This window comes from Euphorbia lathyris, chromosome 8 (assembly GCF_963576675.1).
Source record: "Euphorbia lathyris chromosome 8, ddEupLath1.1, whole genome shotgun sequence".
In the NCBI taxonomy this organism is placed as follows: domain Eukaryota; kingdom Viridiplantae; phylum Streptophyta; class Magnoliopsida; order Malpighiales; family Euphorbiaceae; genus Euphorbia; species Euphorbia lathyris.
Window position 1 is genome coordinate 68,415,142 of NC_088917.1, and position 60,948 is coordinate 68,476,089.

A 60,948-nucleotide genomic window follows, 5' to 3' on the forward strand; every position below is an offset into this window, starting at 1 on the left:
ATCTCACTTTCAATGATCAACAAGGAAATAATTGTTATGCCTGCGGATATCCCTTGATCGATATTCTCTCATATAATAATCGCCGAATATAATATTATTTCAATTTTGCAAAACTTATTCCAAGATAACTACCAAACAATCATTTCCCCCCAGTTTATATTTATTAGATTTAGTTATATATATAATCAATCGGTATTAATCCTTCGGGTACGATCTTTACTTACCATTTCTACAAACCAGTAGTTCGGTCTGTAACAATTATTTATCTGGTGGATTCGACACCCATCAAATTTTGGCGCCGTTGCCGGGGATTAATCTAACTTGATTTTATTTCGTATATGACCAGGTCTGAACTTTCTAAACAACTCCTTTTCGACTCCGAGATAGAGTTATTGGCGAGAAAACTTCGTAAGGAAGTGAGGTTACAAAAATCACAAGCCATTGGAATTCCTAGTTCTAGCGAAGAAGAGGAATTTTCCGACGAAGAAAGTGAGATACCTGAAACTGAAACGATGGCGGAAAGAACCCTCAGACAACTTCACGCGCCCCAAGCTGATCAGCAGCTTCTATGCGTGACATATCTGAATCTGGACGCAGCATTCAAACTTAAATCGGGACTGATCCACTATTAACCTAAGTTCCACGGGATGGAAAGTGGAAAATACACAATCATTTAAAGGAATTCCATGCTGTTTGTTCAGGTATGAGCCCACAAGGAATCACTGAGGAAGAAGTTAAACTGAGAGCTTTTCCTTTTTCTTTGCAGGAAGCAGCAAAAGATTGGTTCCTCAACCTACCTTCAGGGTCCATCACAACATGGGTCGGAATGACCCAAGCATTTCTGGAAAAATATTTCCCAGCTTCGCGGGCAGCAATGATCCGAAGAGAAATCAGCGGCATCAAACAAAAAGATATAGAAACACTCCATGATTATTGGGAGAGATTTAAGAGGCTTTGTGCAAGCTGCCCCCAACACGGAATCACTGAACATTCTCTTGTTCAATATTTTTATGAGGGAATGTTGAGCATGGAAAGAAGAATGGTAGACGCTGCCAGTGGGGGAAACCTCATAGATAAAACACTAGCAGCAGCTAAAGAACTGATCTGAAGCATGGCGGCAACATCACAACAGTTCGGGAAACAACAAGAGAGCCCAGGGAAAACATATGAGGTAAGTACCTCAGCCGTTGAGGAAAAACTTAATTCTCTGACCTCTCTTGTTCAAAATTTGGTTTTAGGAACAACGGTATAGGTAAGGTATGCAGAATCTGTGCGGAGGCCGGACATGCTACTGACGAATGCCTTACGTTGCAAGAGGGAACCCTAGAATAGATCAATGCTGCTCTCGGGTATCAAGGACAGCCTCAGCGGAGGTATGATCCGTACTCTAACACGTACAATCTCGGATTGTGTGATCAGCCGAACCTTAGTTATAAACAACATAACAATGTTCTCCAACCAAATGCCCCACAACAGTACCATCAGCCTCCATAATATGGGCCCCCTCAGGCAGATCCTAACTCAGGTATGGCATCTAGTTCTAATGATCAGTCTGTTATCGCTAACTTAGCTAAATTTCAGAAAGAACAAGGCAAGGTTAACGTCAGTCTTCAAGCAAATTTACAAAATTTAGAGAAATAGATGAGTCAAATTGCAACCTCGTTGAGTGCAATACAGTCTCAAGGGAAGCTGCCTTCACAAACCGAAACAAACCCTAGACAGAATGCAAGTGCGATCACACTACGCAGTGGGAAAGACTTGGTCTTGCCCAAGACTAAACCACCCTGCACCCTGTTGAAACACCTTTCCACATGATTTTGATTTGACAAAATTATTTATGTGATTGATAAAAATATTCTAACAATAAAAATATTCTAACACATTAAATTTAAATGCTTTGATTTATTCACACTAATGTGTTTGTTCAATGTTGAGTTAATTTGATTTATAAGACATTAAGATAAAAAGCCTAAAGGCCCATAAGGGAAAGTCAAGCCCAAGTCATCAGATCAAGACCTCACGGCCCAGGAAGACAAAACGCAGTCGTTCTAAGCAAAGCACTAGCTCAGCGTGAAGAAGGATCGAGAAGCCTTCTATCAATTGCTTCAAGATGAAGCTGCTGAGTTGAACGACAAGAAGTACAAGTCAGCGGTAGAATAGAATCAACTTAGAGACAAAGTATTTCCACTTTGGGTAAAGCTCAGAAGACGCAGTAAGCTGTTTGGAAGACTTTACTATAAATGTCAAAACATTTTGTTCATCTGACGAAAAGCTGCTGAGCACTGCCGTAAACAGAAGATACAAGAATTTCATTGGCCAACGACACTGAGTACGTCCAGAATGAAAGTGACAGGAAGCCGTTAGCCTCCAACGGTTATTTCGAAATTCGAAATCACCGGTGCTTGAAGTGTCACTATAAATGGGCCTTTCAAATGCTTCATTCGATGCAGATATTTATTCAAGTCGAAACGCTGACCAAATTCATACTTGAAGTTCTGTGAGAAAAGCAAAGCAAATCTTACACCAATTCCAATCATTGTGTAAAAGTCTAGAGTGATTTCATATCTAAAGTGTCTTAGCAATTGTTGTTTAGGACAAACACTTATCATTTCTAGAAGAATAGAAAGGAGAAGCTGAGTACTCGGTTATAGTACTCAGCGATAGTTATAGGAGTGAGTAGAGGAATAAAGGAAGGTACTCTTGTATACTCAGCTTCTGTTGTAAAGGGTTTCGTGCTCTACCTTTAAAGAGCTCAGTAGAGGATTCAAAAAGCTCGGAACGAGTTCCGGGGACTGGACGTAGGCGGAGAGGCCGAACCAGGATATGTCTGTTGAGTAACATATTTCTAACCTTTAAACTCCTTTATATATTGCTTGCTATAAAACTGACTAAGTAACGAACATACACTGAGTTGAGTGCACTAAGAAGCTGAGTTCAGGAATAGACTTAAGTGCTATCTCCTGACTCAAGGAAAGAAGCAGACTTAGTCACCAATTGACTAAGCTTGTGTCTTAAAACTACTTAGTGCCGCTGTGTAAACCTTTTCTAAAAGAAAAGAAGTCAGCCTTAACGGATAAAATTTTAAATAGTTCCTATCCCCCCCTTGGAACTAACCTTGTCACGTTATACGGGATCAACACGCCCCTCAGCAAGCCGTTACGAATGAAAGCAAAGTGTCTGGAAAAGAGACTGAAAGTTCCACGAATGACAAATCTCCAGAAGAAGGAATTACGGACCAGGACCCACCTCTAGTGATCATACCACCATTTCCTAGCCGTCTAGCCAAGTCGAAGAGAGAAAAGGAAGAAAGGGACATCTTCGAAACCTTTCGAAAGGTGGAGGTAAACATTCCCTTACTTGATGCAATTAAGCAAATACCTCGGTATGCAAAAAATTTGAAAGAATTATGTGTAAATAAGACTAAGCTAGCCGGCCATGAGAAAGTAGTTGTGGGAGAAAATGTCTCCGTTGTTTTACAAAGAAAAATACCCCAAAAGTGCAAAGATAAGGGTATGTTTGCTATTTCTTGTCTAATCGGTAATACCAGTATTAAAAGGGCAATGTGCGATTTAGGTGCGTCAATTAAAGTCATGCCTATGTTTATTTACTCTACTTTAAATGCTGGTCCACTAGAGGAAACAGGAGTAGTAATTCAACTTGCCAGTAGGGCTTTAGTCTATCCGAAGGGTGTTTTAGAAGACGTTTTAGTTCAGGTCAACGATCTAGTTTTTCCGGTAGATTTTTATGTGTTGGATATGTAAAATGATGACAATAACTTGGAATCTTCTAAAATATTGCTTGGGAGACCTTTTCTAACCACAGCAAGAACGAAAATTAACGTCCATAAAGGGATGATGGCCATGGAATTCGATGGTAAGGTTGTGCAATTTAACGTTTATGATGCTATGAAATATCCAATTGACGTATCTTCTGTGTGTGGAATTGATGTAATCGAACCTGTAACCCAAAATATGTTAAATTTGAGTGGAAAAGATGAGTTGCAGGTTGCGCTAAGCGAAAGCTTGACAATGGACAACGAGTACATAGAGGAGAGCGTAAGAGAAATCGTCGACGCTTTGGAAAAATCTGATCAGCAGGTAGGAAATACTCTTCATGTTAAAACAATTAAAGCTAATCAGCGCCCTTTACCATCTGTTGTGCAGGCACCTAAATTGGAGCTGAAAGAGCTACCTAAACACCTGAAATATGCCTATTTAGGAGCTGAAGAAACATTGCCGGTAATAATTTCGAACAAATTGAGTCCGGACGAAGAGAGACAGCTAATTGAGGTGTTACGACAACATAAAAAGGCAATAGGATGGACAATCGCTGATATCGAAGGTCTGAGCCCATCAACATGTATGCATAAAATTCACCTCGAAGAAGGAGCAGCCCCGAAACGTGATGCTCAACGACGACTGAACCTGCCAATGATGGAAGTGGTAAAGAAAGAAGTTCAGAAAATGTTGGATGCAAACGTGATATTCCCAATTTCGGACAGCAAATGGGTAAGCCCAGTCCATGTGGTACCAAAGAAAACAGGGATTACGGTGGTTCAAAACGAGAAGGGAGAGATGGTCCCCACTCAAGTGCAAAAGGGATGGCGTGTCTGTATCGATTATAGAAAGTTGAACGCTTCTACAAGAAAAGATCACTTCCCGCTCCCTTTTATCGATCAGATGTTAGAAAGGTTGGCTGAAAAAAAAATTCTATTGTAATATGGATGGTTATTCGGGTTTTTACCAAGTTCCGGTGTCACCCGAAGATCAGGAAAAGACGACCTTCACATGTCCCTTCGGTACATTTGCCTACCGACGGATGCCATTTGGACTATGCAACGCTCCGGAAACATTCCAACGATGTATGGTAAGCATTTTTTCTAATTATGTCGAACAAGTTATCGAAGTATTCATGGATGATTTCACTGTTTACGGTGACTCCTTCGATGAATGCTTAGCTAATCTTGGTAAAGTGCTGAAACAGTGTTTAAAGTTTAATCTGGTCCTGAATTATGAGAAGTGTCATTTTATGGTTAATCAAAGTATAATTCTAGGACATGTGGTTTCAGCTAGAGGCATTGAGGTAGATAAAGCAAAAATTGATGTAATTCAGTCTTTACCTTACCCCGGAAGTGTCCGGGAAGTCCGTTCTTTTCTTGGCCATGCAGGTTTTTACCGGCGCTTCATTAAAGATTTCTCCAAAGTAACACAACCCATGTGTAAATTGCTGCAAAAAGAGGTCGCGTTCGAGTTCGATCAGACTTGTAAGAACGCATTTGATGAACTCAAAGATAAGCTAGTGTCGGCACCCATCATCCAACCACAAAATTGGAATTACCCCTTCGAGATTATGTGCGATGCTAGCAATTACGCGATTGGTGTCGTTCTAGGACAAAGGGTGGATAAGCTACCTCACGTTATCTACTATACATCGAGAACACTTGACAACGCTCAAAGCAATTATTCCACCACAGAAAGAGAGCTTTTAGCTATTGTGTTTGCTTTAGAAAAATTCCATTCCTATTTGCTTGGCACTAAGGTTATTGTGTTTTCTGACCATGCAGCGTTGCGGTATCTAATGAAGAAGAAAGACGCGAAACCTCGCATAATCCGGTGGATACTTCTGCTATAGGAGTTCGACCTTGAAATACGTGACAAAAAAGGATCTGAAAACTTAGTAGCGGATCACCTTAGCCGACTTCTTTCACATGATGATGACACTGAACAACTCAAAGATGAATTGCCCGATGAACACTTGTTTAGCATTAACACAATTGTACCTTGGTATGCTGACTTGGTAAATTACATGGTTGCAAGGGTAATGCCGGAAGAGTTCACCCAGAACGAAAGAGATAAATTGAGAAAGGAAGCCAAATACTATATCTGGGATGAGCCTTATATGTAGAAACATTGTTCTAATCAGATGATTCGGTGATCCATTCCAAAAACCAAAATCGAGTCCATACTTCAGTTCAACCACTCAGGCTCGTGTGGTGGTCACTTCGGACCAAAGCGAACAGCACGTAAAGTACTCGAATGTGGTTTGTTTTGGCCCAACATCTTTTGTGATTCATATTTATTTTGTAAGTCTTGTGCCAATTGTCAGAGAACGGGAAATTTAAGCCAACGGAGTCAAATGCCACTTACGTCGATTTTGACTTGCGAAATCTTCGACGTATGGGGTATTGATTTCATGGGCCCATTCCCAAATTCTTTTAGTTATCTTTATATTTTATTGGCAGTGGATTATGTTTCGAAATGGGTGGAGGCGATTGCTACCAAGTCTGATGATGCTCAAACAGTTGTTAAGTTTTTGCAGGGAAACATATTTTGCAGGTTTGGCATGCCCCGAGTATTAATCAGTGACAAAGGGACTCATTTTTGCAATCGACTGATGGTATCCCTGCTAAAAAAGTATGGAGTCAATCATCGTATGTCCACAGCTTATCACCCACAGACCAATGGTCTGCCTGAAGTTTCGAACCGGGAGATAAAATCTATCCTAGAAAAAACGGTGAATTTCGCAAGGAAAGATTGGAGCGTCAGACTCGAAGACGCCCTATGGGCATACAGAACACCGTACAAAACCCCAATTGGGATGTCTCCCTACCGAATGGTTTACGGAAAACCATGCCATCTCCCCGTGGAATTGGAGCATAGAGCATTTTGGGCAGTAAAAAAATGCAATATGGCCTATGATGAAGCAGGGGAAGAGAGAAAATTACAGCTACAGGAGTTAGAGGAGATGAGAGGTGAAGCCTATGAAAGTTCAAGAATCTATAAACAGAAGTCCAAAAATTACCACGACAGCCTACTCACACGGAAGCAATTCCAAGTTCGGCAAAAAGTCCTTTTGTACCATTCTCGACTCAAGATATTTGCAGGAAAATTAAGGACCAAATGGATTGGTCCTTTCGTGGTAAAACAGGTATTCTTACATGGTGCAGTGGAAATTAAAAGCTTGAAGGACGACAAATGTTTCAAGGTAAATGGGCATCGCCTAAAGCCGTTCTACGAAGGATTCCAAGCTCAGGGGACCGATGAAGTTTGCTTTGAAGTTCCCAAAGACTGAGCACTGAAGTTCAGTTACGTCTAGCGTCAGACGAAAAATAGCAGCGCTACAGGGAGGCAGCCCTAGGACTAATCTTGCCCAAGACTAGCCACTCTTTTCATATCAGTTTTTCTTACTGTTTTCTTCTCTAACTAATTTAACTAACTTCATCCATTCCCTTGTATGATTTCTGGGTTTCATTTTGTTGATTGCAAGTATAGGCAATGGCTTTTATGGCATTGGGCTAAGAAGCTAAATGAGATAAGGTTAATGAGCCTAAAATAGGTTAAAAATTTAAATGAAAGGTAAAAATATACCCTCTTTTTACCCCACTTAAGTTTAAACACCATTTAAACCCTTTACCCTTAAACCCCTCCCTCTCCATCGCACATTTATCCAAAACCCCAAAACCCTACATCGCCCTCAAGCTTCAATGGACGGCTACTTCAGCGATTTTCCCAGACGAAGCCGCTACAACTCACCGCCTTCTCCTCCCCGCTAGTACCTCACGGACGCAGAGTCCCCTTCACCTCCGGCGAACCTTTACCGATATTCAAGAAAGGAGAAAGGGAAGGCACCGTAAATGGCAGACCAAACTCCTCCACCACCGGTGGTTCCCGACTCTCCATACCGCTTCCATTCTCCCTCCACCTCTAAGATCACCGCAATGTTGGAAAGGACTTAGGAGACCGACTCCACCGACGACATACCAATGGCCGACAACCAATCGCCGCCCCGTGCAAGTTCGAACTTGTCACTACCAACGACGAGCCACCACTCGCCACTTCCTGCAGGCTCGGCACCTTCACCGCCAGTGGCTCCCGACTCTCCATACCGCTTCCATTCTCCCTCCACCTCCGAGATAGCCGCAATGTTGGAGAGAACATAGGAAACTGACTCCGTCGGTGACATACCTATGGCGAGCCTACACTCACCACCTCGAAAGAGTCCGAACTCTTCACCACCGACGGTGAGCCACCACTCGCCACTTCCAGCAGACCCGACGTCTCCACCACCTACGGCGAGTCACAACTCACCACTTCCAGCAGACCCGGCACCTTCACCTCAGGTATCCGACCACCATCCTCCACCACCAAGACCCCAGAGAAAGAGGAAGCCTCCGCCACCCAAGAGACCGGCTCCGTCTCGGAAGTCCCAGCGACTTGCACCTCCTCCCAAAAGGACCATCTCCATTGAACTCTCCGAGTCAAGATCCACTGACTCCATAGAGACCGATTCTAGCTCGCACAACAACTCATTCGAACAAGCAGAATCGGAGTCCTCGAAAACTCACAGTGAACAACCTGAATAGCCCGAAGCTCCAACCTGCTCCACACGACCAAAGAAAAAGACCAGGGCTCGCCTAGAGAAAGGACCGCAACGATCCAAGCCTATAGTCATCGACACCGAGATGACTTTCGACTTGCTGGCACACCAACAGAGGTACAATTCCTTGAAACTTAAAACCTTTGTTAAGGGTCGTTGGTTGCATGAGCCTACTCTAGTTGCTTTAAATATTAAGTCTGATGTGCATGATTTGATGGATAATATTGGTTGGAAGCCGTTTTTGCAGTTAAATTATCCTGTTTATAACTGTCTAATGCATGAGTTCTTTAGCACGTTTACTTTGGATAAGAAGAAAATGAAGAAATCACAAGCCTCGTGCATTCAATTTCAATTGAATGATAAGATGCATAACCTGTCTGTAGCTGAATTTAATGTGGCTTTGGTTCTATTTGATAAAGAATTCTGCTCAACTAATGCATATTCTAACATGCTTTGTGATTATCCTGCTGAGTTTAATGCTGTGAATGTTTATTCTGAGTTAACTGGTTTAGCCAACACCATTTTTAGCCCCTCAAAATCTAAGGCAAATCTAATTTTAAGCGAGCCTTTACGTTTCATGCATAGATTTTTGGCTATTAACTACTCAGCCAGGAATGAGGACCCAACTGTTGTGTCAAAACAGGAACTGTTTTTCCTGTGGTGTATGGTGACTGAAAGACAGGTTAACTTAGGCTATTGGCTAGCCTTGAAATTTTCTGAGATGGTCAAGAGGGTAGCTAAATTTCACTTAGGACATATCATCACATGCTTAGCAGTTAACCTATGTGAACTTGACGTGGATGAATGCCATTTGCATATTCCTTGTCGAATGCTTCCTTTTGATTTAAACTTATTAAAAGCCATGAAGCTAATTCGGAACGAGGAAGGAGGTTCTGTTTCTTTTATCCCTGCAGGCGACTTACCCTCCCACGCAGGTCAAATTCCTAAAAAGTTTGCATCCTCAGCCGCACCTCCTCAAGAACAAGGCGAAACTTCAGCTCCGAACCGGCACTCTGATGACCCAACCAAGCAACTAGCTTCCTTGGCTGCCGTTGTTGGCACAATGGCTGAGACAATTCAGAAAATATACCAGAACCAGGCAGCCTATTTCAAGGAGGTTGGATTCACACCTCCGCATCCCTTCGCCCCTTGATTCAGTTGGATTCACTCCTCCACAGGGCAGTTATTCTTCTCATTTCTCCTTTCAATTTCAACTGCTGCTCTTAGTTCTTCATAATTACGTTCTCTACATCGAGACGATGCATAATAATAGTGGGGGAAGGACAATTGAGTCTTAAAGGAAGGGTTTGCTAGTGTTAGGATTTTGTGTTTTTGTTTTTGTTGGAGTTTTGTGAATCTTATGTGCTGAACTTGTGCAAATTTTTGCTTTTTGCTTTTGACTAAGTGTGAGGTGCCCACCAATTTTGTTTATAAATACAGTTTAAGACTAAGTGTGAGGTGCCCACCAATTTTGTTTATAAATACAGTTTAAGACTAAGTGTGAGGTGGGCGCTTAAATGCATGTTCCTAAGTGTCATTGTTGTCCTTATTCTACACTTGGAGTTGTTGACAAGCGAAGCTAGTCTAGTACGTAGACCCGCTCGTTTTATGAAAATTCGTAACCTTTGATTTGAAAAGATCCGGGATGAGTAGATAACCCATTATGCTTTGTTAAATTGTTTAATTGGTTATGAAGTCTTTCAACCCAGACTCGAAAAACGTTTTGAAACTTATACCACCATTTCACCCTGAATTTTTGGAAAGTTTTTTGAGCCTAAATGCGAGAACAAAAACATTACACTTTGTTCTATTCTTTCCGAGTGTTATCCAATTCTAGGTTGGAATTCTAGAACTTGCCATGTTATGCATTTCGAGACCACATTGATGAATCCAAGTACTAACCATGATAAGAGCAGTAGGTTTTCTTTCTTTCAGCCACTTCAAATAAACTTTGAACCCTTAGTCTTGCCCAAGACTAACGATGAAAAAGACAGAACCAGCCCTTAGTTAGCCACCTTTGAGCCCTTCTTCCCATTTCTTGACACAACCCCTGTTTTAAGTCCCTTGGCCAGGGACATTTTAGCCATCAGAGTTTGTATATTCTTTGTTGATTTGGGTAATGTGCATAAAAAGACCACAATACAAGGACTCAATTAATAGTCCTTTGATTATGAATGGAGTGTGCTTCAAGGATCCCTAAATGGACATTATCCTATGAAATAATAGTCCCCTTGTTCTGGTTTGAAGAATTATTTTTCTATTTCCAAAAAAAAAAGAAAAAGAAAAGAAGTCTGTTTATAGTTGGTCTTGTTCATTCATTCTGAAGTTAGAGTCGTTTGTTTGATTTCCATTTTGGCCACCTTTAGGAGTAGAATGTATGTTGTCACTACTCTCAGTTCCCCTTTTCTCGTTCTTCCCTTCCAAACCTCGCCCCTAACCTATGTTACACCCTGTTTTAAGACCCTTTGATTTAGTATCTTGGAATCATACTAGGTGGTGGAGATTTGATATATTGGCAAGCTTATGGTAATTGCATTCTAGGATTGTGACTTGAGTGATTCCTCAAAAATTAATCGTTGCCTAAACACTTGAGCGATATGAGAGAAATCCGGCGAGGGTGGTACTTTTTTTAAACTATTTTTCTTAAAGGATTGACTGTTTTATTCTTTGTCATACATGAAGCAAGCATGCTTAGGATAACGAAAGTCCCTTTCTACTTAATTTGACGGTTTGTGATCTTCATAACGCTAGGGGGGCTTGGAAAGATTAGTAAGTGCATTTCATTTGAAAAGAGGGATATTGACTTAAACATAGACATGCTTAGGGACAAGCATTTGGCAAGTGTGAGGTAATTTGATAAGTACCCAAAATGGCAAGTTTAATAGGTTCTTTTTATGGTTATTTCCTCTTTGGCTGTGTCATTTTGGGACCTTTTCACTTGTTTTCTTGCATAAGTGCTTTCAGGGATCAAATTGGATAAAAGAAGGCTTGGAAGGCTATTTTGGACCTTTTTCACTCAAAGTTCAGCTTTGCGGTCGCCACTGGCTTAGTCTTGCCCAAGACTAAGGGGGTCGACTTATTCGAGTCGCCAAGTCAGCAGAATCAGAAACTAACTTATCTCCACAGTCTCAACAACATATGTTGAACGAAGGAAATCCCTGAAATCAAGGAATGAACTCAGAAGATTGAAGATTTTTGTAATCAACACTATAAAGGAACTCCATCATTGTCTTTGGGGGATACTTTTTGATTGACAATTTTACTTTCCTTGTTAGGGTTTTTGTAAGCTTTAGCATCATTTTCCATTTTACTTTACATTCACCATTTTTGTCTTTGTAAGCTATCATAGTCGATTCATGACTATGCGTAGCTAATTTCCTCCATCAATTAAGGGATTAATCAAAGGCTAGCATTATTTCCAATTGTGAGATTGTTGTTCTTAATTTCAGTAATCTAATTTCATGTGATCTACTTACATATTTATCAATCTATGAAATCAGACCTTCGATGAAAGTTTAAGCTACAGTTCGGCCGGGCTTCGGCTTTTTCATTCATTGAAACAACGTTAGGCCATAGGATTTGTAATCATCTGAAATCCTAACTATGTTCAAACGCATAAACGTGTGATTTGGTTTAAATCGGAATCGCTAAGAATTCGGTTAACTTAGATTGGGTCCTTCTAATCCCTAATGCTTTCGACAGATTAAATTCTAAGCGCTAAGCTAGAACTGTCTGGCCAAATAGGGGCTTATCTTTAGGTGCGCTAGGATTTGCTTTACAATTAAGGAAGGATTAGGTCAGGAATGAATAAGGAACGACTATGACCAATTCGGATCATGTCAATTATGATATCATCTCACTTTCAATGATCAACAAGGAAATAATTGTTATGCCTGCGGATATCCCTTGATCGATATTCTCTCATATAATAATCACCGAATATAATTTTATTTCAATTTTGCAAAACTTATTCCAAGATAACTACCAAACAATCATTTCCCCCCAATTTATATTTATTAGATTTAGTTATATACGTAATCAATCGGTATTAATCCTTCGGGTACGATCTTTACTTACCATTTCTACAAACCACTAGTTATGTCTGTAACAATGATTTATCTGGTGGATTCGACACCCATCATCCACATATCAACGCATGATGAACAGGATCTTCGAAGATAAAAAGGGTGATAACTTCTCCATATACATTGATGACATGATCATCAAAAGAAAACCCATGAAGGAACATGCGGCGGACATCAAAGAGGTACCGATGTATTAAAAATTCATAATATTAAGCTTAACCTGGAAAAATGTACGTTTGGGGCCACATCTGGCAAATTTCTGGGCTATATCATTAATCGCCAAGGAGTCGCGGCCAACCCTGAAAAAGTAAAGGCGGTGTTAGAAATGAAGTCACCAAAGAACCTTCGAGAGGTGCAGTGCCTGAATGGGCAGATCATTGCTCTGGGAAGATTCATATCTTGCTCCGCTAGACGATGCCTCCCCTTCTATGAAGTAATTAAGAAGCAAAAATCTTTCGATTGGAATGATGATTGCCAACAAGCTTTCGAAGGAATAAAAGAGTTCATGTTTAAGCCACCACTGGTGAGTAGACCAACTAAAGGTGAGGACCTTTATTTATATGTCTCAGTTACAGAGAAAACCATATGTACGGTCATAATCAGGGAGGAAGAAGGACAACAATATCCTATATATTATGTGAGCAAGGTGTTGAAAGATGCTGAGACAAGATATTCAAAACTGGACAAAATGGCATTGGCAGTAGTCACTTCTATCCGCCTGCGTCCGTATTTTAAAGCACACACAATCATAGTGCGAACGAGTATACCAATGAGGAAGGTGTTGCAATGGCAAGAAACATCTGGCAGGTTGATGGAGTGGTCCATACGGCTAGGCAAATTTGACATTCGGTACGAGGGAAGGGTGGCGTTGAAAAGCCAGGTTTTGGCAGACTTTATTAACGAATTCACAGAAGAATTCACAAGCTAGCCAAAAGTCAGAAAAGAGGAATGGACCATGCATACAGATGGGGCCTCTTCAGAAGAAGGAGCGGGAGCAGGAGTAGTAATAAAGGGGCCAGAATATATCCGAATCTGCTATGCAGCCAAATTAGATTTCTCCACAACTAACAATGCAGCAGAATACGAAGCCCTGATCCTCAGATTACAACTATTGAAGGAAGTTGTACCAGAGCATGTAGTGATATACATCGATTCAAAGCTGATGGTGAACTAGATAACGAAGAATTTCCATGTCAAAGATGAAACCTTAGTAAAATATGTGGAAGAAGCAAAGCGAATCCTATCTATACTGGAGGGCAATGACGTGAAGTGGGAAATAATACACATCCCGCGAGAATCAAATACAGAGGAGGATCACCTAGCCAAAGCAGCCTCCACCAAAAGTCAGTGGCAAGACCCCACATGTCCATTTTCAATCAAAACGAGACCGGCATTTGATAAAAAGAAGTGGCGGTCGTCCAGTTGGCTCAGAATGACTGGCGAACCACCATAGTGAAGTACTTAGAGGAAGGAATTTTACCTGAGGACAAATGCTATTATGGAGGATCAATTGTACAAAAAATCCTTTAGCCAGCCTTGGTTAAAATGTGTAACTACAGAAGAGGGACAAGATGTTCTCTAGGAGATCCTCACCAGGAGCAGCATCGTCATCCTCTAAGGCATCCTCTGTATCCTGAACAACATCCTCCAAGTCAACAATCTCTTCACTCTTCTTTGATATGGCAGGAGGGGCAAATGCTTCCTTGAAAATGACTTCCCTAGCATCCTCTAAAGAAGCATAAAAAACTGCTTCATTCTTAAAAGGCACTTCCACTTGGGGATTGTCAATACCAGCGTTTGGGAAGTCTCTCAGAAGAGCCGCCAGGATACGTTCGCCATAATAGTAGGCACAAAGTTCGCATGCCCCCTCTAGACGCTCCCAGTCTTTCTCCCGTATATCTTGCTCTGTCGTCAGCTCCTCAGCTAATTTGGCAGCCTCTAAGGTCTTCTCCTCTAACTTCTTCTCCAGGTCAGCTAGCTTCTCCTTCAAACCATCCACTAAGGCGCTGGCCGCCCGAGTATCAGACCTAGCAGTGGATGCTTCATTTTCTAGCTCCTTGAGATGGGCTTCATTCACCGCGTTTATAGCGATATCCGCCTCCACAGCATTACAATGATCAATGGTCTGAAACAGGTAATGAAAGAAAGAGTAAGTTAGAGAAGGAAATTATAAAAATATGTCAAGATCAAAGATAGCACCTACTGCCAAAGCCCGACGCTTGATCATTTTAAGATAAGTTAGGGTCTTGTACTTGGCCTTCGTCTCCAGAACAACAGGGAGCTTGCTGATAGCTTCTTCAATGTCATGCATTACATGCTCTGAAGCCAGAACCAATCTCGGCCCATAAGTGGACAACCAATAACCCCCAAGATCAGGCTTCAAGGACTGAAAATTTGAAGAACAGATTAAAGACAAAGGTAAATTCCAATATCCCCTGTAAAAAGCATATAGAAAGAAAAGTCATACCTGAGAAAAGGAAGAGGAGAATAAGGAGACCTTAGGAGTCTTGGCCGGCTTGTGAAACCCGCTCCTGAGAACAGGTCGCCCTGACCTTTTTCGAAGAAGGAGGAGATTGAGCTCCAGAGGTTGCAGGATGCTTCCCATCCTTCTTGCTAAGCACAACATTCGCCTTCTCTTGAGCGACCAGAGCTGCTTGAAGCTTTCGCCTCTCTGCAATAACATCCTTGGCATTAATTATCCCCCTACAAGAAGGGGCGAAGGACAAAAACAAGTCAATAAGGCGAATCAAAAAAAGGCAGAAGATACCTTCAAAAGCATAGAAATTATTGTAGCGAATCTCTTCGTCCCGTATTGTTTCTAAGGGTTCACCGGACTTCATAATGGCCAAAGCTTGGTCATACGTTCAAAAGTCATGCTTGAGAGACCGAAGAATCCGCAGAGTACTCTTCTCCTCCTGGGCAAGGTAAAACTTTTGATTCGCCCTCTCTTTTGGATTATAGTTCCATCCGGCAGGAAATCCGAGAGGTACGCCTTCCACTATCTTCACAAAGAAAAATCTTTGCTCCCAACGATGGACGTTCGACATTTTACTATGAAAAGGCGAATACCCTTTCAATTTGGAAAAGGTAATGTGACTTTCCACCCCACTTGGACATGGTGTGAAGAGTTCAGAAAATGCGAGGGCTCAGAATTAAGCCCAGATTCACCGCCAAGTAAGTATCCAATATTAAGTCTAACCAACCATTTGGATGCAGTTGACAAATAGGGATGCAGAAAAATTCAAGAATATCCCCAACCATTTTGGGAACCGGATAACTAAAGCCCCTTTCAACGTGGCTTTGATAGACTGCAAAATAACCCTGAGGAGGGGACGCAGGTCTCTGATAAGGCGTAGGAACTAAGCAAGAAGCCGCTCGAAGCCAAGGGTATAGAGATTGAAGAGTTATCAGGAGAGTGAAGCTGAAACTAGAAGAGGTCACCTCCATTTTAGGGGATTTTGCCCCTTTCTTTTTAGGAGCAGAAGAACTGGCTTCTTTTCCAGAAGTAAGGTTTTGAGCCTTCATAGTCGCAAAAAGAATACAAGACGAAGAAGGCACCAAGGAAGAATTTAAGTTCAAGCTCAAGGTTCTCTCGGAAGAAGAGGTAGAAGATGAAAGAAGCATTCAAGTAAACAAAAATTCAAGGATGAATGGAGAAATTACAGAAGAAAGATAAACTTACATGAAAAATCGAAAGGTAGAGGAATTAAGCTTCTGCAAATGATTGAAGAGAATCGTAGAGAGCAAAAGTGAAGATGAAAGAAGTTGAAAGGAAAGCCTCATCTATTTAGTGAAATGATTAAATAATTTCGGAGTCCGTGTCAAAAACTGCCACCTGTAAAAACGTCATCAGCCTAGATAAAGGTGCCTGTCAGATGCAATAAATGCTAAATAGCACGCGAAGAAGCTGAGAAGTCCTAAAGAACTTAAAAGAACATTTAGGGGAGGCTTCTGATAACATCCGCCATAAAACATGAAGGATTAAACAAGAGATATTCCCTAGCGAAGAGGGCTTAAGGGGAATAAAGGCCCGCCTCCAAGATATATATGGCATACAGATAGGAGTACGATGTCGTCTTGAGTATTTGATAGGGGTCAAAAACCCCTATCTTTGGGTACGGTTTTAGGACGGTTTTTAGAGTAATTTGGTTAATAAGCGAGCAATTCTCGCATTTAAATGCTTTTGTGTGAGTTAGTTAGAAATTGGAAACGTTCTATTTACTTTTCGTTGTTTAGGCTCGTTTTGTGATCAATTTAGGCAAATACGGCCGAAATAACATGCATATTAGAATTCCGTTATCTTTTGAAGCTAATTGGTCCGTCAAAAGTCGCACCAAACGAAGCGTTTGCTCAAAATAAGCGATTGACGGATCAATTTGGCTTTTAGACTAATGTTTCTTGGAGTTTTTATGCGTGTGCAGGTGTAAGTTCGGACGAAAAAGGGTATAGAAGTCATCCGGCACGGATCGAGCGCGTTTCGGGCGAAAACGCTCGGCGAGCAGGACCCCCCGGCAGCCGCTCGGCGAATTGAGCATCGGCACGCAGCCCGGGCAGCAGCCCAGGCAGCGCCCAGGCACTGCCCAGGCACTGCCCAGGCAGCGCCCAGGCACTGCCCAGGCAGTGTGCCTGCTCGCCGAGCAGGCAGTGCCTGCTCGCCGAGCAGGCACCCAGGGGCCTGCTCGCCGAGCAGGCACCCAGGGGCCTGCTCGCCGAGCAGGAAGTTCCTGCTCGCCGAGCAGGCCACCAGGCGCCTGCTCGGCGAGCAGGGGCTGCTCGTCGCAATTCTGCTCGGCGAGCAGCCTTTCCTGCTCGGCGAGCAGACCTGCGGGAATTGGTCAAAAAGACCAATTCCGCCCCCACGAAGCCACGTTCGGCCCCACATCTTCCTACACCAACAAGGACACGAAATTAGGTCAAAACGAGGCCCGAGACGCGTCTATAAATAGAAATTTTCAATTGTAAATTAGATATCTTTTACTTTTGTAATTAGCTTAGCTTCCACCTTGAGAAATCCTCTTCACCTCCTCCATAACCTTCAAACCTCCATTGAAGACACCTCCGAAGCTCCATTCACCGAGGATTACTCAAGCTCCATCCTTAAATCCTAGAAAGACGCCTGCATTGGTAGACAGGTTCCCTGAAAGGGATTTTTCTTCTTTTATATTTTGTCTAGCCTCTGATACATGCTATGAATTCTAGGTTTATTGTAACTTCGTGACAATTCCTTCATCTTTGATATATAATATAGATTTTGCTTATTCAACTGTTTTGATGTTTTATCTTTGTCTTACGCTTTGTCTGATTGGTTTAACTCATTCGATAATCCCAAAATTAGGTTGGCACATATTGCGAGCTGAATCTGACCTAGTCAGTGCCTATAGGATTGACGACCCTATAGAAGATTAAGCCCAAATTACTGAGCCTTAGAGCTAGTTTCGGCCTTACAAGGGAATCACGAACTAGGGACTTTAGGAGGATAGGTCGGGTTAATCGCCTTGGACATAAGCGACTTAGTTTCAATTCAATTGCTTAAACACTCTATCATTGTTATCATCGTATTCCTTCATGTTCATTCAGTTAATTGCTTTGGTAAAAGATCAATTAGGGGTAGAGTAATTTAGTTAGGGTTAGAATAACTTAGTCAGAATTAGATAATCTAGTTAGGATTAGTGCAAACCAACCTAGGAGTAGATTAATTAAACAAAACCAACTCAAACCCCTTAAGCCTAGATAACATCCGAGACTTAGTAATTCGGTACTTGCAGAAATAAATCCTGTGGACGATAACCTGGACTTAAACCCAGAAATTTATTACTTGATAACGACGGGGTACACTTATCCCTCAGATCGGGTTCTTCACGGAATCCGCATCAAGTTTTTGGCGCCGTTGCCGGGGATTGTAGATTAATTCTATAAATACCCGACAACCGCCAATAATCAAGTTTTTGGCGCCGTTGCCGGGGATTTATTTCTTCTGCAATATCGAACCAAAGGTTGATTTGTTAGTTTAGGCATTCATTGTGAATATCTTTGTTTATATCGTTTATACTTGTTGATATATGATTTCTTTATACGTTTCTATACTTGTTCATATCTGTATACTGTTACTTATCAACTTTTGTGCTAGAACTTCACTTTTTCTCAGCATTCTCTGATCAATGAATTGGCAAGAAAAAGTCGAGTGGCAAGCTCAAAAGTTTACTATCCCATCAAGACAATACATTCATACCCTGGAGAATGAGGCTCCCAATCCCTCCATGGCCGACTTAAATGAGAAAATGGATATCTTGATGGCAAATCTGAGCCTCAACACCAATGAAAGTGTAAGTTTTGTGGGTAATCACCAAAGGTATAATTCTAACCCCAATTCTTACAGCTTTTATGGTAGTGATTGGAGGAGACCTCAACACTCAAATCTGTCCTACGGGAACCCTAACATATTGAGGCCTCCAAATAGGTTTGTTAATGAGCACAGGGAAAACGAATTGGGAATGTTCCCTTACGAACAAGCAAGCCAAGTTCCTCCACAACCCTCTAGCTCACGAGATGAGGTGCTGTCCCTTTTGAAAGGAATATCAGCCCGACTTACAATCAACGAGGAGGTTTGCAAGGACTTGAGCAACCAACCGGCTCAAATAAACCAAGAGATGCAAAAGCAATCCCGAGATGCTCTCCCAAGCATAAAGGAAAACATAGAAATCCCACAAAGGGAATCAGCTCAAGCCATCTCTTTGAGGAATGACAAAAAGGTAGAACCAAGTCCACTATCACATGCATCACTCGAGGTAAGTGAAGAACCGGAAGCGGTAAGCAACCCCGGTTCAAAATCTGAAATTCTAAATCATGTGGTAGAGATAAAAGATCAAATCAAAACTTGTGTATCTCAAGTACCTTTTCCTCAAACATTAGAAAAGTTTAGGTTTGTTTCATGCTCAGAAGTTTTCATTCTCTTCGACCTACCAAGAGAATCCAAAAGGGAGCAAACCAAACTTTTTCATAATATGTTTAAATTCGGCCTCCTGCTTTCATTAAACTTATTAGAGGCTCTTAATCCGTTTTGTAGGTACGGATTATTTATTCAGGAATTTGAATTTCTAACGCGAGTAGAAGCATACACCTAGGCGGGAATTCTATGTCGAGCTCACCGACTATAACGTAGCGCTTCTTGGGAGGCAACCCAAGTTTCAATAAAACTTTTCAGGTTTGTTTTATTTAGATTATACATTGATCCTTTAGTTTAGTCTTTTTAGTTTTCTTTTACGTTTTTTTTAAAGTGTTCGTTAAAAAAAATAAATAAAAAAAAATAAGAAAAAAAAAATAAATAAATAATTAAATAAATAAATATTTTTTTTAGTTGTTTAGTTTTATTTTATTTTATTTATTTTTATTTTTATTTTTTATTTTTAAGTTTTTAGGTTCAAAAAAAAAAAAAAAAAAAAAAAATTTTTTTGGCCCCAGGAGGCCCAGCTCGGCGAGCTGGGCACTGCCGCCCAGCTCGGCGAGCAGGGCCCTGCTCGCCGCGCGCCGCTGGGCACTGGCGCCCAGCACGCCGCTGGGCACTACGCCCAGCCCGCCGCTGGGCACTGCTGCCCAGCGGCGGTGCTCGGCCGCGATAAGGAATTTTTTTCGAGATTTTTTTTTTTTTTTTCTCCCGAACGAAGCTGAAATAAATAAATAAAAAAAAAAATTTGCCACCGCAAATCGTCAAGCTTTTGCGATTGCGATAAAATCCGTAAGTTTTCTTCTCCACCCTAACTTTTTACACTCGTACTTCATGATTTATGATGCAATGTTGGAACTTATTGCATAATTTTAGTGTGAGGAGGAGGGGTAGACAAACTTACAAAAATTGTATAAATTTTTAATTTTTGTTGCGTCGTGTCTAGTTTAGGTTTGCGTTTTGGTGTTTTGTTTATGTTTTTGCATGTTTAGGACCTAAAACCGTGAACCTCCTTCGAATCTGAACTTCGTTATTTGTCTTTGAGGGCTGAGAACCGAATCTAAAATTGCATGACAACTAGTTTAGGTGTAGGACACAACTCTTGTATCTGTAAAAGCATGAGCTAAGGTTTGCATTTAGACCATACTTTTGAAGAAATGCTAAAATCATTACTTAGGTAGATAATTTAAGAATTGAAGGCATGTGATGTTAAACTTGAGTTTGGGGAAAACTAGTAAACACAAAATTGAAACCCAAAGAATTGTGAGCTGAATTTGAGCCTAAGAGCGAATATCGAAAAGCTTTTTTTTTTTCTTGACATTTTTGTGTGAATGCTTTGACTTGTGGAAGATTACAGATTTTGCACCTAATACTGTGTTGAACCTACATGCAATGATTTGAGATGATAAACGATGAATCAGCCTCATTAGAATTAACCTTTTCTTTACCTTATTTTCTCTTTTTCATTCACTCTAGGAAGCCCCTTTGAGCCGACATTTTTGTAGTTTGTAGATTTTTCTTTCGTTCTAACCCGTTTTTGCGAACCACAACTTGGTTCGCTACTTAACCTTTGTTTTTGCAAAGCTCGAATTGAGCCTTTGTTTTTCTCTAGCGCTTTATCGTTGTTTATGGCATTATAGTAGCAAGCCAAAAGGCTAAGAGGTGAATGAGCATCACTATCCCAAAAGAAAAAAAAGAAAAAAACAAAAAACAAAAAACAAAAAAACAAAAAACAAAAAAATCACAAAAAAGAGAAAAGAAAAGAGACGAACAGAAGGGAAGAACTTCATTCCCCAGTTCCTAAAAATAAAAACGTCTCAAAAAGAAATCCAAAATAAGGGATGAATAAAAAGCTCAGTCACTCCGTATTTGCTAAAGCCATTTTAACCTTGTTTTTTTAGCGCTAGAGCTTTTAACCTTTGTTGTACCTTTAACCCTCTAACCACATTACAACCCCAATTAGAGGCTGTTTTTGATATCATCGGAGTCATGTAGCATAGTAGAGGAACTCGGATGAACGTGCAAAATCAGCGTAATCCTAAGCAAGAACATAAGCCGAGAGTAAACACCTTAGCCACCAAAAATTGTGTGAATGAGTGAACTACCTATGGTGAGGTGTTTTACTTAGCAATCCCCTTAAACTCGTTTAATTGAACATGTGTCCATTTGCTTAAAACTATGACCCATGATAATTGAAATGCGGCTTTTGGATATCGTGTCTCTACTTTGTATTTCCGAATCCATGTAATTACAGATGTTCGAAGTTGTGTCAAGCACCCAGTCAAACCGGGAGGTTTTCTAGCTTGCTTGTGGTGGAGGGTTTAGTTTTTTTAGTTTACTTGGGGACAAGTAAAGTTTTAAGTGCGAGGAGGTTTGATAGGGGTCAAAAACCCCTATCTTTGGGTACGGTTTTAGGACGGTTTTTAGAGTAATTTGGTTAATAAGCGAGCAATTCTCGCATTTAAATGCTTTTGTGTGAGTTAGTTAGAAATTGGAAACGTTCTATTTACTTTTCGTTGTTTAGGCTCGTTTTGTGATCAATTTAGGCAAATACGGCCGAAATAACATGCATATTAGAATTCCGTTATCTTTTGAAGCTAATTGGTCCGTCAAAAGTCGCACCAAACGAAGCGTTTGCTCAAAATAAGCGATTGACGGATCAATTTGGCTTTTAGACTAATGTTTCTTGGAGTTTTTATGCGTGTGCAGGTGTAAGTTCGGACGAAAAAGGGTATAGAAGTCATCCGGCACGGATCGAGCGCGTTTCGGGCGAAAACGCTCGGCGAGCAGGACCCCCCGGCAGCCGCTCGGCGAATTGAGCATCGGCACGCAGCCCGGGCAGCAGCCCAGGCAGCGCCCAGGCACTGCCCAGGCACTGCCCAGGCAGCGCCCAGGCACTGCCCAGGCAGTGTGCCTGCTCGCCGAGCAGGCACCCAGGGGCCTGCTCACCGAGCAGGAAGTTCCTGCTCGCCGAGCAGGCCACCAGGCGCCTGCTCGGCGAGCAGGGGCTGCTCGTCGCAATTCTGCTCGGCGAGCAGCCTTTCCTGCTGAGCGAGCAGACCTGCGGGAATTGGTCAAAAAGACCAATTCCGCCCCCACGAAGCCACGTTCGGCCCCACATCTTCCTACACCAACAAGGACACGAAATTAGGTCAAAACGAGGCCCGAGACGCGTCTATAAATAGAAATTTTCAATTGTAAATTAGATATCTTTTACTTTTGTAATTAGCTTAGCTTCCACCTTGAAAAATCCTCTTCACCTCCTCCATAACCTTCAAACCTCCATTGAAGACACCTCCGAAGCTCCATTCACCGAGGATTACTCAAGCTCCATCCTTAAATCCTAGAAAGACGCCTGCATTGGTAGACAGGTTCCCTGAAAGGGATTTTTCTTCTTTTATATTCTGTCTAGCCTCTGATACATGCTATGAATTCTAGGTTTATTGTAACTTCGTGACAATTCCTTCATCTTTGATATATAATATAGATTTTGCTTATTCAACTGTTTTGATGTTTTAATCTTTGTCTTACGCTTTGTCTGATTGGTTTAACTCATTCGATAATCCCAAAATTAGGTTGGCACATATTGCGAGCTGAATCTGACCTAGTCAGTGCCTATAGGATTGACGACCCTATAGAAGATTAAGCCCAAATTACTGAGCCTTAGAGCTAGTTTCGGCCTTACAAGGGAATCACGAACTAGGGACTTTAGGAGGATAGGTCGGGTTAATCGCCTTGGACATAAGCGACTTAGTTTCAATTCAATTGCTTAAACACTCTATCATTGTTATCATCGTATTCCTTCATGTTCATTCAGTTAATTGCTTTGGTAAAAGATCAATTAGGGGTAGAGTAATTTAGTTAGGGTTAGAATAACTTAGTCAGAATTAGATAATCTAGTTAGGATTAGTGCAAACCAACCTAGGAGTAGATTAATTAAACAAAACCAACTCAAACCCCTTAAGCCTAGATAACATCCGAGACTTAGTAATTCGGTACTTGCAGAAATAAATCCTGTGGACGATAACCTGGACTTAAACCCAGAAATTTATTACTTGATAACGACGGGGTACACTTATCCCTCAGATCGGGTTCTTCACGGAATCCGCATCAGTATTCCCTCTTACGATCCGCCACGCGGCACATAGCAAGAGCACGATGTCGTCTCGTAAGAGCTCCACTTATGATTCGCCATAGTTGAAGATATGGTGTCGTGCCAGGGATCCTTACAAAGACCCGCCCAAGAGGGGATTCGCCTCATATGGCAATCCGCCTCTAGAGGAAATAGATGATTGTACGGCGTAACTCACTATCACTTAACTAGCATTAATGATAGCTCAAAACCTACCAAAACCTGGAGGTTAGAGGATGGAGTTAAACTACATTAAAAGAGCATTACTCTTCATTAAAGGGATATTAAAGAGAAGGTTATTACAGTTTTCACTCAAACCTGTATAAATACCCTTGTAACATGACAAGGAAGGTACACTTACACACTCTTCTTAGCTTTGTTTTGTCATTACAGTTTATTTTCTTAAGAATTTTACTGACTTAGGCATCGGAGTGCCTACGGCCGATCCCAACGACGCCACACAAGGACGGTCTACGGTGTTGCTAAATCTCAACAATATCAGAATGATCTTTTTGGATCTCTGCAAACTATTCCAGGAGGCACCGAGGTGGCTTATCACCATCCAAGGTATCACTATCATTCATATTTTCTTCTTTCTTCCTGATTTCATCTTTCTTCCTGTAAGGATTCCAACCTTTGGCTGGTATGCTGGAGCGGGAGACCCTGTCACCCATGTCTAAATTTTTTTATGGATAATAGAAGCAACCATGACCATTGATGCAATATTATACCATATCTTCCCTACAACGCTTTAAGAGACCGTGACTTTTTGGTATGAGTAGCTCATACCTAAATCAATCTACAGCTTTAATCAAATGGTAGAGTCATTTATAGATTACTTCGTCACCTCAATTCCGGAGAGAAAGTCCATGTTAGATCTCAACCGAACAGTCCAGACCGAAGGAGAGACTTTGGCCCAATTCATCGAAAAATTGCATGCATTGCAATCCAAGTCAAGGAATTCAACATGGGAGGAGTTATCGATGCCATGGCCAGTAATTACCGAAGTAGTGCGCTTCAGTAAAGCATCATTACAGCTAGACCAAAAGACTTTCAAAAGCTCATAAACAGGGCCCGAAGTTATACTCATTGGGACAAGCATAATCAAACCCCTTGCTTTGGAAAGATCTTCAGTAGTGACAAGCCTTCTAGAGATAAGGATCGAACCGAAGCACCAATCGACCTCAGGAGCAAAAGGATAGGCCATAACTTACCTTTAACGCTTCCTGAAAGGAGATGCTCTTTTGGGTAGAGGATAATAAGATGTGAATCGAATAACTACCTAAGCTTAAGAAGGGCCGAAGCAATGGGAAGTATTTCCACTTTTGCAAAAGTGAAGGGCATGAGACAAAAGACTGCAGTCAGCTAACCATAGAGTTAGAAAAGATGGCCGAAAGCGGTAAGTTAGACCGCTTCCTCAAAAAATATGGAGAAGAGATCAATAAGGAGAAGGAGAAAAAGCAAGACAGTCGAACCCCCAGGGGAGTGATAAATGTAATAGTTGGCGGGTCCCGAACTGAAAAGAAGCGAGATGAGAGTGCCATAGTTGAAAATGTAAAGGAGCGATGCTCGGATTTAACTTCAGCAACCTAAAAAACAAACCCGAAGGGTGGCATGATGATGCATTGGTGATCAAGATGTTGATCACTGAATTCAAAGTCCGAAGAGTCTTTATAAACATCAGTAGCTCAGTCAACATCATCACTCGTAAAGTGTTCAAAGACCTCAATATAGATGAAGGAAAGTTGACCACGAGTGTGTCTTCTCTAGTGGGAATCAGTGGTCATACGATCTCCTTGCTTGGTAGCATATGTTTGGATTTGGAAATAGGTGATTATGGATCGAAGTGGCGAAGCAACACGGAGTTCCTCATAGTTGACACCACCCTTCAGTGAAATACAATTGTAGGGCGGCCACTTCTGTCTATCTCAATAGAAGCTTTGTCTATCAGACATTTGGCTTAGCAAATACTCATGGACGAAGGCATGGCCGTCGCTCAGGGCAATCGGTTGGTGGCTCATCAAACTTATATAGCTTCCCTGAATATGAAGTCGTGTGTTGAGGATAAGTAAGAGGAGGGAGAGAGATTCGAACATATAGGGTCCTTGGAAATAGTCTGGTCAGCCAAGGGTAAACCTGTTCAGGTGGCAGAAGGATTGGTGGAGCCTATTAAAATGACATTATGAAGTGCCTCCATGACAATGTTGATGCTTTCGCCTGGTGTCCTTCGGATGTAATGAGAATTTCACCAGATGTAATGATGCATTCCCTCAACGTTGATAAATCTGTAGAATGGATCTGCTATAAGAGGGGGAATCATGGCCCGGAAAGATAGAAGATAATCAATGCAGAAGTCAAAAAGCTCACTATTGCCACAATAAAATTATCCAGTGTCCAAATTGGAGAGCCAATGTTGTATTGGTGAAAAAGGCAAACAAAAATGGAGGCTTTGTGTAGAATTTATGGATCTTAACAAAGCCATACCGAAGGATTCACAGCCCTTGCCATGTATTGATATGCTCATTGATTCCACGATAGGGTACGCAATCTATTCTTTGTGTGACGCAGCACAAGAATGCCACCAAGTTCCCATAAACCCCGACGATAAGGAGAAAACCAGCTTCATCACTCACGAAGGGTATGTACTACTATAATGTCATGCCTTTCGGCTTAAAAAAAAGTAAAGGCAGCATACTAGAGGCACGTGAAATCTTCAAAGACCTCATTAGAGATAAAGTTGATGTATATGTTGATGACATGATCATCAAGAGCCGAACCAAGGAGGAGCATGCCCAAGACCTCCAACTTGTCTTCGACACCCTCAAGCAGTACAATTTGAAGTTAAATCCTGAAAAATGCACCTTTGGTGTAGAATCAGGAAAGTTCTTAGGCTTCCTGATTTCGCAGAGGGGCATTGAAGCCAACCATGAAAAGGTTCAAGCTATCATAAACATAGAGCCACCAAAGAAGCTTAATGTCGGCAAAATAAACACCTTAGGGAGATTTATATCATGTTTGGTGAAGCAATGTATGCCCTTCTACAAAAGTCTTAAAGGAGTGAAATACTTTGAATGGACAACTGAATGTAAAAAATCCTTCGATGGAGTAAAACAATTCATACCCAGTCCACCACTATTGAGCATATAGGTAACTGGCGAAACCCTCCTCCTTTATATCAGCGTGGCCGATGAATCCATAGGAACCGTCCTGGTTAGTGATAATCTATCGTTCAAGTAGTAAACGTTCCTAAGAACGGTATCGATCCTACAGAGACTAGTTTTCTATTCCCTACTCGACTAAAATTCTATGTTAACTAATGAATTGATAAAGGTGTTTTTGTGTATAATCTATTACTAAGGCCATGTTTGTTTAGGGGAAAATATTCTGCAGGAAAATATTTTTCCAATTTTTTGGTGTTTGTTTGGACAGAAAAATAAGTCAAAGGAAAATAAGTGGTAAGTCAATGGAAAATGAGGAAGAAATAAAAAAAAGGGTAAAACATTTTCCCCAAAACATACGCGTACAGAAAAAAAAGGGGGAAACGTTAAAAAATGTAAAAATATGAAAAATATGAAACACAAAAAACATGAATAGCGTGAAACGTTACAAAACACGAGAATATGAAAAAAAAACCTGTAAAAAACATGAAAATGTGAACAAATGCGAAAAACACAAAAAAAAAGCAAACACTTGAAAAGGCACAAAACATGAACAACGCGAAAAAGTGGCAAAACATGAAACATATAAAACCGTGAAAAATACAAAAAACAGGAAAACGCGAAAAATGCTAAAATACAAAAACGTGACAATACGTGATAAACATGAAAAGACGAAAAATGCAAACAAAACACAAAAACGTGAAAAATACGAAAAACATGAAAAAAACGTGAATAACACGAAAAAGTAACAAAATGCGAAAAATAAAAAAACGCGAAAAAAAGAAAACGTTTTTGACATTTTCCTGTTTTTAACATTCTATTTCATTTCATTCCATTCCGCGAACCAAACGACACCTTACGGTTTATATGTGTTTATGGTGCTTAATCTGTGCTAAATACATGTGAATATCTTTTTGTATTTTATATATACAATTGAAAATAAAAATACAGAAAATCTATATTTATTGGTTGGAAAACGCGAAAAATGCTAAAATACAAAAACGTGACAATACGTGATAAACATGAAAAGACGAAAAATGCAAACAAAACACAAAAACGTGAAAAATACGAAAAACATGAAAAAAACGTGAATAACACGAAAAAGTAACAAAATGCGAAAAATAAAAAAACGCGAAAAAAAGAAAACGTTTTTGACATTTTCCTGTTTTTAACATTCTATTTCATTTCATTCCATTCCGCGAACCAAACGACACCTTACGGTTTATATGTGTTTATGGTGCTTAATCTGTGCTAAATACATGTGAATATCTTTTTGTATTTTATATATACAATTGAAAATAAAAATACAGAAAATCTATATTTATTGGTTGGAAAATATTTTCCAGTGTTGTACCCTGATAGGGACGTTTTATCCCTATCTTTTGGGATAATTTACGGTTTATTTTTGAGCTAAATTATTAGGTTTAGTGTTTAGTTTTATGCATATTTCAATAAATCAATGAGAAATAAATAAATTATGTACTTTTAGTTAATTTTAGTCATTTTGAATCGTATTTTGTTATAAAAAAGTAAATAAATAAATCAAGTCCACACAGTCCACACGAAGCATAACATGTACCACACGAAGCTTGAAGTAGTGAGAAATGTTTGATAAACTTCAGCAACTCATTCACGCGGAGCGTGACCCTTTCTACGCGGAGCTTGGACCTTTTATATGATAGAAATAAGGCTTCAATAGCTCATCCAAGTGGAGCTTGAGGTATTCCATGCGGAGCTTGAAGTGTTCAGGTCACCTTGTTCACATCGAGGGCAGATTTGATACATTTTCGTATTTTCATCGTATCTCCCTCATACGAACTCAGATTGAGGCGATTCAAAATGTGTTGGAAAGCTAACAGAAAGATGAACAAGTGATTAATAATTTCATCTCCAAATTCGCAGCGTAACAGGCTCAAATAATTAATCCAATGCCCCATTTGTTTGGGAGAAAATATTGTGCAGAAAAATAAAATATTTTTCTGTATTTGGCAACAACACTGCAAAATATTTTACTGTGTTTGGCTACAACACTGGAAAATATTTTTCAACCACTAAAAACGTGAAAAAACATAAAAAAAAAAGTATGAAATTTTGTTCAAAACACAAAGTGGAAAAATGCGAAAATCACGAAAAGTAAAAAAAATATTAAAAACATGGTAAAAAGTGGAAAACCACGAAAATGTGAAAAGAAAAATTAATGTTAAAAACACAACGTTTTTTTCACATTTTTTGTATTTTTGTATGTTTTCTCGTGTTATTAACGTTCTTGTGTTTTTTTTGCATTTTTTCGTGTTTTCACGTTTAGTTTTTCGGTTTTTCACTTTTTCACATTTTTTCGCTTTTTATTACTTTTTCGTGTTATTCACGTTTTCATGCTTTTCGTATTTTTCACGTTTTTGTGTTTTTTACGTTTTCGTGTTTTGTTTGCATTTTCGTCTTTTCATGTTTATCGGGCTTTTCACTTATTGTCACAGTTTTGTGTTTTAGCATTTTTCGTGTTTTTGTGTTTTTCGTATTTTTTCACATTTTCGTGTTTTTTTTTTGTATTTTTCACGTTTTTGTGTTTTAGCATTTTTCATGTTTTTGTGTTTTTCGTATTTTTTCACATTTTCGTGTTTTTTTTGTATTTTTCACGTTTTATATAATTCGTGTTTTCTCACTTTTTTGCTTTCATGTTTTGTGCCTTTTCAAGTGTTTGCTTCTTTTTTTACGTTTTTCATGTTTGTTCACCTTTTCATTTTTTGCGGGGTTTTTTTTCCATATTCTCGTGTTTTGTAACGTTTTCACGTTATTCATGTTTTTTCGTGTTTCATATTTTTGTATTTTTATATTTTTTAATGTTTTTTCCATTTTTCTCTAGACACGTATGTTTTTGGGAAAATGTTTTACCCTTTTGAAAAGGGTAAAACATTTTCCCTTATTTTTTCCTTCCTTTTCCTTTGACTTATTTTTCTGCCCAAACAAACAGTGGAAAATTAGAAAAATATTTTCCTGCAGAATATTTCCCCCCAAACAAACGGGGCCTAAGTTGCTGGACGTGTTGAAGCCTATGAAATCTTTCATGGGTGTAAAATATGCAAGGGAGAAAATAAGTAAATAATGAAGCATCATATGCTTCATTATTCTACATCAAATTCAAAGTTTTTCTACCACTTTTACACACATTCAAATTCTCCCTTCACATTCAAAGTCTTCCTTCAAAGTCTTCTCTCCACATTCAAAGTCTTCTTACTTAATGTAATTACAATTATGACCCAAGCTTAATTTATGTATAAATAGGAGTGCTTGTCACTCATTTAGATATGGAGATTTTTGTGTAAGAAAACTCTATCAATTTCAGATTTTGTGTAATAAAATTCTATCACCTTGAGAGCTTGTGTATTCCTTCCGTCACGCTGTCGAAGTTTCGTTCCATCCGCATCCACCAAGCTCGAGAGTTCCACCTCCAAGTCCTAAGAGACGACTTTAAGTCCGGTTAACTAGTTCCAAAGGATGATTCCTCTTCCCTTTCTACTTGTTAATTAGCTTGTACTCTTTCTATGTACTAGACTTCGTTGTATTCCGTCTTTACGCATTTCACAGTTATAATATATGATTTACAATTTCAGTATTACTATACATGTTACTATTTATTACTTGCTTTGATACTTATAAAGTGTAGGTCGCTTACGAGCTTCGAAATCTATTAGGATTCACATAGGTATTGCCTTACCAGAGTTGACAATCCGAAAACCTTAGGAATTGACGAGCCACGAAACTTACGGGGCCTAGTTTCTGATCCTAAGAATTAGAGTCGCCTTAAGGGGAAATCACGACCTAAGAACCTCACGGAGTTGTTCGGTCTATAGATAGTCGTCTTTGCAAGAGTAAATTATTAATCGTATATGTTTCGAGTTGTTTGTCTTATGTTATAACTCATCATTACATATAATACTTCATTAAAGTTTGAACTATACAAGTCTGTTTCACCATAGTTCAGGAGTAGTTTATAGTTGTCACCAAACCCAAGCCTAAAGTATTCACCGCTTAGATAACGTGTAAACCGAGTAGTTTAATATTTATAGTTATAAATCCCTTGGATTTGATACCCGGTCTTAACCGGATTTATTACTTGATATGACGGGATACACTTGTCCCTACGTAGCGTCTAGTAGAGTTAAAGCACGTAGAAAAATCATAACCGTAGCATGCACACAATAGTTTATCGATCTACTGTAGGCGCGCCACATCATAGCCAAACACCGGAAAATATTTCTAGTGTTGTTGCCAAACACATGAAAATATTTTATTTACATGCACAATATTTTCCCCTGCATAAAATTTTCCATAGCACAATATTTTTCTCCAAACAAACAGGGCCTTGTTTGATAACTGAAGAAAACACTTAAATTAATATATTTGAAACTTAAATTCAATAAGTGTGTTTGATAACCACTTTTTATAAACCATTTAAATTGCTAAATTAAGTTAAAATTCAGTAAAAAAAAATTGACTTAAAATTTGTGCTTAACACAATAAGCTATAGGTATTTAATTGTTCTTGAACCAATTTACTATTATGTGCTACAATTACGTATTCCACTCTTCCTCTTCCTAATAAAATTTTTTTACCATTTTTATAGTTTCATTTCATTTGAGTATTTATAATATTGTATCCAATTTTTTTTTTCTTTTTTTTAGAATGATTGAATAAATATCAAAGGAAAAAATTATATATATAAGGGTAAATAATTTATTAGTCCCTATTTTTTTACATAACATACTGTTTAGACATTTTATTTTAACAAACACATTTCCTCTGCCTCTTAATAATTTTTTTTTAAAAAAACACATTATAAAGTCCATATATTTTGTTAATATTAACCATTTGACTTTTTGTCTATTTTCTTTTAGATTTTTAACCGAACATATCTTAACTTTCAGGACAACCATAGTATAATACAAAATGATAATACTAATTTGTAACTTTCTATCTGTCTGTTTATGCCAAATATAACTGTTAAAAGTCTAAAAAATAGACAGAATGACCAAATGGTTAACAATAACAATGATAGGGATCTTATAATATGTTTCTCAAAATAGGAGGACTAAACAGTGTGTTAGGTAAAAGATAGGAGACCATATATAAAAGGATAAAGTTGTCCAATTTAGTGTTTTATATTTTTCGTATTAGAGTTATCAAACAGATTGATAATATTCAGCACTTAATTTTCAATATAAACCAAACAATTTGACAGTTTAACAATTTCAGCTTTTATAATGTTCAACACTTAAAATTCAACACTTAATTTTTCAGCACTTAATTTTCAGTTTTATCAAACTGCACCTAAGTTAATGAAAATCTATACTTTATAATTGGTTGTTCTATGAATGAGTGGAAGGCTGAGATATATGGATCCCTGTGTCTAAATCCTATGGTATCAAGTCGTTTTGTGTTGCAATAAAGATTGAACTCAAAAGATGGTAACTTTCCTTAAGAAATTAATAAACTCGGCCTAAGATTATTAACTCTATTCCTAATTCCTTAGACCGATGCTTGGTTCGATAAAATCTCTAAGTTACTAAGAAGCATGAATATTGATGAAAGCTAAAGTTAAGCCGTAACTTAGACTACAAAGCCACACTATCCAATTAAGGTATATGTAAAGATAGGTTGCTCGATTGAATTGTTTACTTGATTAGGTTTTACAATTCAACTCCTATAACTAATTACTTATTTAGGTTTCTTAGCATAGAAAGAAAAATTATTCCTAACTTAATCTTTTAGTTTATTGCTTTTTTACAACACCCTTTAAACAGTGACTTGATTTAAACCATATTCACTAAACATGGTTCATCTTTAATCTCAGTTAAATGGTGATTTAGCTCATGATGAAACTAAAATACAGATTGGGGGGAAGATGTAAGGAAGGTGAGCCCATATTTATCAAATACGTTCTTAAGATTCAAAGTAAGACAGAATATGAGATGAAGAGAATTGAACTTTAATAAGTAAATTGATAAACTTGAGATGAAGAACAAACCAATAATGAAATCTAATAAGTAAGGCACGAATGTACCTTGGTTGATTGAATACAAAACAAATCTGAACTTACTTGAATGTAAAACGAACTAAAAACTACTTTAAGCTAGAATTATAAATAACTGGAATTGAATTCCTAATACAATGTTTATAGCCTCTATTTATAGTGTGCTACTTCCTATTCCTGGCTTATTGGGTCTTCTCTCCATCTATGAGTCGGAGTGTGGTGTTTGTGTTTGATTTAGAGTGGAACATCCGAAGTAGAGTTGGAGCATGAATCGTTCTCTACTCATCGAGTAGAGGGACCTACTCACCGGGTAGGTGTCCAAGATCGAGCAGTTGAGGTTGACTTTTGCTCTATTCAGTTGACTGGGCTTTATAACTGTCTGATTTGGGCGAGTAGCTTTAACTCGTTGAGAAGCTGTTGTTACTTGCTGAGTAGCAAACCTTACTCGCCGAGTAGAGTATCTCCAATCCTTATTTTTACTCTGTGTCTTCCTTGAGTGTCCCTGAAACACCTTAAAGCGCATATCAAATAAATAATGGAAAGAATACCACATAATCCAGGGTATAGAGATGGTAAACACATGTAAATAGGGCTAAAATCATGCCTAAATTACTATATAAAACGGTACTAATAGCTAGAGAGGAAGGATGAGAACAATTCCCAGTCTATTACGTCATGAGGGTCCTAAGAGACGCCAAGACTCGCTAACCATGCCTGGAAAAATTGGCATTCCCTATAGTAATCATAGCATAAAAGCTTCGACATTATTTTCAAAGCCATCCCATCATAGTTTAGATAGATTTTCCACTGCGCAAAAACCTCCAATGACCTGAGACATCCAAGAGATTGGCAGAATGGGCTTTGAAGCTCGCAGAATTCAAAATTACCTTCGAGCTAAGAAGGGCCTTCAAGGCTCAAGCACTAGCAGATTTCTTGATAGAAATCCCAAGTCAAATGGGAGAGTCAACTCTATTTCAAGAAATCTGGATAGTCTTCCTCAACATGAACTTCATTTTAAATTTAAGAGAGCATGAAAGTAAAGCATATCTAAGTTTAATGAATCAAAAAGAATCTTAAGAATCTAATATAGTTGCTAAATTTACAATATTTTTTCCAATGTTAATAGTTCTATGAAATAAATGGACACACATTTTGGTACCATGATAAATGCCTAGTCTCATATAGAGAAACACGAACAATAAATGACTAATAAAAACAATATGATGTTCAGACCATTTACTTCAAAATGAATGTTTGATAGTTGCGAAGACATTACAAGATGCAAAAATCATCACTGCTTAACAACATAAACTGAGAGTTTTCTATTTCAGATTGAACCAAAAAGAACGAATCAATAGTCCCTTCGATTCTAATTTCACTACATTTCAATTCCACATTAGTCCTCACCTGGACCCTGAATGGCCAAATATATTTGGTCATCCACCGTTAGATCTATGTTCATTAAAATCATACGGTGGAGATTGAAAGTACCCTAAGATGTAGATTTTAATGAGCATAGATCTAACGGTCATTCAGAATCCAGGTGAACGCTACTATTCAATTCCAATTCCGATTCTAAAATTTAACTAGATGCTTTTTTAGTATTTTTTTTTAATGTCTAATATTTTAGTTTGGTAAAAGAAATTCAAAGAATTAGGCAAAGATGAAGAATAGGCCCAATTGGGGGGAAAAGAGAGTGAAAGCCCAAACCCAAACCCAAGAAATGACTTCCTTTCCTCTTCAAGAATAGATTTTTCCACCAAACTTAGAAGGCGGTGACTCTGACTCGCACATGTAAAAAAAAAAAAAAAACATCTCCTCTTCTTCTCTCTCTCGCCTCGCGTTTTCTAAAAAATTAGCTATTTTTCTCAAACATTGCCCACCACTCGTCTCCTCTTACAATCTTCATTTCGTCTTTGTTCAAAACTCTATTACTTTCAGCTTTCAATCTTTTCTCTGTATAAAACCCCCTTTTTGATTTGCTGAACTTCCCCCTTTTGGTTTTCTTCAAGTTTCTTTCGTCCATGGGGTAGATTAATTCCCCTTCTTTATTCCGCTTGGCTGGATTGTCTTTGATGGAGTGGGACAGTAATTCGGATCTGAGCGGCGACGATGATGAGGGATTCTCTTTCAACGACGCCGGTGGCCCGCTCCCTTTTCCCGTTGAGAATTTGCTTCAAACAGCTCCTTGTGGGTTTGTTGTTACTGATGCCCTCGAACCTGACCATCCTATAATTTATTGCAATACTGTTTTCGAGATGGTTACTGGGTACCGAGCTGAGGAAGTGCTTGGCCGTAATTGGTTAGTTTTCTTTTTCTTGTTCTACAATTCCTGCTCTCTGATCGGTTTTGTTTAATTTTTTTTGTTGTTTTACCTTTATGGTATGCCTATTTTAAGTATGGGTTTTGCTAATTGAGCTGGAAATAATTCATTTTGATTACATGTTTCACTATTTTAGGGTCATTCGCTTCTGTTCTTGGAAATTCACATTTCTAATTGGGGGTTTTCTTTTTAATGCTTTTTTTGAGGAAAGTTTTTCTGGATTCTACTGTAATTGTAGACGTATAGTTTTGTGCTTTGCCCTGGGTTGAATCAGCTTAGACTCTGCTATATAGGAGAACAGAATATGTATACTTAATTTTTCTGTTTATTGAAGCCAGCAACTTTAGGCCTTCTTTTCTATTTAGTTGCTCTCTTCACCATGAATTATGGTTAATTTGATTTTTAGGCATTTTCCTGGGGCATAAGCATGCCCTGGAGTTAACCCGTATTCAAGTGGAACTAGAAAACTTTAAACCTGCTATTAAGAAAAATGGCTCAAGAACTGGTTAATTCCTTAAATGACAACTGAAGGCACTAGTGCAACAGATTTTGTTTCCTAATGTGACGTCTGATAACTTTGGTTGCTAGGCTTTAATAACATTCGGTTCCTGATTTGGTATTTACATTTGGGTCTCTTCTCTGCTTAAGATACACAGTAATATTATAGAAGGATTTTGCATGAAGTATAAACTGAATAGCTAGTTGCAAGCATTAATTATTGCAGTCTGCGTGTTCTATTGTTCCCATTTCATCAAGCATGATAAGTTGGAATTGGTTTTCATCCTTCATGGATGATATATAGAGTTTATAGTTGAGTGATTTTATTGCTGTAGTCCATAACACAAAAATGGAAAAGGAAGCAGGAATGGAAACAAATACTCCTAAAACATATAGGAAATAGAAACATGCAAGTATTAAAATATAGTTCTACATATAAATATATAGTTATGGAATGATGGGAATGTATTTTTAAATTGACACTTTTATATAAAGTGAAAGGAAAATAACATATAGGAAATAGAAACATGCAAGTATTAAAATATAGTTCTACATATCTATTGAACCTTTTGTTACATATATAACTGCAGAAAGTTAAATCATGCTATATTCTGTATAGGAATATTAACCATCAACCATAGAAACACGATAATGTATCCATAATAACCATCCAGCATAAAAGAACAAAAGCATAATAATAATGATTATAAACTTCAAGAGCTTACAAGTTGAAAATTTATTTGAATGGATGGGTGATGCTAAGTTGACCTACACATGATGAATCATTAAGCTTTTAAGAAACATGTTACTGATTTTATTAATTTACAAAAACGTGGCCCAAAATCTGTAGTACTGAATTCTTGAGGGTTTCTGTGTTCAAAATGTTTACTGATCTTGAACTCTCAATTCCTAAGTTTCCATGGTTTTAGGCTATGAAATGAATCAATAACTTGAAGATTCTTATTTTATTATCCACAAGAAATGTGTAGTGCCAAATTAATGGTTTGTATTATACTTGAATAATTTGCGTTCTTTGGACTCGGTAGAAGCTTTTGAATCCCATTTAAGGCTTAAATGTAGGTTAAATTGGTGTATTGCATAAATATAGTGACACTTTATTGCATAGCAAAGTTGTCCACATGTGAGGAGAGAGTGTAGATCTGATAGTGGGTGTGTAATTAGTTACTCGAATAACACCCCCTTACAAAAACAACAACAACAAAGCCTTAGTCCTAGAATGATTCGGGGTCGGCTAACATGAACCGTCATACGAAACCGTGAAATCAAGTCGTGTTGGTGACATAAATTCTCTCTCTCCACTCCGTCCTATCCACCGTCATATTTTCCACAATCCCCAATAAACTCATATCACTCTCAATCACCCTCTTCCAAGTTTGCAGAGGCCTTCCCCTACCCCTCACCATTGCATCCCTTTGCAATCTTCGATCCTTCTAACCAGCACATCAAACGCTCTTCTCTTACATGGCCAAACCACCTTACTCGATTTTTCCTCATTTTATTCTCAATAGATGTAACCCCTACTTTTGTCCTAATTATTTCCTTCCTAACCCGATCCTTTCTCGTTTGGCCACACATTCATTACAACATACGCATCTCCGCGATCGACATCTTATGAATGTGACAGTGTTTCACTGCTCAACATTCCGTACCATATAACAATGCAGGTCTAATTTCCATAAGGAAGTCGACGACACGTTTCTACCTAGTTAGGACTCTGTATATATTATGTCTCAACCTAAACTAACTCTACCTAGAAGACATAAGATATACAGAGTCCTAACTAGGTAGAAACGTGTAGTCGACTTCCTTATCACCGTGCGGTAGAATTTTCTCTTCAATCTATTAGGCATGCCGGGATCGCAAAGGAAACCCGTAGCAGTCTTCCACTTTAACCAACTAGGTTTAATCCTATGAGCAACATCTCCATCCAATTCTCCATCTGTTTGAATAATAGACCCTAAATAATGGAAGCAATCCGAGCCCTGGACAAATCCAGGGTGATTGTCCCTGCCTCCCTATTTCTATCGCCGCTAAACTTACACTCCAAATATTCTGTCTTACTTCTGCTCAACTCAAAGCCTCTAGATTCCAAAATTTGTCTCCATAATTCCAACTTACTCTCCACGCTTTCTTTCGCCTCATCAACCAACACAATATCATCTGCAAACAACATGCACCATGGTATATGGTCTTGAAGTGAACTCGTTAATTCGTCCATAACGACGGCAAAAAGGAATGGGCTAAGTGCGGAACCTTGATGCACTCCAATCGTAATAGGGAACTCATCAGTCTTCCCAACACTGCACGCACGCTCATGCACACTCCCTTATACATGTCCTTTGTGATGTCAATATATTTCCGCGAAATGCCTTTCCTTATTAAAGTCCACTAAAGTACTTCCCTTGGTACCTTATCATATCCCTTCTCTCGGGAAAAAAAAAAGTAAATGGAGATTAGTGAGTTGTTCTGCTCCTCGGTTTTGATGTAGTTCTAGACTAGAATTGTGACAAAACCACTCTTGCTTTTCCTGTTTTAGTTTGATGAAGTAATTTTCCTGAACTGTGGTGAAGGTCTTGGCCTAGTGGTTGAGAGTCTACTTATGATTGAGGAGGTCATGGGTTTGAAACACATGGGGTGGGGGTTTTTCTTTGTCATTTAATGTAAGCGCAATTGCGCAAAAAAAAAAAAAAAAAAAAAGTAATTTTACCTGAACTTTACTCGAAAGAGTTCTAATCTGTCATCCATTCATTTATTTGTTTTAGCTAATAGACAGATAAGTATTTTGTTAAAACAATTATTTAATGCAAATATTTCATAACTGTAGTTCTGCCTTCATGTTTTCAGAAAATTATATTTTTCTTTATTATTTGTCTTCTATTATCAATGAATTTTTTCTTTGATGTGGACATAATTGATTGAGACTCCCTCTTCTCCACAGCAACAATTCTTCTTGTGTTTTAGAACCGTGCTATCATGCTTGGGACATTTAGCTGCACCTATCAAGGCTTTACGTGATTCCATGAGATTTACATGCTAATTACAATTTGGTCTTATCATGCTGGAGAATTTTTAACTAGACTTTGTTCTCAGTCCTTGGATCACAATGTAATGTCTAGATGATGACTTGCATTCTTGAAAGATGTTCGTATTATTTTCATGCATTGCTTATGTGAATTTCTTCATGGCCCTTGGATATCATTGAAGAATACAACTACCTCTTATTAAATCTACACCTCTGTCTCAAGCCCCAGGCTGCATTTTTATTTAATTGGTGTCAAGATTGTTATATACTTAACCTCCCTAATGCTAATGTACAAGTGTGCATCATTTTTATTTCTGTACCAAATTTATTCAAGAAATTAGAATCCAAGTTTTTTGAGGCAAGTTTGCTCCATAAAGTTGCAATAATTATTTGGGATCTTCATATTGGGGTCTTTTTGGTAAACAAGAAAAGAAAAATCTTGATTGTTTTGGAATGAATTCTTCCTTTTGGTCTTTTACTACATTATTTGGAAGCAATGAAATGTCTATTACAAGATAACATCTTTTTAAGATTACCTTGAAGAGTTATTGAAATGGTCTTGTTCCATTTGCTTAGATATTCCTGACATGTTCTGCGAAGATGTACGAGTGTTTCTTTGTTTTGTAGATTACTGCAGATAAACTCATAAACTGTACCATTTTTCATGGAATGAATCTACCCTGTGAAGAAAACCATCTTTAGTTGTGGAAAAAACTGTCTTTCAAAGTTTAGTGTTAGAGTGCTTTTTGTTTGTATTGTTGTCTTCTGTGTAGATAGGTGCTAATTTACAAATAATTAGTAAAACTGATAATTTTTATTATTTGAATTATGTTTTTAATACTTGAACCACTGTTAATTGAATAGGATCATTTGTTTGCAAAGAAAATTCTAATAAAAAAAAGTATTATTTTATGATGTTACGCAAAATGTGACTTGATTTTTTTTCTTTTATGAAGAGATGAGTTCTACTTCATATGTTTGTTATTTCACACTTCACTTATAAGCTTCCTTTTATATTTCCTTTTGCTGTTTTTTGTGTATTTATTCAATTACAATGAAGAGATAAGTACCAACATATTTTCCTGGAACTAGAAGTCTTGATTGATTATTTCAAGTAGTTTTAAGCTTTTGCGAGTGTCAAGTGCTGCTGTCACCCTACATGATATATCCCAAGTTGTTTCTAATCATGGTTTCTTTATTATTATATGCATCTGAGACTTATCGCTACAAAGCACCTACAGTTTGCTGTAAACCGTAAACTAGGAGATCACAAAAGCAACAGTTCTGGTGACATTTTTTATTTAATGCAATTAGTATTAATGGATTCTAGTGTCTATAAGTGCTATTATAGATTTCTTAAAGATTTGAAAGTAGGGTAACTGCATATTTTAGATTTCTGATATTTTGCTCTTATTCCAGAAGTTGATTTATATATGCACACATACAACATAACCAAACGAAAGATGTCAGTTTCCATGGCCTATTTAACATTATTATGGACTTCTCTGTGTATTTTTTTATTCTTTTTTCTAGTTGTAGTCATGAATTTGATTTTGGAACTACAGCATCTTGTCTATCATTTATCGCAACTGTCATCAACGATGTCAATTTTCTTAGTACTTCTTGAGACTGAAGCTACATGACATGTTCATAATGATAGCGTTTGCTGGTTTACAAGTTTGTAGAAATTGCATATTTATTTTCTAACATTTTCTAGCTCCATGTGGCTCAACTAATAGGAGTGTGTAGTCTTGTTTTTCTTTCCACTCCTTCATTTCTGTATATGTGTGTAATTTAGCAGATTCTATCTTGTTACAGCTCGAGTACTGATTGTGGAATTTTTTTTCCAGCCGTTTCTTGCAGTGCAGAGGACCATTTGCAAAAAGGCGGCATCCATTAGTGGATTCTTCAGTAGTTGCAGAAATAAGAAGATGCCTTGAGGAGGGCATTGAATTTCAAGGTGAATTATTGAATTTCAGAAAAGATGGATCGCCTCTCATGAACAGATTACGCCTTACTCCTATATATGGGGAAGATGAAATAATTACTCACATTATTGGAATTCAGTTCTTCACAGAAGCAAATATTGATCTAGGTCCAGTATCAGGTTCTACAGTAAAGGAGTCTGTTAAATCAGCTGAGCATTTCCGTTCTGGATTTTCTACTTTATACCGTCCTGTGCCTGTAGGTGACCGCAATGTTTGCCGTGGGGTTTGTGGAATGCTTCAATTGAGTGATGAAGTGATTTCTATGAAGATACTCTCATGTTTGACACCTAGAGATATTGCTTCTATTGGTTCAGTGTGTAGGCGACTCTATGAGTTGACTAAGAATGAGGACCTTTGGAGAGTGGTTTGTCAGAATGCTTGGGGTAGTGAAACAACTCGCGTTTTAGAGACTGTGCCTGGTGCAAAGAGACTTGGTTGGGGCCGCCTTGCTAGAGAATTGACAACTCTTGAAGCTGCAGCATGGAGAAAACTAACTGTTGGTGGGGCTGTTGAACCCTCACGGTGCAATTTCAGTGCCTGTGCTGTAGGGAACCGGGTAGTCCTTTTTGGTGGGGAAGGTGTTAACATGCAACCAATGAATGACACCTTTGTACTGGATTTGAACTCCAGTACCCCTGAATGGCAACATGTCCAAGTAAGCTCTCCGCCTCCTGGACGATGGGGTCATACACTTTCATGTGTAGATGGGTCGAATTTGGTTGTTTTTGGAGGTTGTGGAAGGCAAGGTCTACTCAATGATGTGTTTGTTTTGGACTTGGATGCCAAGCCTCCAAATTGGCGTGAAATATCTGGATTGGCGCCACCACTTCCACGATCATGGCACAGTTCATGTACTCTTGATGGCACTAAACTGATAGTCTCGGGTGGGTGTGCAGATTCTGGGGTACTTCTCAGTGACACATTTCTGCTTGATCTATCGATGGAAAAACCTATCTGGCGCGAGATACCAGTAGCTTGGACCCCACCTTCTCGGCTGGGTCACAGCCTTTCAGTTTATGACGGCAGGAAGATACTGATGTTTGGGGGTTTGGCTAAGAGTGGTCCCCTTCGATTCCGTTCTAGTGATGTTTTCACTATGGATCTAAGTGAAGAGGAACCTTGCTGGAGATGCGTAAGTGGAAGTGGAATGCCTGGAGCTGGAAATCCTGGGGGCATAGCGCCGCCTCCAAGGCTTGATCATGTAGCAGTTAACCTTCCAGGGGGTAGAATCCTGATTTTTGGTGGCTCAGTTGCGGGTCTTCATTCTGCTTCCCAACTTTATCTCCTAGATCCAACTGATGAGAAACCTACATGGAGGAGCCTAAATGTGCCTGGGCGGCCCCCGAGATTTGCTTGGGGTCATAGTACTTGTGTTGTTGGAGGGACAAGGGCTATAGTTCTCGGTGGTCAAACTGGGGAGGAGTGGATGCTTAGCGAGCTACATGAATTATCCTTGGCAAGTTCTATCATCTGATTCGGAGAATGTAAATTGGAACTGGGTAGTGAAGGAAGGAATCCGAGCCTTCTTCAGGACGAGAGATGCTTTCTTGGAACTCAGGTGAGACTGTCGTTTCAGTCACTAATAACACTTGGCAATTGTTGGTTTGGTCAGGACTTTTGTATTAGGTGGGTTGTTGATATTGCATTTTGGTGTACAAGCCCGTTCTGGCTATGCTATTTCCGTAAGGTGACTTGAAACTCTTATTTCTTTTGCGAGGTTTGTATCCCCTCCTCCATTTCCCATCACCAACCCAACCATGCACATTGGATAACTCTTCCTTTCTTAGATTTGTAGTACTTGTTAGACAGGTATAGCTATCTATATAATTTAGGTTTAGTTTCTCGCTTTGCTTTATTCAGTTCTGTATTCGAACGAAAGATTGAAAAAAAAAACAAAAAAAGTGCATCTTTAGAATGAGAAGTAGTGCTTGGGATGTAACTAAACAATTTGCATGTATATTCTGTGTTGTATCCAGCCTTAAAAGTTTGAAGTAATAATGCCTTTCTTTGGTGCATCTTCATCTATCTTTTCCTAGCTGTGGCTTTGACAGTTGCGAGTTTCGAGTTTCGAGTTCAAGTTGTAACCTTTACGTTTTGATTACTTCTATGTTTTTGAGAATCTGTTTAATACATGTGTATAAACGTACAGGCAGAGGCAAGCATTAGATGTGCAGGACTTAAAGCTCATATTGTCTAACAAATTCTGGAAAAACAGACAAAAAAAGAAGAAACAAATTGTGTTTATTATATGCAAGTTGTTACCTTTTCGTTGTGCTATACGAAATATCTATTTTTATTATCTTTTAACGTATACATAAATAATTTTTTTGTTAGCACTAGTTACATGTGTTTATATTATTGAATTAAGAGACTGTTTGGTTCAACTGTTATGGTGTGTCATTGTTAGTTGTTTACTATTGTTGCTCTTAGTTAGCAGAAGTAAGGTGATTAAAACGGACTGGTGAGTTGTGCTTGTCTCGTAACAATAACAATTTCATAATGAATACGGACATTATAACACATATAACATGATACGAATGATAATATTAAATCCGTATAATTTTCAATGTATGATAATTACAATACTAAGTTGGACAAATGACACTATTAATTAACTAGTGGAGTCTTTTTTTTTTTCTTTTCTTTTCTTTTTTATCAAAAGAGGACGAGCCTTGGCTATACGGTAAACATTGTTATCGTATGACCGAGAGGTCACGGGTTGAGTTTTAGGAAATCAAAATGCTAGGAAAAAGCTCTCACAAGGTTATACCAATGTTTCATGAAAATTAATTTCAGAGTGTTATCAGATTTCACAGAATTTCAGGTGGTTATGGAAGTGGAGGAATGGAGTGGTCTCTAATGGTGGCAGTGCTTTGGAAGATAGAATTCTGTTTTTGATTGCCATTTCTAAAGAGATTATAGCAGTGATGATATTATACATGCTAATATTAAGCTTCATCATGGTCACATTATTTTGGATTACTTGGAGACGGCATTAGCCATGCAAGAGCAACTCTAGCATGGCTTCACCTGGGGTTTATTGAGGGATTGTGATGATCAGAGGTGTGATGGTTTTGGGGGTAAATATTGACTATTGCACGTCTTCTCTGACTGAATTGTGGGGCTTGTATTTTGGGCTCATTCTTGTGTGGGAGAAGAAGTGCAGGCAGATGATTATCGAGCTTGATTCCCAAGTGAATTGTAGTGAACTTCTTGATCACTACGAGTTTAGTATGCATCCTGCAGACTTCGAGAATCATTTTTTAGAAGATCGTTGTGGATCTGTCCACAACATATTGAAGTTTTTTATTTTATTTTATTTTTCCGGGCATTCAACTTCCTATGTAAAAAATGAAGGTATGCAAGTTCAATGAGAAATGCTACCATTATTAGTAAAACACAAATTTTTTTTGTTACTCATTCTACAGTTGCCTTTCAATTGGATCTAAAAAAAATCATATTTTTTGTGATTTAATAATAGAATTGGAGATTAATATTTTTAAGTTCGATAAAATATTTGTATTTTTTGTCTAACTCGTACCAAATAAATTACATTTTTTTATTTTTCAAAAAGAATTTCACTTCTATTCGTATGATTGGGATATTACTAATGAATGATAAAATGACGCATATATGACATGATTCATAATTAAGAAGACACTTTGATGAATTATTTTGTATTTCTTTGATTTTAGCTTTTTCTTTTCTTTTTTTCAATCAATTTTTCTTATTCAATATTATTTTGATTTTTTGCTCATTTTTGTTCGTCCTTGAGTGCAGTATCTTCTTCTTCCTTGGGTTGCGATTTCTAAGAGACATTTGGTTTGCACATGAGTAATAGAAACGAATCTAGAAAGGGAAACAAGTATGAAAAGAAATGAATGGCTCTAAATTCTCTTGTTTCGGTTTTAGAAATGGAATGATATATCCCTATTTCTCTTTGCGACTGCTTGGATCAAACAAAAGAATCAACCAAAGTTGTGGATTCTTTCAACAAAAAAATTTATACCTAAATGTTCTTAATTAAAATCAATTACTTCAATCATTAAAATAAAAGACGGTGAAATGAAATTAATCAAAAAAAATACATAAAAATATATTTTTTTATTTTAAAATAATAAAAAATATAAATATTAAAACTGAAATAATATAACAAAATAAAATAATTGGTCAAACTATTTTTTTTGAGAAAAAAAAAGCAGAAATAAATAAATATAATGATCAAAAGTAAAATTAATCACATGATAAAAAAATAAAAATAAATAAGTATAAGAAGCAAAATGAAAATTGAAAAGTATAATAGATATTAACCTAGAATTTTAAGGATGACAGAGATAGTAAAAAATAAGAAAAGAAATAGAAGAGTTTCGAGTAAACTCAATATTAAAACCGGTAAAAGGAATGATTGCGATTTCTTTCACCAAACCCTAAAAATAAAAACCCTTATTTCTTTGATTCTAGCTCTTTCCTTTCTTAAAATAAAAGAGATGATGCTAGCAATTAATCTGTCAGTTTAATTTCTTTATAATTCCTTCTAATTTACATTCTGTATATTTACGTTACAGAATTGAATTATTCAAACTTTGTTCTCCTATTTTCTTGTTCTTACATCCCCAATATATAAAGTTAATAAAAGAAATTTAGAGAATATGGAAGAGAGAGAAGGGAGGAATTGTAAAAATTAGAGAGTTCGAGAGAGAAATTTAGAGATAGAGGAATTGCATAGAAAAAATGAAGGATAGATAAAGTGATAATTAAAAATGGATTCCCCTAGAAATAATGAAGGGTAAAAAAGTATTTCAACAGTAGGTGGGTTTGTGTTTTATTTTAAAGGAGTTGAAAATGTCGAGTTGACACATTGATCACGGTTGACCGATCATTTTCCGGTGTTGTACACTATAGTGGAAGGTGACCAATAAGTTTGAATATATCTTTTTTTACAAAAGTCAATGTGTAACTAAAGTATAATTTTCGCTTGGGATAAATGTTGTCGTCCGGTGAAGGAAGGTGGTTTAGGGATAAGGGATCTCAGACTCCTGAATTTGGCGCTGTTAGGGAAAATGGCTTGGGGAATTTTATAAGGGGAGTCGCGGTGCTTCGACATGCTTCGTTCCAGGTTTATCTCCATAGCGGGCTTGCAAAAAGAGTATATTTCGAATTCTTCAGTATGGGGTTCAGTAAGAAGGGTTTATGGAATTTTGCAAAGGCATTGTTTTTGGTGGATCGGTAGGAGGACAGCGCTGAATTTTTGGAATGGAGGATGAATTTAATCCATCAATCAACTATCAACTGAACATTCCTAAAAAACAAAGGCATAAGTCGAAGGAGTTGGTAAGCTCGTATCTGATCGGGAATAGATGGGAGGGGCTGCCGGTGTTGCCGATTGATGTTGAGACAAAGATTCGTGGAATTAGACGAGGCATGGAGGATTGGGATATCTGTGTCTGGAAGTCGTCTGCTACTGGACAATTTTCTTCAAAGTTGTTTTATGATTGGCTCAGAACTGATGTGGTCAGGCGGGATTGGTGTCGTTTTGTTTCGAAGCCGTATATACTGCCATCACATTCACTCACTTGTTGGAGAGAGATCATGGGCAGTTTGCCGACTCATGATAGCCTAATGAGGTGAGGCTGTCAAATTGTGTCGAGATGTTGTTTTTTCACACATATACAGGGAAGGGAATCAGGTTGCAGACATTCTAGCAAATTATAGGAGACTGTCAGCTCACACTGAATGGTGGAATGAACTTCCTCATTTTTGCACTTCGGTTTTTCTTAACAATTTAGGAGGCCGTACTATATTTCGTTTTCATTAATTGTTCTCTGTTTACAATTCTTGTAAATTTTATTCTTTATTCTTTTAATAAATTAGGCTTCGGAATTGACATGAAGGATAGAGGTACCAACATAGTTGGGTTGTCTGTGCAAAATAGCCGCATTTTAACTAAAAAAACAAAGTATAATTTATCCATAAAAAATGATATCATAATCAAGTGACAATTTTATTACTTTTATATAAAATATGCTAGCCTGGGATATAATAATTTTAAATATTTATGTTATTTTTAAGTAATAGTTTTTTTTTTTTTTATGAAGTTAGTAGGTTAATTTTAATTCAACTTAAAAAGTTTGTGTCAATTAAAAACATAACCAATTACATAAATCTATTGCAGAAAATCTACATCTCTTCATTAAATAGGTCCACAAGTGGCTTGAAGACAAAAGCATGTGCCAAAATATTCCTGCCAAACTTTAAATAAATTAAATAAGATATAGATAATAAATAATTAAAATGGAACACATAAAATATTAGTATTATAAATTATATAGGGCATAAAGAAAAATAATGTTTATTACATACTTGTACTGGTAATGGCCAAAATTTACCTAACTGTTTAGGAGAAAGTTTAACCTAATGTTTGAGTAAGATGAACAGTAATCCTACGTTCCAAAAAATTTTTAAAAAAACTCGATTGATTGTTATTTAATTATCACATCGAATCTTCTAGACATCAATTATATTTAAGATATTAGTAACCAGGGCCGTCCCTGGGCATGGGCAGAAAGGGCGCCTACCCAAGGCCCAAGGGATGGAAGGGCCCCTAAAATAATATTTTTTTAAAAAAATAAAAAAATATTAAAATTAAATCTTAAAAGATGTAATTGTTGGAGAAATACTCTTAGACTTAAACAATTAGTAGTGCACATTTAAGCATAAGGGAGGAAAGGGTCGAAAAATAATTTTTTTTATAAAAAAATACAGAAATTAAAATCTTAAAAGATGCAATGACAATAAATATAATTCATAGACTTAAACAGTCACAACATACAAACTTATGATTAATTTTTCTTATAATAATTTTTCGCATGTTGATGCACATAATAGTTATTAAAAAAAAAGTGTTGTGAATTCTTTGTCAAAATTATTGATGTTAGCATTTGAAATTTTTTAATTTGTCAAAGCAGGATATTATTATCCAAATATTTCAATTGCATTTCAAATCTTCTTAACTATGTCAATGACTGTTGTATCTGCTGAAAAAATATTTTCAGTTAAAGCTATTGAAAATTTATTTAAGATCATCAACATCTTAAGAAAGATAAAATGTTGAGAGAATATTGATGCAACACTATTTTTAGTGATTTTGCATCTAGAATGCTCGCATGTAATATTTTGTATGAACAACTGATATTTAATTCGAAATAAAATAATTTATTTAGTTGAAATTTGATGTTTTTATTAGATCCATTGTTACGTATAATAAAAATGTGTTATTTTTAAGTAATTCGTGTTTTACATGATTGAATTTTTACATTATTTTTTACTTGCACTTATTTATTAGGGCCATCATTCGGTAGTTCGCCCCTAGGCCACTAGAATCTCAAGATCAGTCCTATTAGTAACTAAACCCGTCGCATATAAGTTAATCGTAATTTTTTTTTATCAAAGTATTTAAAATGTTTACTGTGTTACTAATATAGCTACAAATAACCAACTAAAAATGTACAAAACTGTTTCGATTTATCGTCAAACTTGTTTGAAAGGTTCGATGTAACAGTTAAATATTAGTTAAACTAGTTCAAATTTTTGATAACGTATGTCTAAACTTGATTTTGGAAATGTTATGGTTAAATTTATATTATTTCGTATGTTATGGTCAAATCTGTACTTCTTCAAAAACATTAGGTGGTTCCATAATTATATATGTAAACTTATTATTTTTACTGTTTGGTAACCTAAATTTATATATTTTTTTTAAGAAAAAACAGATACATTAATGTAGTTTAAAGTACAAAACTGCACAATATATATATATATATATATATCCGGTGGTCTATCCGACCATTCTATAAGTCCTAACATAGAATAGATAGCACTAGCTAGTTCATGAGTCACACCATTAACAAACTTAAAACTAAAAGAAGAAAGTAAATATTTACAATCCTTTAAAATAAGCTCATATGCAGACTGAAAATGATCTTGTCTAAGATGCTCAACCACAATTGTTACATTAGTTTCAACCAAATAATTATCCAAACCATAATTTTTTGGCCAACTAAGGGGGTGTTTGTTTACCTACTTTTCACCTCCTGTTTGCCTTTTCATTTTAAAAGGCAGAGTTTTAGGTGTTTGGTTAGGCTCCTCCTGTTTGCCTTTTACAGTTGAAAATGAGCATTAAGTATTTGGTTAGTGACCTCTTGTTTGCATTTTACACCTGAAAAGCAGCCTTTTACAAAAGCAGAGAATCTCTGCTTTTTGGAAAAGCAGTCTTTTCCAACAGCAAACAGCAAACCGTAACAGCAAACAGTAGGTAAAACAAACGGGCCCTAAGAGTCTCTCTAATCCCACTACCTTTCCATATCTAACTGAATAAGGGTGTTGCTATTTACCGCCCACCATTTTACTTATTACCGTCCCCTATTTGACAATTTTGCTCTTATCATTTTATTTTGATCAAAAAATGAAAATTCTTTCTCTCTCACAAGTAAAACCGAAATTTAAAAAAAATGGACCTGAGAACTCTCAAAATGGACGATTTCGAAGACGAGGTAAAAAATGGACCTGAGAACTCCGAAAATTGACGATTTATGATTTTTTATATACTCGTATTTGGCCTTGGCGGGAGAAATTCCCGCTTGCCCAAAAGGCATGCGGATGCCGAGTTTCTCCTCCAAATACGGAGACGGAACTCGTGTTTTCAATGAAAATTTAAACAAAAAAATATAATTTTCCAAAATTTACCGTAATTTCCCGCAATGATTCTTGTGTAGGATTTGTGATTTTTGGAGAGATTAGAGAGAAATGAGAAGTTTTGGTTGAAAAAAATGAAAAACGCAAAAACGTCAAATAGAGAGGGGACGGTGATAAGTAAAAATGGGACGGTAAATAGCAATCCACCTGAATAATTACCCAATAATAACTTCAAAAAATCCATGTAGAAGGCATTGTTACTGTCATGTAACATAACCCCTCAAACTAAGTAAACCTGATCCGAGAATAATCGATGCCTCAATGTTAAGCTTTAGGAACATCGCAAGAGGCTTAGCCCAACACAAAACAGAACAGGCCTCTAATCAACCCTTTGTTGTCATAAATTATGAGATTTGAGCTGAGCAGTTTGCCACTCATTCATACCCGAACAAACAAGATGAAACACAATAACTGGTGAATTTTTAAGCCATTTCCAAACAAAACCACTTCTTCTCGGCTAGATCCCCCACACAACCATAGTCTAGACACAAGATTGATCGAAACTTAAGGAAGAAAAAACATAACACATCCAATTAAAAAAATTAATTGCATTCCTATCTAGCACCCTTCCCAAACCCACAGTCTGTCAATTAATAATAGAATGCATACACCCCACAAACGACATGAAACTTTCAGCTTCCACATCACATAAGCACACATAGGATTTATATTAACATACCTTAACAAGAGTTTCAGCTGTAGGAATAACTTCACTATAAGCCCTCCAAATCAAATTTCGAACCTTTGGAGAAACTTTCAACACTCATGACTGCTTCAAAATTCAACTAGTTGCATCAGGTTTTAAGTTGCAAAGCTATATATACGCACTAAGTACTGAAAAATTACCGTCATGCTCAAACCTCAAAAACCAACCATCTTGGTCATGCTAAGAATATAAGTTTGATCCTTAGAATTAAACATATCCCTAATAACATTTATATCGCACCTCCTTTCTCCTATAGTGAAATGCAAAAAAACACTTGTCATAACAATCAAATGGGGAATTTCAGTGGTTGGTTCGTTCGGCGCTTCCAATAACCAAGGATCCATCCCGATATAAATGGTTACCGATCCTAATATGCCTTCTACAGCCTTGAATGAGATTTTTTTTCTTCTATTAAGCTGTTCCAAGCAAAACTAGCGTTATGACTTTTGGAGACATTATAAAAAATGACAATCCTTCAAATATCTAGCTTTAAAGATACGAGAGACAAGCGAATTAGGATTTGTAATGAATTTCCAACACTATTTCCCTAACATGGTTAGATTAAACTCCATAATCTTCTTAAAATCCAAATCACTAGCGAATTTAGGTAAATATAACTTTTCTCATCTCAACCAGCGCATGCCCCGACTATCATTACACCACTAAAAGAGGTTAAACATTTTTTCAAGCTCTTAACAAGATCCAAAAGTAGTAAAAAAACATTCAATGCATAATTGGGCACTTTTTTTTTAGCCCCATTGTTAAGGAGAATTTCCTTTACCTACTTTAAAAATAATATAATTAGACTTATCACATATTTATTGACATATTTATTGATTTGACAAACTTCAAAATTAACATATCACCATCAAATCAAACTTTCAACTAACCACGTTTAATATTATGTCAGCAAATGAAACCATCCCCAATAGCTTGTAAACAATTATAAATGCTTAAGTAACATATTGTTTTTTGAAAGAAGTAACATATTTTTTTTTGTTGTGTATACTTTATCCATGATCATATTTGCAAACTTATTTATTTAAGGATAGGATAGAGTTTTTTTTTTTCAAAATAAAAATAAAAAGATAGGACAGAGAATTACTTAATAAAAAATTATGTGTGAGTTTTAATTTATTAATTTTTAATAAATTTAAACAAAGCATAGTTAAAATTGATATTAATTTGATATTACAAATTAAAATTGATATTTGATCATCTCTCGCTTAAAGTTTTCTAATATTAATTGCAAACCACATCCTCCATCTAGATACTTAAATCTAAAGAGAAATATACTATAATCTCGATTAAATATAATAGATTTTATTAAAAAAAATTATAATTATGCAGTTTTACATTTTATACTATGTATTTTATTTTTCGTTTATAATACCAAGTCCATCAAAGTCTCATTTTCTTTCGGGTCAAATACATGAATATCATAATTAAATACAAAATTACAACTAAGTCATATCACTAAACTTAATTCTTAATATGTCATTATTCTCTATATATTATGATTTTACAATATAATTTAAGAAATCTAGACTCCAATTCATAAATCATAAACACTAAAAAATATATTTTAGATTTCTAATTTATAAATTCTAATCCTTAAAATATATTAAAAGTACTGATTTTACTAGTTTGACATAATCTAAAATTATGACTTGACATAATTGTAAATAGCTTTTAAAAGATGAATTTCTATGTAATTTTCCCTTTTCTTTTTGTCTTTGTATGATTTGTCGGTTGAAAGTTATTAATACAATTTTTTTTTTTTTATAAATTTAATGCAATGTAGAAATTTTATTATGATTCCAATCCAATAGATTTTACAATTAAAAATAATAAATGAACAATTTTATTATTTATGCTAATTAAATCAAATAATATATATTTTATTTTTCATTAGTCAAGTTTATTGCGTTCAGTCCATCGTAAAATTTCACTTTTAAATTGTCATCTTCTAATTAAGATTTAATGTTTATTTTTTTTTTGATGGAAAAATCTGGATTGATATTAAGTAAGCCTTGCGGCATCGTTACAAACGGCCTCCCAGATACAAGATGGGCAATCTTCTATAAAGAAAAGCGGAGAGTTGATATCCCTGGCCCAAGCAGCTAGTTTATGGGCAGATACATTACCCTCTCGGTGAACAAAACTAAAATCACAATTTGCAAAACCTAATCTGAGTATGCCAACATCTTCATAAAGAAACTGTAGAGTTGCTTGGGGTGTCCGTTTGCCTGACAGAGTGTCGATAACAACCTGTGCGTCAGATTCAATACAAATATGAGGAAAAAAACAATCCCGAAAAAAAAAAAAAGATTTAATGTTTATACTAGTAATCGAATTCGAAATCCACATTTTAAGCGGCTTGACTCTTAGAGTATCTCCAAGAGACTTTTAGTGTATTTTCTAAAAATTATATAAATAATTAATTAAAACGTATCATCTCTAATAATAGATTTTATATTCACACCTTATTTATTATTTTATCATTGAGGAAATGGTTTCCGCTTAAACTAACTTTAATGGAAAGAGCACTTAGATTTAAGGTAAAGAGATGTTTTATAAAGAAATTAAAAAATTGAAAAAGAAAAAGAAAAAGACAAAAGATCCAACAGTGTTGGTATGTGTGTACTGTTGAGTTCAGTTCACAGTTCACATATCAAAGTATCAAACCCATCTCAACCCTTTCTTTCTTTCTTTTTTCCCTTGCCTTCTTTCGAATCCATCAATCACTTTCTCCTTCTTGCTTTTTCATCCTCCTCAAAATTTCCATCCAGTTTTCCCTCAAAATGCCGATCAAGAAAGACCCATCTACTCCCCCTCCGATGATCGGCAAAATTGGACCCTACACTGTCTTTATGACCCCTCCTCCAACCCCTAAACCCACCGACCCCGTCTTTGATTCCCCTAAAAAGATGGTTTCATCGCCGCCTCCTGTTCAGCCTCCACCTCTCGATAAATCCGTTTCCGTCCACCCATTGCCTGATGGTTCCGTTTCTGGCTTCTTCAAAAACGCTGTCACCAAAGTTCAAAACGGTCTGTAGTTTAGTTTAGTTTAGTTTAGTTAGTTGCTCATATAATCAATTTTCTTCCTTGTTTGTTTATGGCTTCTCATTATTTATCCCCAATTTTCAATTTTTTGCAGCACATTCGAGCTTAGATGAGCATTTGGCTCGTTGGTTTGGGTTGAACCAGTCAAAGTATCAGTGGGCGTTGGATGATTATTATCAGACCAAGGAAATGGTAAATTTGTTTGCTTTTTGTGCATCAATTTGGCATGACTGATCTAATTGAGTATCGTTGTTGGATCTGGTTGAGAAGTTTTATTGTTGAAGCTAGAATTGGAATTGCTTTTTGAGTAATTTACCTTTATTTTGGTGTTGATTGCTTATTCTTCATTCTAAAGTTTAGGGTTGTAATCATTTTGTTCCATATCTAGTTTTAATTTTGATGTTTGCTCTCTATTTGAAGGATCATTTTTTTTTTTTGTCTTACTTTCTTCTTTGAGACTTAGAGAGGGGGCAATTCGGGTTTCGTGTCAAAATTGTGTTATGTTATATATGACATAAATGCTAGAAAAACGATAATTGTGTCAATCGGGTTCTCTGTAAATCTCGTTGTCATGTCGTGTCAATTTTTGACACCCCTCAGCTTAATAAACAAAGGGTGCTTATGCAACTGCTATGATTTAGAAAGTGAGACTGGTTAGGGGCTTCATTGGTCTAGGATTTGTTAGACATAACACGACATACGTATAGACTAAGAGATCTAGAGTTCAAAGTCTTGGGAATTCCATTTATTAATGAGATTGCAGTACGAGGGAGAGTTGTTTGTGCTCGTACACTCTTCAAACCCGATGTGCATTCGTGTTCTAGTTGTGTTAGAGATAATAAAAGGTCTTCTTGGAGTCTCACCTATCAACTGAAGTTTTGGGGTTGATTGGTTCTTTGACAAGATGAAATACAGAAGGTTTCATTTGAACTTTGTAGATGACAAAACTTGTTTATATGAGCAGATAACTTCCTGGAAATAGCCTTTATGAACTATAGAATTTTTTCCCAAAACATATCAACTGCCTAATCAGCTTTTTCAACAGTGTAATATACTTGTATCTGTTTTCTCTCCACGAATAATGTCATGGAATTTTCGACCTTCACTATATTGAGCTGGAAGACGAGATATAATTCCATATATAAGGTTCATTTAGTCTCAGCCAAGCGAGGGTTTCATTGGAATCCAGTCATAACATTTGATGTTAAAGAAGACAGCTTTTTAAGAATCGGAAGCTGCACGAAGTCACTTACACAATAATCTATAATACTAGGGACTACTTAGAGGGCGAGCCTTGGCGCAACGGTAAAACGTTGTTGCCGTGTGACCAGAGGTCACGGGTTCGAGTCTTAGGAGCGGCCTCTTGCCAATTAAATTGGCAAGGGAAGGCTTGCCCCCAATACACCCTTGTGGTGGGACCCCTCCCCGGACCCTCGCTCAGCGGGGACGCGTAATGCGACCGGGCCGCCCTTTTTTTTTTTACTAGGGACTACTTAGGACTTCTATGAATTTCGTGATTCTGAATTTCTTTTAGATGGGGGAATTCTTTTCAGACCCTGCATCTGAAAGTAAATTTGCAAATGCCTGAACTATGTTGCATGGAAATGGAAACGGAAACCAGAAAACAATAGTTGTAAAATATAATGGAAACAGAAACGTGTAAATAATAAAAATATATGGATATATCTATAAATTTTTAAAGCTATAAGAATGTATGTTTAAATTTATATATATACACATACACATTAAAGAATTACATTATTACATACAAGCTATGTTGCACGGACACTCCTCTTTAATAGCGTTTCGTGTCCGTATCCGTTTTCTTTTTAAGGCTATTTTATAAAGGTTACATTTTTGGTGCCTGTATCCGTGTTCGTTTCGGTATCCATCCAACATAGCATACAAGTCATATAATAGAGGGAAGAAAGAGTTTTTTTTATCACTTTAAAAACTTGTAGAAGATCATCTAGAAAATATTAAGGATTTACTGAATACGTGATTAACATTGATCCACTTTCGAAAACACATTACATCCTAGTAAACGAGTTTTCAATTTTTCTAAATTACAGCGTAACCTGAGACTTTTTGTCCAAGTTTCTTGAGAGTTCCGGTTTCCGAAACAAAGTGCGCCAAAGCTTAACCGTGTCTTCCCTCCTTTTACCTTCCCTTACAAATCATTTTCGTTCCGGTTTCCATGTGACAACATTCCTTTTACTATTACTTGAAATCGAGTTAATGTCAACAAATGTTACTGAATAAGCGGGGGATTACTTCGCTAAGTTGTGTAATTTTCGTTGGTGCAGGGAAAGGACGACGGAAAACCCAAAGAATTATCAAGCAAAGTACAGAGTGTGTAGCATGGTAAGGCTGTTCCGTATCGGTTTCCTCTTTCTCTAAAATTCTCTCATCATATAATGTTATAAGTTCGGATGATTTGCAGTTTTGACAGTGCGAGGATCCGTATCGATTCGCCTTTGTATATCGTATTTATAGATCTACCATATGGACAACAGAAGTGCAAAATGATGTTAAAGGGGACTGACTAGACTGTCCATGTGTTCTGGAGATCTGCCTGTTTGCAAACTATCCACTTAATGCAGTGGATTATGTATTAGGCTATAAATTTATGTAATCTCATTACATGTAATTTTTTTTGTTATGTTCTTGAAGATGTTGTATGAGCATATCCAATGAAAATTGAGTGTTGGGTTACTTTGATCTTTGCCATATTTCTGTTCTTGTTCTTGGATTTCAATCTTTTTCTGCACTTCTATGTGTATGTCTCGTGAGAAGTTTTACGGTGGACTTGGTGGACTTGGTATAATGCACGATCAATAAAAAAAGAGAGAGATGCATATTGCATATCATTTCATTTACGGTGGACTTGGTATAATGCACGATCAATAAAAAAAAAAGAGAGATGCATATTGCATAACATTTCATTGGGAAATGATTGGTGTAAAAAAAGTTGTATGATTGTCATAATGTTAGATAGACCGGGATTGTAATAGAATTTTTCCAAATCAAGTTTCAGAAATTGTAATGTTGGGAATGAGAGTCAATTGGAATCATCACTAGGAAACTTATCACTGAATTATGATTAGGGCTGTAAATTTTGCTCGATTGTATTTGATTCGATTTACAAATGAGTCTAGCTTGGCACGATGAAACTTGATTTGAAACTTGTAAGCATGTCGATTATAGGTTCATGAACAAGCTTATGAACAAACTCGATTATAATGTTCATGAGCACGTTCATAAGTTCGTTTTGATTTTTTTTTTAATAATAATATTTCTTGTAAAAGGGAATATAAACAATTTGTATAAATTTTAGTTTTGTAAAATTCAAAACTATGTAGTTTTGGGTTAATGAAAATTCAAATCAATATAATTAAGGTCTAATACTCTTCCAGCCCCTTTAACTTCTCCAAATTGGTCATTTTACCTCCTCAACTTATCGAATGTCCTATTTACCTCCTTAACTCCATAAAAGTGGTATTTTCCACCCTCTCAACTTATCCATTTATCCCCCAACTCATAAAATATCTTATTTACCCCCTTAATTTCATAAAAATTATATTTCTCACTCCCTCAACTTATCTATTTACCCCCTCCCCTACTCATAGAATGTCGTATTTACCCCTTAACTCCATAAAAGTGGTATTTCTCACCCCTTACAATCCGTCATCGAGACCTAAATTGATACATTTTTTAAACGTTAAACCTATATTGGTGTTATTTTGTACGTGGAACCTAAATTGATACTTCCCAGAATCATAGGCCTATTTTGGTACATTTTCCCTACATATAATGTCTTTAACTTGTTTATATTAATGTTCTTGTTTTTTTATAAAGAAAAAAGGTTTAATGCATACCCAGCCCTCTAAAGTTGTCCGTTTTATTCATTTAACCCCCTCAACTTAAGGGACATCCTTTTAACCCCCTTAACTTACCAAAAACACTACTATTGGCCCCCTTTTTTTAAATGTTGAGCTGAACTCATTTTCGTATACCACACGCGCTCGACACGTGGCAACAAATTTTGACATGTCAGCAGTGTAAAGAAAAAGTCTAAATACCCTCTAACAATTATAGTGAAAAGACAAAATAACCCTCAAAACTTAAAACTTTATGTTCTCTCCCTTACCTTCTCCTTTCTTCTCTTTCTCTTTGTGTTATGCTTTTATTTTCCAGGAATCCAAACAACTTCTGTTTCCTAACGATTCAATCACAAATTCCAAGTTTAATTTATCTTCCCCTTCACTTCTCCTAATTTTTATATCTCAATTTTATTTTTCGTTTTCGTTTTTACCTTCCCAAAGATCTTAACAGATTTTAACAGATTTCGATTTCGATAAGAAAAGAAGATTTCGATTTCACTAATCCCAATGACCGAATGAACAAATTTCGCTTTCAATAACAGCTGACCGGATGAAAATCGAACTTGATTTCGATTACAGAACACAAAAAAAACCAGAAAAATGGAATCCGTGAAGAAGAAAAGAAACGCTGAAGACGAAGATGAAAATCCGTGAAACTCGATTTCGATTACAGAACGCGATGTGAAAAAGAGCTGCTGAAGTGAAATGAGAACAGCTGCTTTCACGCGAAGAAGAGCTGCTAAAGAAGAGCTGCTTTCACGCGAAGAAGAAGATGAGCACAGTGGAATTCAGAGGAAAAGAAGAGTCGAGGAAGAAGAGAATGGAATTTAGGGATTTTTTTATTAATTGTGTATTAAATATGGGTTTTCTTTTTTTTTTTACTGTTGGAATTGATTAATTTAGGGCTTTCACGCGCCTTCAATCCGTGAAGTTCAATTATTGACCAAGTCAATGCCACGTAGGATTATGATGGCCAATAGTAGTGTTTTTGGTAAGTTAAGGGGGTTAAAAGGATGTCCCTTGAGTTGAGATGGTTAAATGAATAAAATGGACAACTTTAAGGGGCTGGGTATGCATTAAGCCAAAAATAAAATGTTCTTATTATTTGTATCTTTTATTCATTCTTTCTCTTTTCAACTTTTTTTTTTATTTTTAATTTTGATTATCTAATTATTGTAATACAGTATTATTATAATAAACACACGAAGGATCGATATAATTATCAAATTAAAACAAAATAAAAAATTGATATTAAAAATATATATTTTCAAACTCATTTGAATAAGTGCTATTAATTTTGCACTATAAAGGGAGTAAGAAATGCCACTTTTATGGAGTTAAGGGGGTAAATATGATCATAAAGGGTGAGAAATACCACTTTTATGGAGTTAAGGTTGTAAATAAGACATTCGATTAGTTGAGGAGGGGTAAAATGACTAATTTGGACAAGTTAAGAGGGTGGAAAATACCATTTCTATAGAGTTAAATGGGTAAATAGGACATTCGATGAGTTTGAGGGGTAAAATGACTAATTTGAACAAGTTAAGGGGACTGAATGAGCATTAGACCTATAATTAATCAGTTGTTTGCGAGCGAATTTCATGAAGTAAATTAACGAGTTGCTCGCAAGCAAGCTTGCAAACAGTTCACAAGTGTAGCTCGAGTCGTCAATTTTCTAATAAGACAAGAAAACTTTGATTTTGGTTGTTAAGTCTCCTTTTAATCAATAACTAGTTTTTGACCCGTGTGATGCACGAATTCATCTTAATATATAAATATTAACAAAAAATATAATCTAATAATTACAATTAATCATGTAAAGGTGCTATATCAATTAAATATTATTATTTTATTTTCACATTTAATTTAAATAATCTTTTTTATAGATAAGTATAATAATATAATTAAAATTAATATATTATATATTATATTATATTTTTATCAGTAAAAAGGGAGGAAGTGACACCCCAGCTCCACCGTTACTGTTTTATATTATATATATATATATATATATATATATATATATATATATATATATATAAAAAGAGAATTAGAGAGATTTAGGGATTAATTTAAATTCTGTAGAACTCCTAGATATAGTACGGATAAAATAATCTTTTATAGATAAATATAATAATATAATTAAAATTAATATATTATATATTATATTATATTATATATTTTATCAGTAAAAAAGGAGGAAGTGACACCTCAGCTCCATCGTTACTGTTTTATATTATACATAGATATGCAGAGAATTAGAGACATTTTAGGGATTAATTTAGATTCTGTATAACTTTTAGATATAGATATGCAGAGAATTAGAGAGATTTTATAGATTAATTTAAATTCTGTAGAACTATTAGATATAGTACGGATAAAATAATCTTTTTATAGATAAATATAATAATATAATTAAAATTAAGATATTATATATTATATTATATATTTTATCAGTAAAAAATAAGGAAGTGACACCTCAGCTCCATCGTTACTGTTTTATATTATATATAGATATGCAGAGAATTAGAGAAATTTTAGGGATTAATGTAGATTTTGTAGAACTTTTAGATATAGAGATATGTAGAGAATTAGAGAGATTTTATGGATTAATTTAAATTCTGTAGAACTCTTAGATATAGTACGGATAAAATAATCTTTTTATAGATAATATAATTAAAATATTATATATTATATTATGTTTTTTATCAGTAAAAAATGAGGAAGTGACACATCAGCTCTATCGTTACTGTTTTATATTATATATATATATATAGATAGATTTTCTTTTTTATATATTATGAAATCTCCATCAATTATATAATACTTCCATTCAAAATTTATCTTTTTTTTATTTTTTATTTTTAAATGACAACGCTACCGGTATTTGAATAAATATTGAAATACGTACTAACAGTCCAAGGTGCAAGCATTATTTGATCATTAACCATTGGATTAAAGTGGTTATAATCCAATGGTTGATAAAAAAAAAACTAATATAATACCCCGATTAAATCACTTTTCCATTTTTAATTTTTAAAACAAAATAATTTAATATTCCTGAATTAAAGGAAGATAGACAAAGAGGGATCGATAACACAGAAGAAAACCATAACGAAGAGAGAGAAGAGCACTCCATTTTTGACGAAGCTGGAATTAAGAGAACTCAACTCTGATGAAGAATTCAAACGAATCATTCTTTCCAAGGAATCCATTCGATTTATAAAAAGCTTACTAATGGGTCGGGTTGTACGCCGCATCCGTTCCGCCATGGGTCGGGTTGTACGCCGCATCCGTTCCCGCCATGGGTCTGGTGGTATGACCGCATCCGTTTAGGCCAAATTTTGAAATATACAAAATCGTAAAAAATTTAGTTACCAAAAATACTAAATCATTCAATTTTTTGTGACGAAAAATTAAAAATTCTCCTAATTTTTGTGACGAAAAATGCAAAATCGTCATGAAAAATATGTATTATTTTCATGAGTTCTTTGATAAAAAAATATAAATCTTAATGTTTCCGACTCGTAATCATCCATTTTCAAGGTTCGAATTGTCACATATCAATTATGTTCTTAATTTTAATTATTGTTGTTCTGGGTTTATGATTTTGGAGAGAAAACTCAAAGAAGGTAGAGAGGATTTGAGAAAATTTCATTTTCTTGTTTCAAAAAGTGAGGAGGGTAAATATGTCACAAATGGACGGTGAACCGGAATTTGGGTGCGGTATATAGCAGCTCACTTACTAAAATGCTATCATCCCCTTCCTTCCCCATTTTTCTGCCAACACCTTTCTCTTTCTATCTTTCCCTTTCTCTCTCTACTTTCTATCTCTCAAATAAGCATAATAATATGATTTGGAGGAGATGAAAAATGAAAATCAAGGAAATGATTCAAAAGTGAAAATCATCTCATTCACCAGTTAATCAACTCAATCATAAAACTACCCAATATTTTCTCCGTATAAGAG

The 60,948-nt window shown here is 36.7% G+C and overlaps 2 protein-coding genes across 2 annotated transcripts; both read left to right on the plus strand.

The window, feature by feature from the left end:
* Window positions 1–34,499: 34,499 nt before the first annotated feature.
* On the plus strand, window positions 34,500–42,586 carry LOC136202291 (adagio protein 1). Its single transcript, XM_065992803.1, has 2 exons — window positions 34,500–35,021; window positions 40,434–42,586. Exons 1-2 carry the CDS (start codon window positions 34,795–34,797, stop codon window positions 42,043–42,045), a joined length of 1,839 nt encoding a protein of 612 aa, XP_065848875.1. The 5' UTR covers window positions 34,500–34,794; the 3' UTR covers window positions 42,046–42,586.
* Window positions 42,587–52,670: 10,084 nt separating this feature from the next.
* Window positions 52,671–55,809, plus strand: LOC136202089 (formin-like protein 4). The gene is made up of 4 exons (XM_065992559.1): window positions 52,671–53,079; window positions 53,189–53,286; window positions 55,401–55,458; window positions 55,538–55,809. The coding sequence occupies exons 1-3, from the start codon at window positions 52,833–52,835 to the stop codon at window positions 55,452–55,454; spliced, it is 399 nt and encodes a 132-aa protein (XP_065848631.1). The 5' UTR covers window positions 52,671–52,832; the 3' UTR covers window positions 55,455–55,458; window positions 55,538–55,809.
* Window positions 55,810–60,948: the final 5,139 nt, after the last annotated feature.

What these genes read in the sequence shown, in the direction of transcription:
- LOC136202291 (XM_065992803.1), top strand. Translation starts at nt 34,795, where the DNA reads ATGGAGTGGGACAGTAATTCGGATCTGAGCGGCGACGATGATGAGGGA. An exon ending in GAAGTGCTTGGCCGTAATTG is followed by an intron (nt 35,022 to 40,433) that starts GTTAGTTTTCTT and finishes TTTTTTTTCCAG; the next exon opens with CCGTTTCTTGCAGTGCAGAG.
- LOC136202089 (XM_065992559.1), top strand. Translation starts at nt 52,833, where the DNA reads ATGCCGATCAAGAAAGACCCATCTACTCCCCCTCCGATGATCGGCAAA. An exon ending in TGTCACCAAAGTTCAAAACG is followed by an intron (nt 53,080 to 53,188) that starts GTCTGTAGTTTA and finishes AATTTTTTGCAG; the next exon opens with CACATTCGAGCTTAGATGAG. An exon ending in ATTATCAGACCAAGGAAATG is followed by an intron (nt 53,287 to 55,400) that starts GTAAATTTGTTT and finishes TCGTTGGTGCAG; the next exon opens with GGAAAGGACGACGGAAAACC.